Source organism: Cervus canadensis, chromosome 5 (assembly GCF_019320065.1).
Source record: "Cervus canadensis isolate Bull #8, Minnesota chromosome 5, ASM1932006v1, whole genome shotgun sequence".
Taxonomy (NCBI): Eukaryota; Metazoa; Chordata; class Mammalia; order Artiodactyla; family Cervidae; genus Cervus; species Cervus canadensis.
The window spans coordinates 2,190,486-2,260,225 of NC_057390.1; the positions used below are offsets into that span (position 1 = coordinate 2,190,486).

The following is a 69,740-nucleotide window of genomic DNA, read 5'->3' on the forward strand; positions in this document are numbered from 1 at the left end:
GGCTGAGGAAGAGCACAGAGAAGAGTGCGGATCGGCCAAAGAGAGGCCCTGGGCTGTCTCAGCATAGGATCTCTTCTCACTCCAGCCACGCAGGCTGATGAGGTCACACCTTCAAGCCCGTGCCCACATGAACATGACCGATGTCCTAATCCCTTCACAAACAGCTTCTGCAGGTGCCCGAAGTGTGACTTCACCACCTCCCCCATACGTGAGCCTCGGGAGCCTCGTCCTACCTCGTCTCTGCCTTCAGCGGCTGCATCTGCGGGACAGAGGTCCAGGGCAGTTCCCGGGCAGAAGGGACTCCGGCGGCACTAGTTCTCCAGAATAGGCAGCATTTGCAGTCCAAAACCTAGGTGTACCTTCCGTCTTTCCAATTTGGGAGCTGTGTGCCCCCGGGCAGGTTGCTTCACCTCTCTGAGCTTCCTCATGTGTATCTAACGTAGTCTAATTTACGGGGTTTTGAGTATCCCGTATTCACCTCACAGGCCACACGTAGGCTCGTAGTCCTTAGAAACTGGCTCTGCCACCTCCTAATCTGATTGCCCAGGATCCTGACTGCCTCTGAGCACTTCTGTCCATCCACTTGGCCTCTAAGTCAGCTAGTGGAAGACTGAACTCATTGTTGAGCTCCACACCAGGTCCCCTGAAAATAATGGTCATACCAGATGCTGAGGCTAAGCACTGGGAAATCATCTTTGACTTTGTCTCTCAGCTTAAATGTTACCCATTGGTAAGTCCCTCACCCAAATCTGCCTTCACCCCAGCCCCCCGTACTCAGAGCAGGGTCAGGACCAGAGCCTGTCGGTGGCAAGGGCTCACTCTGTCCCAGCTATGGGGTGCAAATAGGGGATGTAGAGGCAGGCCCGGCCCCAGTGGGCTTTCAGTCAGATACAGGCAGCCCACCTATGCAACTTTCCCCCACAACACAGAGAGACTGGGAAGGCTCCAGGGAGGAGATGGCTTTGGGATGGGAACTTAAAAGACAGGGAGCATTTGAATCAGTGCTGGAAGGGCGTTCCAGGCCAGGGAACAGTGACTTGCCCATTTAGTGATATTTTAAGGGCCTGTTAAGTGCAGGCACCTTCTGCCCAATAACTAGGACAGAGGACTCTGCTCTTATGGAGTTTACAGATTCAAGCATGATAAGTTCTATGAAGAAAATAAAACAGAATGTGGTGGAGAGTGACAAGCAGAGGCTTATATAATAAGACATTTGCAGAAGGTCTTAATGATAAAAAGGAGTCATGTGAAACTGAAAGGAGGGGCTTCCCTGGTGGTCCAATGGTTAGGAATCCGCCTGCCAATGCAGGGGACACAGGTTTGATCCCTGGTCGGGGAACTAAGATCCCACATGCCTCAGGGTGACTAAACCTGCACACAGCAACTACTGAAGCCTGGGCACCCTAGAGCCCATGCTCTGCAATAAGAGAAGCCACAGCAGTGAGAAGCCTGCACACAGCAACTAGAGAACAGCCCCCACTCTCCAAAACTAGAGAAAGCCCAAGGAGCAGTGAAGACCCAGCACAGCCAAAAAGAAATGCGAAAGATAAATAAATAAATGTTTTTTTAAAAACTGAACAGAAGTGTATTCCAGGCAAAGGGAACAGCAAGTGTGAAGAGACAAGCCTGACTTCTTCAGGGAACAAAATACATTTATAATCCAGATAGGCTAGACATACAGACTGATAGGATAGAACCAGGAGTCCATCAATAAACCCATGTATCTACATCCTTTCAACAAGGATGCCAAGAGCATTCAATGAGGAAAGAATAGTTTTTGATGTTGTTGTTTTTGTTTTTTTTGGCCACCCCATGCAGCTTGCAGGCTCCTAGTACCCTGATCAGAGATTGAACCTAGGCCACAGCAGTGAAAGCCCAGAATCTGACCACGAGGCCACCAGGGAGCTCCCCAAGAATAATGTTTTTGATAAATGGTGTTGGGACAACTGGATATCCTCATGCCAGAGAATGAAGGTGGTCCCTTACCTCACAGCATATGCAAAGATTAACCCCTAATGGATCAAATATCCAAACATAAGCACTAAAACCCTTGGAACAAAACATAGGAGTAAATCCTCATGACCTTGGATTTGGCAATGGATTCTAAGATATGACATCAAAAGCGCAAACGAAAAGAGAAAAAAGTAGGCGCTTCCCTGGTGGCTCAGTGGTAAAGAATTCATCTGCCAATGCAGGGGACACGGGTTTGACCCCTGATCCGGGAAGATCCCACATACCACGGCGCAATCAAGCCTGTGTGCCTCAACTACTGAGTCTGTGCTCTAGAGCCCAGGAGCCAGAAGCTGCAAGAGAAGCCACACAGCGCGAACCACGCAGCAACGAGAAGCCTGCACACCACATCTGGAGAGCAGCCCCTACTCTCCACAGCTAGAGGGAAGCCCGCGTAGGAAGGAAGACCCAGCATAGCCAAAAACAAAGAAATAATTAAATTTTTTAAAAAGACATACATTTTTTTAATGTCTAAAAAAAAGAAGGAAATAGATAAATTGGGCTTCATCAGAATTTTTAAAGTTTTTAACATCAAAGGACACAATCAAGAAAGTGAAAATAACAAAGCCTACAGATTGGGGAAAAGTATTTGCAAATCAGATACTTATAGATCTGAAAAGATCTCGTTTGTAGAATATATAAAGTACTTTTACCATTCAATAATAAAAAGATAAATAATCCCACTTAAAAATAGGCAAAGGACTTGAATAGCTGTTTCTTCAAAGGAGACACATAAATGGGCAGAAAGCACATTAAAAGGTGCTCAGTGTCACTAGTCATTAGAGAGACGAAAAACAAAGCCACCGTGAGATACCACTTCATATCCACTGAAGAGGCCAGTGAACAGACTGGGTTTTTTGGCTGTGCTCCATGTCATGTGGGATCTTAGCTCCCCAACCAAGGATTGAACCCATGTCCCCTGAAGTGGAAACACAGAATCCAACCACTGGACTGCCAGGGAAGTCATCAGAATTTTTTTTTTAATTTTTTAATTAAACAATAAAATGTGTTGTTCAGGCTGCAGAGAAATTGGAACACTTACCCATTGCTGGCAAGACTGCTTTAGAAAACAGTTTGGCTTAAAAAACAGCTGCTTTAGAAAACAGTTTGGCAGCTTCTCAAAAATCTATACATAGGACTTCCCCGGTGGTCCAGTGCCTAAGACTCCCAGCTCCCAGAGCCGTAGGCCTGGGTTCGATCCTGGCCAGGGAACTAGATCCCACATGCCACAAATAAGACCCAGCCTAGCCTAATTAATTAATTAATTAAAACAAACTTTTAAAAAACAGAAGGAGTGCTTGGATGATGAGCCCCAGGCCCAGAGAGGGGGAGGGGTGCGTCCCACTCACTTGGCAGGAGAGCAGGACAGAAGTGAGGTCCTGGTCTCCCAGCCCCAGGCTCACACCCAGCTGTAGACTGCTCCCACAAGGTATCTGTGTCCTTTGAAAGTCACACGGGAAGGTGGGGGAGGGCCAAGACCTGAAGGATCTGGCATCCACATGGGGGTTGGCAAAGCCTCTCCATCCTCCTCAAGAGGCAGGAAGGCAGGCCAGGTGCTCAGCATGGACCTGGCTCCTTGTGGGACCTATAAACCGCGTTAGGGTCGCTGGGAGTGAGCCCTGGGGCGCCTAAGAAAATTGGGGACAGGGCCTGCGCTTCATCACGCTGTGTATTCTAGCTGGAGCTGAGAAGAGCCTTTGGATTCTGAAGAATGAGCATCTTTCCTCAGAGGCACAGAAAAGGCTGGCAGGAAGGCTTCCTCAGTGGTCCAGTGGTTGAGAATCCCCCTCAACTCACCTGCCAATGCAGGGGACGTGAGCTCCATCCCTGGTCCAGGAAGATCCCACATGCTGAGGAGCAACTGAGCCCGTGAGCCACAGCTCCTGAGCCCACACTCTAGAGCCCGTGCTCCGCAACAAGAGAAATTATCGCAATGAGAAGCCTGTTCAGCCCAAAAAGAGTAGGCCCACTTGCCACAACTAGAGAAAGCCTGCTCGCAGCAACCAAAATGCAGCACAGCCAAAGAATCAATCGATCAATCAGTCTTTGGCGGGGGTGGGGGGTGTGGCAGGAAAGACAAGCAGGGCCAGAGGCAGGGGAGGGGCGCTGAGGAGGGAAAGGCCCTTCTGGGGCTCCCACCCCGCCAGGCCCCCCTTGGGGGTGACAGCCAGGTGGCAGCCACTCTACCCAACGATCCCACCAAGCCCCGGGCCTGCTGAAAACTCTCGGGCTCTCAGGCCTAGGAGCCAGGAGGACGGAGCAGGAGGGTGGGGACGGGAAGGGGGGACCTGGAGTTCTGGCCCCCGCCCTCCCTCGAAGCCTCTTCCCCTGGCCTGGAAGAGGCCCTGTCCGCCCATGAGTCTCCGCTGTTAAAAATAACCCGCCTCTCCATCATCCCGACAGCCACACTGCTCGGGGACAGCGTGTTCCAAGCCCAGCTTGCTCTCTAGGGACCAGAGCAGCAGGGCAAGAAGGGCGTGGATGTTCCTGGCCGGCCTGGGCCAGGAGAGCGTGTTCTGAGGCTGGGGCCCCACAGGCTCTGACAGCTCAGTCTCCTCAGTCGTGTCGGCCCTCCTGCCCCGGAAGACCCTACGAGTTGGGGCCCCAGGAGGCTCGGGGAGCTCATGTGGGCTCTTGGAGGCCCACAAGGAGCTACGGGATCAGGGGCCTCTCCTGGTGACCTGGAACTTTCTCCCCACTTGCATGGAGCTCCACAAAGAAGAAGACACTGTGGTCACCTGTCACCATACGGCTTCCTTTCTGATTCCCAAAAAACACCCCTGGGTGGGCCTGGGGCCAGGGAGGAGACCGAGGGAGCTGGTGCATGGGCAGCTGTGTCCTTGCCCCTCAGATGCTGTCCTCTCTCTGCTGTGGCCCCCTCCCCACAGGAGAGGAAGAGGGCAACAAGCGCTCTCAGAGTTAAGAGCCCAGGGTCTGGAGGCGGAAAGGCCCGTGTTCAAATCCTGCTCCCCAACCCTGACAACTGTGACCTTAAGAAAGATGCTTGCCCTCTCTGTGTCCCAACTTTCTCATTGGTAAAATAGATGCTCGTTTTCCCAACTTGTAGGGTTGCTGCAAGAGCTAAAGGAGTTCCAAATGTTGCTCAAGGCATAGTGCCCAACACTTAGTGAGCGCCTAGTGACAAGGACCACTCTCAGAGCACCGTGGTTAAGAGCATCAGCTCTGGAATGGAACGTCAACTCCTGTCTCCTCTACTGACCAGCTGTGTGGCTTCCAGCAAGTTGCTTAACCTCTCTGACCTTTCATTTCCTGGCCTGTAAAAGGGAAGAAAACCACTTACCTCCTGGAACTCTTGCAAGGCTTCCTGGATGGATGCCCTAAGGATGGTGCTGAGCGTGTAGTGAACATTCAGTAAGTGTGCGAGGCCCCTGGGAGAGAAGACAGGGAGGGACAGCCTGAAGCCCCAGAGAGGGACAGGCCGAAGGCAGGGGGTGGGGGTGAAGGACGAAAGACAGCCCCTTGGGCCCACGCTTCTGCAGGAGCAGTTGGAGGCCTTCCTGACCACACACCAAACGGATTGGAGGCTCTGGGGGTCTGCATACCCTGGGCTCACCTCACTGCAGACCAGGGAGCCCCCACAGGCTTCCTGAAGCCCCTGCACAGACCCATTCTAGCCACCTTCATGCTATCCTGCTGCACCCAAGGGTGGGAGAGAAGGAGGGAGACAGAGACAGAAGGGAATTAAGAGACTCGGGATCCAGGGAAAAGCAAAGAGAAGGGGAGAAAGGAGGAGAGATGAGGAATGAGACCCAATAGGAGAAAGATAAGATGGAAGGCACAGAGGAATTCTGCAAATGTAGAAACCAGGAGTGGCCTCTTCACAAGGCCCAAATAGAAGGAGGGAGCAGAGAGGGAGGGAGCCAGCGGGGGGACCCTGAGGTGGGGCTGGAGACAACCTGACTCCCCTGCAAACAGGGCTTTTACCTAAAGATGGATATGTTGTCATGACAACAGATGTAGCATTTAAGGCAATTAGTGGTGAATAACAGACAGAAGAGGGAACAGCCTGGGCTGGTGCTGCAGCCCAGGGAAGAGGGGTCTTGGAGGCAGCCCCAGGACCCCATCAGCCCCTATCCCATGCCAGACCCTCATCCCAGCCTCAGCTGAGCCAGGATCTTTAAAGTCTAAGAGTCTTCCCAGGGCAAAATTCTGAACCACACCCCCATCCCCAGACCCTGCCTCCTCTCCATCCCACCTAGCCTGACAGCAAACTCAGGCACAGTTTTTGTGACAGCATCAACACAACTTAACTCTACACGACCCTCTGAGCAAGGCACCGCACAGCTTCATTTTAGAGACGGCAGTACAAGAGTCAGAGAAGTTGAGTAACTTTTCTGGGGTCACACAGCAAATAAGCTGGTATCTGAAGGCCGCCCTGGGATGATTCCCAGGACCTGGGCAGGCCTAGAGATGGACCATCCCTGAACATGTCACCCTCCAGCACCTGCTGGAAAAGGCCCGAGACAGCATTTGTGGGTGAGAAGAAAACGAGGGACAAGATATTGAATGCACTGGTTCTCTACAGACACCATCCCGTTTCGTCTAAAAATAATTCTATTTTAGAGAAAACAGGCTGAGAGAAGTGACTCCCCCAAGGAAATCAGGAGCAGATGCCAGCCCCAGCACCTGATAATGCCGCACTCCAGGGCTGCTCCAGGCCTGGTTGAGCCGGAAAGTGAAAGCCGCTCAGCCGTGTCCAACTCTTTGCGACCCCATGGACTATACAGTCCACTGGACTCTCCAGGCAAGAATACTGGAGTGGGTAACCATACCTCCAGGAATCTTCCCAACCCAGGGATCAAACCCAGGTCTCCCACACTGCAGGCAGATTCTTCACCTTCTGAGCCACAAGGGAAGCCCTAGTTGCATAGCCTTGTCAATATACTAAAAGTCACTGAACTGCACATGTTAATGGGGTTAATTTTGTGATATGGAAAGTGAAAGTGAAACTTGTTCAGTTGTGTCTGACTCTTTGCAACCCCATGGACTATTCAGTCCATGGAATTCTCCAGGCCAGAATACTGGAGTGGGTAGCCTTTCCCTTCTCCAGGGGATCTTCCCAACCCAGGGATCGAACCCAGGTCTCCTGCACTGCAGGCGGATTCTTTACCTACTGAGCTATCAGGGAGCAGGTGGCAAAGCAGCTCTTTGGACTCCGTAGGATTCCAGGAATTTAGCGGGCTTCTGCAGGGTGATGGCAGGACCTGGGCTCTGTTTTCTGGGGGTCCCGAGTCTAGGGGTTTGGGGAATTCAGAGGACAAGGCTCCCATCCGGTTCCCCGCCGTTGCGGGCAGCCCTCATTACGAGGCCTGAGTGTCTGCAGCTACTCTCTGCTTCCATCCGCGGGGCTGTTGGCCTCACACCCACAGAGCCTGCAGACTGACCTCCTCTTCAAGGTCACCAGGCCAAGGGGTGCTGGGCCATGCGGCGTGCCTGAGCGAGCGGGCAGCCAGGAAGTGCATGCTTGGCCTCTGCGGGAGGGCACGTTTGTTAGTAATCCCTGTCTCTGGGAGGATGAGGTTCTGGCCTTTCACAGGCCTTCAGAGCTCGGCCTGCCTGGCGTCAGGGTGAGAGCAGGGTCCTCTTAACACTGTCCTGGCCCACTCTGAGGGCTGTTCCAGGACTCCAGCGTCTCCCTGAAACTGCCCCAGAACCTGGAAAGGCTCGCCAGGGCCGAGGCCTGATCCAGCTGGGAGCGGAGAAAGCTAAAGGGCTGGGGGCTCCCAAAGCACTTACCACTGGGGTGTGGAGCTAGCGGAGGGGTGGGAGGATCATGTGTGCGTGTGTGTGTGTGTGCATGTGTGGGTGTGCGTGCAAGTGTGCATGTGTGGGTGTGCATGCATGTGAGTGTGTGTGTGCATGTGTGTGCATGTATTTGCATGTGTGTGTGTGTGTGTGTGTAAGAGATCACTAATGGAATGGACTACAGTTGGTGGGACGGGGCTGAATTTTAAGACTTTCTGGAGAATTAAAAAAAAAAAAAAAGACTTTCTGGAGAATTTATCAACAGACTTGACAAAACAAAGGGAAAGAAGAGGAACAGGAGATGAAATCAAGGGGCGGATGTCCCTGCGCGGGATCCCTCCCGGAAGCTGCCTGTCAGCCCAGGCCTCCCCTCAGTGCCTCCTGTCCATCCAGGCGGCACGGGGCCTGAACCAGCCCTCCCGAGGGGCTCACGGCTCCCTCACACAGTGACGAGGTGGGGTGGGGGGATAGGTGAACAGCCAAAGGCCCCCAGAAGAGCAAGAGTGGCCCAGCGTGGAGCTGCCAGGGCACGTGACCTCTGCATCGTCAGGTTTCACCCCAGTGTAGGCGCTTCTGAGTGGGGATGAGAGAGAAGGGTGGGAGGCGGTGCATTGGTCACAGGGAAGACTAGGGGGGCGGGGGCGCTGAGGGAGAGGTCAGGAGCTCTGGGAAGAGCCGGAGGTGGGGGTTGTGTCTTCTGAGCCCCCTGCCCCAGGCCAGAGGTCAAGACATGAGGGGCTGCATCCATGTGACCCAGATGAGCTCTGCATCCAAGGTGAACGGTGGGCTCCACACTGGCATCACCCCTGAGCCGAGGGGCGGAAGGTGCCGGGCTCACCAGGTAACCACTCGGCATCTGAAAAGCTGCCCCCAACCTCTGGAGTCCCTGACAAGCCAAGTCCTTGAGGTTATGGAAGCCTGACAGGTGGGCAGAGTGGGTGCCACGTGAACCCTGACGATGTGTGGCGTGGCTGGCACCAGCCTCCTCTCATGAGTCCACGCACACCCGCTGGTCCTTCCCCACTGCCTGCCCTTCCTCAAAGGGCATCTGGGTCATGGCTGGGCCAGATCTGAGCTGAAGCCCCCTCAGCCCCGCAGAGAACCGTGACCTGAGTTTGGGAGACCTGGGCTCTGATCGCAGATCCAGGCATCACCAGCTATGTGGCAAGTCCTTAAACCGCAGGGCCCAGTTTCTGCACCTGGGATGGAGAGTAGAGAGGAGACTGATGCTCCCGGGATCATTCTCTTCCTCCAAACAGGGGCCTGGTAATCTGGTCCCCTTCTCCTTCAGCATGGTTCCCACCTCCTGTTCTCCACTGCGTGCTTGCACGCTAAGTCACTTCAGTCATGTCTGACTCTTTGCGACCTCATGGACTATGGCCCAGCAGGCTCCTCTGTCCATGGGATTCTGCAGGCAAGAATACTGGAGTGTGTTGCCATGTCCTCCTCCAGGGGCTCTTTCCAGCTCAGGGATCGAACTCCCAGTCTCATAGTTCTCCTGCATTGGCAGGTGGAGTCTTTACCACTAGAGTCTCCACTGACAGGGTCTCAAAGGAATGCATGGGAAATGAGGTGCTGGGCGGATAGCCAGGGGCCTGAGGACACCCACAGGTCCGCAGAGACCAGAGCCCCTCACCCAGACCCTGAGAGACTTCTGGACCAGAGAAGAAAATAAACAAACCAGTTCACGGGAGGCCTCCAGCTGCGGCTGTGTCTCTGTCCCTTTTCTCCTCCCTCCCCCTCCTCCTCCTGACACTCCTCACTCTTCCCCACTTCCTGGAGCCAGGAGACCCTGACATCCCGATTTATTTTTAGCCTGCTGCCTCTGGAGCAGGGCTGCTGGCCCCAGACCTCACCCTGCCCTGCCCCCTGCCCCTTGGGAGAGGCAGCCTGGGGCCAGAAGGCATCTCAGAACGTGGGGGACAGCACACCCGAGCCACAGCCCGGACAGTAAGGCCCACTGTCCCCCCCCAACCCTCTCCCGCCTGAGACGCCAGCCACCAGTCCTCTGCTGAGTGTGACCTCCAGCAGGCCTGCTCCAGCTTCCTGCCCCCACCCGGACCCAGCCCTGCTGCACTCCAACCCTCAGCGCTCTGTGACTTTGTGCTGGAAGCCCCTCCTCCACCGCGGCACAGCTCGGCACCAGGGTTCAGGCTGGTGCTTGTGGAGTCCTAGCCCAAGGCCACAGGGGCAAGGCCTTGCACCAAGGCCACAGACGGGAGCTCAGAGTCAAGGTCATCTCTGAAATTGTCTGAGCCCCTTTGTGACCATTGCTAAAAGCCACCCTGATTATCACTAAAAGCTAGCTTCCTCACCCCCAATTAGGCAAAAATGCCCACCCCGGTACATCCTATAGTGTCCCAACCAATCGCTTAATACTACCATTCCATAGGAATTTTCTTTCCCTTGAGGCTATAGAAATTGGCTACTAGCCCACGAAAAACATCTGCTCTCCCTTCAGTCAGCCCGCTGCTCTAACAGTGTCTCATCTGCTCTCCCTGGTCTGTCAGGAGGTCGGCACGCTGAGCTCACAGCACTCACGTTATCTCTGCTCTTTGTTTTTAATAAACTCACTCCCTTCTGAAATGCTTTGGGTCTGGAAATTCTTTTCCAACCTGCGCTCGGACTACCTTGTCAGTGTTGGCTCTGTCTGTAGCCCTTTGAATGGGTCACAGAGCTTGGCACGCTGAAAGGGCGGGGCAGGAGGGGACCCAGGTGTCCAGGGAAGTTCAGCACAGGGGCCTCCAAACTGCTTATCCTGGACCAGCCATCCATCCCAAGACGGTAGCCAAGATGGGCGTGGGGGCAGCAGGCATCACTGGGGACCACCACTGCCCATCTCCATCGTCCCAGCAATTCCCTTCCACCCCAAACTTGCACGCTCCACTCTGCCAAGCTAAAGCTGTGCTGTGGGGGGAGGGAGGGACTCACTCTGGGCTCCGCAAAGATGTTTCGGCCAACAGCCCACATCTGCCTACTATTCCTCCCTCCCTGGGAGGAGTTCAAATAACTGTGACTTTTTCCACCTCACCACACCCCCAGGGACACATTAGTGCCCTGGGGACTGGCGTCAGGGCAGCTGACTGCAATCCCTTATGTTTTCACTCTTTGCCAGGCACAGTCAGTCCTGGGACACACAGTGAACAAGGCAGATGAATATCCCAGCCCTCTCGGAGCTTACAGTCCAGGAGGGGACAATGGTAAGGAGCAGATAGGTAGGTGGAATAGATAGTGTGATAGCTGGAGACAAGTGGTGAGAAAAAAGCTTACAGCAGGGAAGGGAGGTGAGTGCTTGGTTGGGGAAGAGACGGGGTAGGTGCAATGAGTGATAATGCTCACGGATGGATGGGGACTGTGGACTGGCCCCGTTGCTGTGGAGCACTGTACAAGTGAAGGGAAACGAAACTCACGTTCCTCTCCTGAAGCACAGGGAGCAACAAGTCTGCTCAAACCGGGTGATCAAACTCACAAGCAGCATAACAGACCATTCAGCTGTGGGGACTGGGTGGCTCTTGAACCGGATGGTTGCCTCGCTTTGCACCCTCCTGAGAGAATAAGACCTCCAAGGGGCCCCAGCATCCCTTTCCCACTCTTACTGCTCTGCTCCAGCCCAGGTCAAAGTGTGAAGCCCAGAGAATTCCCTGGAAGCCCAGTGCTTAGGACTCCGAGCTTTCATTGCTGAGGGCCCCGGTTCAATCCCTGGTCAGGGAACTACAATCCCACAAGCCACAAGGTACAGCAAAAAAGGAAGGTGTGAAAGCCCAGGAAAACCCCCGTTCTCACCCAATTCCCGCCAGGATGTGTGGCCTCAATCCTGGAAATCTGCTCCCGGACCTCCCCTCTGCTGGAAACTGTGTTTCCATATGCAGTTTTCTCAGGATCTCTGGGGTCCTCCTGGGATCTGACATCTGATCTCTGGGTGCCCCGATTGCAGCAGCAGTGCCAGGATCCTAGACGTCTCCAAAGATGGCTCCCTTTCTCATTCCAGAGGCTCCCCTCACATCAGCCCTTTCCCCGTGCCTACAGAGGACAAGGCCAGGACTCCCCTTAAACCTGAGATGCAAATGGGTTTCCTCTTGCACATTAGCTGCAATCGTTTGATTATGCCTTCCTGGCACCCCTGTAGCCTCAGCTCATAGAGTGCTGGCCTCTGTTACTAATGTCTGTCACGGGCATTAGTAAGGCTGCGGGCACAGGTGTGGTGTGGTGTGTTTGATATTTGCCTGAGAACATTTCCCTCTCAGCTACACACTACAGAAAGCCTGGCAGAAGCTCACGGAAGCATGGGGTGAGGGAAGGCGGGTAGAGGAGACTCCATGAGCAGGATAAGGCCATCTTCCAGGGCAGAGTCCACCCTCTTCTGTCCGGCCACTGAACAGTGGTCAGGGCACACTTGGGGTCAGCGGCTTCAGCCAGCTCACCTTGGAGAAGACCTGGGCTTCCAGAGGGGTCTTCATAATGACTCTGCCCTTCTCATGCCCACTCTGCACTCCTGCTGTCTACTAGGACATTTCATGTATCCTCTCTTCCTCTCAACACACCTTCCCAGTCTTAAGGAAGTTAACCTTATCCCATTTTTAAACATGAGGCAATTGACGCTCAGAGATTTTGCACTTTGTCTGAGGCCACATAGCCAGTAGACGATGGAGCCAGGTTTATCTGCAAATCCAAGTGCTGCTTTCATGCTGCCCTGGGGTCACCCGGGAGGCCCCGTCCCTTACTGCACCCCCTCTGCCCTGCTCCGTCTGCTTGTCCCCACTCTGGGACAGGGCCCTGCCACCACCTCCCAGGATGCCCCCGTGCTTCCCCAGCTCCACAGGACGGTTCTCTGCCTATAACTCAGCCAAGCCCAGGATGGAATCTTCCAAGAGAATTTCTCTAGGAAACTATGGGAAAAACATAACAAATCAAAGCAGAAAAATTAAACATCCAATCAGAGATGCATTCCCGGGGCGCAGGGTTCCCAGCCTTAGGTGACCAAGGCCAAGGCTGTCCCAAATTACTGGGAAAACAAATGTTTCTGTGCACCGCCTCCGTGCCGCACTGTGCTGTTAGGCGAGGAATGGGCATCAAGGAAGATGAGTCCCTGCCCTCACCCGGGAGGCCTGTAGGCACCTGTGCCCACCGCAGGGGTTCCCTAAGAACCACATCTTGTCCTTGCATCATTTGAGGCTATGACCCCATGGGAGCCTGTTTTCCCCGGGAGACCCCTCCCTGGCCTACCCCTCCTGGAGGACCTGGGCTCACTTCCTCCTCCGTGACCCCCAACCCCCAACTCAAGTCCGTCCCCTTCCAGCCTTACTTCAGACACGATGTCAAGCGCAGGCTTGCTGCCGCCACCCCCAGGCACATGCCTACCCCCTCCCTCGTCCCACCAGCCCCCAGCCTTCCTTGGGGGAGCGTCTTTCAAGATGGCCCTTCTGAGGTTCATGCCACCTAGATTTCCCTGGGACACAGGTGTCACAAGCAGGCCAAGGAAGTGACTGAGGGTCATTACTTGAGCCTCAGCCAGGGAGGAGATGGTGGCCCTAAATTCCAGCAGAGGAGGAAGCCTGGTGGGCAGGGAGGGGAGCTGCTTCCTGAACAATAGACAGGGGTGAGGTGGGGGCAGGAGACCACTGACTCAGTTCCCTCTGCTCTCCATGCCCTGTGCCCCAGGACATCATCTGAATCATGCTCTAGTCTGACTCCACCAGACAATGAGGCATCTGAAGCCCAGAGAGGTGAAGGGATTTGCCCAACGTCACACAGCAATTTGGCAGCCTGGCTGGGGCCGTGACCCAAGCCTCTGGACCCTGGCCAGTGTCTCCGAACCAGCCGAGGAAGTCCTTCCGAGGGCTGCCAGCCCTGTGCCCACCTTAACTCCAGCAAGGGGTGGAGAGGCCACAGCTGGGATTTGCGGCTCGGACAGTTGTGTCCCAGGACACCTGACGACCAGGGAGCCTGCTGTCTGTGACCACCCGGCCCACCCTCCTATGCCCTGGGACAGGGAGAGCCGGGTTTAACCCTCCCAGTGGTAGGCTCAGCCAGCCTCCCACGCTCCCTCCCTCCCAGCTGCAGCTGGGCTGGGGTAGGAACAGGGACGACTCGGGGACAGCCGGGCTCCCCACTGCCTGTGTGGCCCAGCCCTTTTCCCTCTTGAAGCAGCCCAGGTCCCCTGCCGTTTGGAGGTGCTGGCATTCCATCCGAGCCCTGGCTGCACTAAGATCGGAGAGCTCCCCACCCCCCACTCCCCCACCCCGCCTGACTCCAAAAGGGGCATGCCCCCTCCCCAGGGAACTCGAGAGGTCAGGACCTTTGCACACTTGGTTGGGGCCCAGCACCTCCCCTGCCTGCGGGGGAGCCCAGGGGCCCCAGAGGGCTGCAGAAATAGCCAGAAATAACTCCGACTCGCCAGGGAGGGAGACTCTGTTTTTGGTCCCCAGTGCATTCTGGCCCCCTTGCCATCACGATGGTCCACGGAGCCTGCCAGCCCCAGGAAGAGCCAGGCCCATCCGCAAAGGGAAGGCAGGAGTCAGAGGGCCGGCAGCAGACAGAGGGGAGGCTGAGAGAAGGTGGAGAAAACCCCTGAGCACCCAGAAGTGGGGAGAGCCAGAGAAGGGAAAAGAGGGGAGAGAGAGGAAGGAGCAGGGTGGATCCCCAGGGGTAGAGGGTGGGTATCACCAGGGGGGTGCCTCTCCCTTTGAGATCACTGTTATCAATAGATGGTCACAAGGTCAAGCCAAGAGCAAGAGCCTTTGGCCAAAGGCCAGGCAAGAGTGTGAGAAGATCAGAGGCAGTGAGCCCCGGGGAGGGTGCAAGCTGACAACCAAGACTCCTCAAGCCCTGGCTTTCTGACAACCACCATCCCCACACGCCACTGCCGGACGGAAGAAGGAGAGGATGCGGATGCAGGAGCACGAAGAATCTAATTTTAGCCGAGTGCTCCCTGCGCCCTGCCAACAGCCAGCAGAGCCTGGAAGGGTGGGGACCTCCCACTCCCTGCCCAGTGCCAGCAGCAGGAAGGCTCCCCCCAAAGCCATGGGGGTCTCTGCAGGTGAGACCCCCCAACTTACACAAGGCAGGGGCTTTGCTGGGCTGGGGGCCCCAGGGTCTGCTCCCCGGTCTTGAGGAGGTGGGCACTGAGGCCAGTGAGTGCCACAGTTGAGATGAGATTCAGTGGATTTGTGTCCGCTTCCCTGGTGGCTCAGAGGTTAAAACATCTGCCTGAAATGCAGGAGACCTGGGTTCGATCCCTGGGTCGGGAAGATCCCCTGCAGAAGGAAATGGCAACCCACTCCAGTATTCTTGCCTGGAGAATCCCATGGACGGAGGAGTCTGGTGGGCTACAGTCCACGGGGTCGCAAAGAGTCGGACAGAACTGAGCGACTTAACTCTCTGGGTGATCTCAAAGAAGGTCTTCAACCTCCCTTGGCCTCAGTTTCCTTGGCTGTAAAAGGGGTACATCAATCTCTCCAATCTCAGATGACGTGTGTCAGGCACTGGCCCTAATGACTCACAGCAGTCACTACTCCTCTCATCACTGTCCAACTCAGAGGGCCCTAAACTGATCCCAGACCCGGTCTGCATCTGCACTGAGGTACAAAGATGAGGAAAACAGTCCTAATCTGCCCATGATGTCGACTCTAAGAGCAACTGATTAACTCCAGGAATCTCTATGTCTGGACTTTCCTGGGAGCTGGGGTGGGAGTGGGGCAGAGGTGAATCCTCAAGCTGGGGGTGATCCCTCATGGGCAAACAGGTTCATCAAGGCCCCGAGAGGGACCCAGCCCCGCCCAGAAACAGATGGAGAGATGACCCCAGAAGCAGGGTGTGACCCTGGCCTCTGTCCCACCTCTCCCTGTGATTTTCGCTGGCATGGAAATCCCACGCCAGTCCTGCCACCCACAGCAACCAGGCCCTCTGTGCAGAACTCCCAGCCTGTGCAGGGGCCATGAAAGGGCCTGGTGTCGACCCCAGCTGGGCAGATGCCTCCTCCCGAGGCAGCAGGAACCTCATTAGCAGGTCGCATGTCCCCTTCCCGGAAGACCCGCCCCCTCCACCAAAACACACAAGATGGAGATCAGACGGAGGATGGGGAGGCACAAGGGCCTGATGGGCCCATGAGCCTCCCTCCACCTACACTCTTGCTGGCAAGGCCATGCTCTCCTGCCATGAGTACCTTCTAAGCTGGTGGATTGTGCCTCCTGCAACAATGCTCCAGCGAGGAATTCCCAGCACCCTGGATTTCTCAGCAGCTGGCCTGAGGCAGGGGCTGTGTCTAAACTCTGTTTCAAGGTTATTCCTTGTGACCTAAGGACTCAGATTCCCACAGAGTGGATACAGATGAGGGGAGAGGTCTTCCTAAGCCCTCCCCTCGCTGTGTCTTCTCTGTCTTCTCTATTGGTGCCTTCCTTTGGTCAGAGAAATTTTTTTTGAATTTATTTATTTGGCTGCACTAAGTCATAGTTGCAGTGGGATCTTTGATCTTTGTCGAAGCATGCAGGGTCTCTGGTTGCAGCATGCAAACTCTGAGTTGCAGCATGTGGGTCCCTATCCAGGGCTGGAATCTGGAGCCCTGCATTGGGAGTGCGGAGTCTTAGCCACTGCACCACCAAGGGAGGAGTCCCAGGGCATCTTAAGGAAAGGGGCTTCCAGAAGGTGGAAGAAAGTGCCTTTCCTTAAGGAAAGTGCCTTCCAGAAAGTGCCTGGCCAAGATGGCTCACCCGCTTGCCTCCTGTCCCCTCCCTCACCTCCAGGGCGTTCACCAAGAGTACTCCTGGGAGGAGAAGGGCTGCGCCCCACCCCCATATCTCTGCTGGTCTGAGCTCAGCTCATTGAGCCACTCACCCTCAGATGAAATATGAGGGCTTGAAGGAGGAAACAGACAGAGATGGACCCCGTCTTCGCCCAGGCTACGAACATTAGGCTACACGCATGGTCACCCTCCCAATGGACTCTGAACTCTGTGCCCGGTGTCTATGGAAGTGGCATACCAATGGGAAACCAGACCCCCCGGATGAAAGAGCCTCAGGGCTTGGTCTTGGACTCTCCATTGCCTAAAAGAACATGTTAATTATCTCTATAACAGAACAAACTGGTAAATTTCATTATGTTTATCGGGATATGGCCACAGGCCTATTGCTAAATATCCACTGTTTATCTAGTCTTGTGACACATGAATCATGGGTTAACTTTGATTGTATCTCTCTTTTACCTTGTCCAGACTAGTTTCTAGAAATTTGGGGAGGTGGGTTTGAGCAAGTACACTTAGGGTATATAAGGTTTTCACAAAAACTGGCTGGGGTCCTTGGCTAAGAGGAGACTCTGCCTTGGGCCCGCCGGTGTAATAAACTGCACTCCACTATCTGCATTGTCCTTCTGAGTGAGTTTGTTTCCTGGAACACGTGGCTACAACATTTGGTGCATGGGCTGGGAACCTCCTCACTTTGAGGAGACAAGTCCCATTTGGGACTACTCCAGGGCCTTGTGACTTGAATCTTCTAGAGGGGGGAAGGCGCCTCACCCTTCTGGAAGGATTCTGCTTCTCAACACCCGGACCTTTCACGTTAGCAGGTAGTGGACGGCAGCAGGGGAACTGAGCGCTCAGGTGAGGAGGAGCCCACCCGGCAGGGTGGAAGAGGGGGCCTGATCACCCCCCTGGGAGGGACAAGAAGGAGCGGGGACCCACAGGAGCCTGGAATAGGCAGGCGGCGATTGCTTGGTACACAGGTCGACGAGCGCACTAGGGCTTAGGAAGGGAATTTGTGAAGGTCATTTAGGAGGTGTGTCCACGCCGTCTTGGGGAAAGTTATTACCAGCGATCGCCAGGGGATTTTTAGGATAGGAAACTGGTCCTTGTATGCTCATATTCTGACCTCCCCCAGGAGGTGTCCCATCTGCTGTGAAATTCTTGACCCCCTGGGAGTTGTTAGGCTAGAAGGAGGGGGAAACAGAAGTGAGTATGAATTGGCTTTTCCGGAGATGGCCTGAGACATGGGATATTAACCCATCTGTGTTTTCATCCGCACCTGATCAAGCCCACCAAGGAAGAATGGACTTTAAGGGAGAAACAGTCTTGGACCACGTGGTGTTCTGCTTTGGCTATGCTGACCGGCAGGTGAAGACACGCCGATCCCCCTTCTCCCTCTGGGATCTGGGAGGATTTGGACGGGGATGACCTGTCCCTCCCCCATACTGGATGATGACGCGCCCGCCGCCCAGTGCTCCACCAGGACCGGAGGCCGCCTTAATGCCCGATCCAGGGCCAGGTGAAGTTCCTGCAGCAGCCGCTGCTCCTCCACCAGCTTTCCCGGAGGTCGTAGAGCCGCCACCTCGGCGGGCTCCAATCCCGGTGGCAGAAGCCTCTGGCCAACACTTCCAGGATCCAGCTCCAGCCGAACTGCCCAAGCTATACCCGCCTCTCCCTGTGAGTGCTGACAGGAAGAGCAGGGAGACGTTGGAATTAAGCAGACTGCGCTCTGCCAGAGAGCCGGAGGGAACGAAAGAGAACAGACAAGAGATTTGCAATGCTAGCTGCTGCTCTGGGAAAGTCTATCTCAGGCCCTCTGGAAAACCTCATCTGCCCCAGGGACAGGACAGTCCTTCAACCAGTCCCAAAGGGTCCCCGTTACAGCCAAACCAGTGTGCCCGGTGCAAGCTTTTGGCCACTGGAAGAATGAATGCCCTAAGGCAAGGAAGGAAGAGGAAGCTCCCGCAGTTGTGGGGCTTGCTGACTTGGAAATTAACTAGGGCTGCTGGGGCTCAGAGATATCAGGTCCCCGAGAGCCCATGGTAACCGTAAAAGTGGGGGACCAAAACATTGACTTCATGGTGGATACAGGAGCAGAACTGTCGGTAGTAACAAAACCTGTGGCACCACTGTCCAAAAAGACTACCAATGTAACTGGGGTGTCGGGAGAAGAGATGATTAAACCTTTTTGCCAGCCCAGAAAATGTCAGATGGGGGGAGCACCAAGTGATTCATGAATTCCTCTACATTCCTGAGTGCCCACTGCCCCTGTTGGGAAGAGACTTGCTCTCCAAACTAGGAGCACAAGTGACTTTCTCCCCTGAGGAGAGGCCCACCTTCCGGATGGACTCTATGACTTATTTGCCCTCTCTCTCAATACCACCCCAAGATGAGTGGAAGTTGCATGAGCCTCCGAAGGAAGAACCGGTGGGCCGGAAGAGCATGAGAGAGCTAACTCAATTATTCCCTGAGGCCTGGGCAGAAGACAACACCCCTCCACCCAGGCCGGCTAAACATCAAGCCCCAGTGATAATAGAACTCAAACCAGGCACCATCCTGGTTAGAAAGTGCCAGTACCCACTACCAATAGAGGCCTGGGCCAGCATACTGCCCCACATCAATAGATTGAAACAAGTGGGCATTCTGGTAGAGTGCCAGTCGGCTTGGAATGCGCCAATCCTGCCAGTCAAAAGGGAAGGAGGACAGGACTATAGGCCTGTACAAGATCTCAGGCTAGTCAACCAGGCTACTGTGACTTTACACCCCACTGTTGCAAACCCCTACATCTTACTTAGCCTCCTCCCGCTGAGGACTAAAGTTTACACTTGCCTAGATCTCAAGGATGCCTTCTGCATACGCCTTGCCCCAGGGTCACAGCCCATCTTTGCCTTTGAATGGGAAGATCCAGTCGGGAGCACCAAACAACAGCTCATCTGGACCCCCCCACAAGGGTTTAAGAACTCCCCAGCCATCTTTGGGGAAGCCTTGGCTTCTGACCTGGACTCATTCCATCCAGAAGAGTATGGATGTTGGCTCCTACAATACGGGGAAGACCTGCTGCTGGCTGCCAAGACCAAGGAAAAATGTTGGGAAGGGACAAAAGCGCTGCTCCAACTGCTGATGGAAGCAGGTTACTGGGTGTCGAAGAAGGCACAGATCTGCAAAGAGGAGGTAAGGTATCTGGGGTTTGTTTTAAAGAAGGGCTCAAGGTTCCAGACCCTAATTGGGTCCTATATACTGATGGCACTCGCCTGATAAAACAAGGACAATGGCTGTCAGATTAGCCAGAGCGGAAGGGGCCATCAAGACTGAAAAGAGATGGTGGGAATCGCCAAGTGGTAAATTATTGGTACCGGAGGAGCTGGCACACACTCTGGTAAGCCAAACACACCAAGCGACCCACCTAGGCCATGCTGCCTGCTCACAGGTTAATGTTGCCTCTCGGGTATTCAGACAAAATCCTCCGGGTATTCACCTGAAAGGCACACTGCCCCTTGAACACCTGGGAGTGGACTTCACTGAAATGAAACCTCACCGACACTACCATTACCTGCTGGTCATGGTATGTACGTTCTCAGGATGGGTAGAAGCTTTTCCTACCTGGACTGAAAGAGCATCAGAAGTAGCCCGGTGCCTGCTTAGGGAAATAGTTCCCAGATTTGGATTTCCTACCAGCATTGGATCAAACAATGGCCTGACTTTTGTAGCTGATTTAGTACAACAAGTAAGCAAAACTTTAAACATCAAATGGAAACTGCACACTGCATATAGTCCCAGAGTTCTGAGATGGTGGAATGAACCAACCGGACACTTAAAGAGACTCTCCAAGTGGATCGTAGAGACTGACTGCTCCTGAGTGGACTTGCTTCTGACAGCTCTGCTCAGACTCAGGATGACCCCACAGTCCCAAGGCTATTCTCCATACGAAACTGTGTATGGGAGGCCCCCTCCCATAATAAAACAGGTGTCAACAAATTTGCCTCAGGTAAGGGGGGATAGGATTTCACAGCAGATGGAACTGGGTAAGGTAAATCAGGTAACTAAGTTTGTACAAGAAAGGGTGCCATTCCCCCTTGGGGAACAGATTCATGAGTTTACGCTTGGTGACCAAGTATGGGTCAAAGATTGGAAACTTGATTTACTAGCCCTTGGTGGAAGGGCCCTTTTGTTATTCTAACTACCCCTACTGCAGTTAAAGTTGCAGGTATTGCCCCTTGGATCCATCATACAAGGGAGAAGAGAGCATACCATGCAGACCAAGAAAACACTGAGTGGACTGCACAGAGGGACCCCATTGACCCTCAAGAGACTAAGACCATCCTTAAGAAGAAGGAAAAGAAGATCCCGGACGAGCCCCTTAAGGATGAAGCCGCATAATCAACTCCTGCTGCTTGGTCTCATCAACGTGCACATTCCTACTCCAACTTCCACAATACCTCCAACTGTTGAGTATGTGGGGCTATGCCTTTGTTTGTGATGGATGGACTTCCTTGGTGGCTGTCACCGCTCGGCCAAGGAGATGTTAAACCACTCTGCTCTTTCCTGGGACACTATCATAATCCCTCCCTGCTCTCTGGGTGTAAGCCAGACCTACAGTCAACAGACTCGGGTCACAGGGTTACATTTGATATAAATGCCAGTGTAACAAGAGCCTAACCTACAACAAGCCCCAGTAAATCTACCTTATTTACATGCTAGGTGGACAAGATCTGTATTTCAATAGTATGAGTATATTGCTGCCTTATTCGTACCCTCTATGGGGACAACAGATATTATGATTAAAGTAGAGGCCTTGACTAATTTCACAAAACAGGCCCTTCTAGTTAGAACAAAAGCCATCCAAGCCTTAAATGAAGAACAAATCCAAATGAGAAAAGTGGTAATTCAAACTAGAATGGCTTTGGACATACAGCTGCTCAAGGAGGGACCTGTGCTGTAATTAAGGTTGGACGTTGTGTATGCATTCCTGACTTATCTGGCAGTGTATCAAATGCTTTAGATGACTTGAAAAACCAGGTAAAAGCAATGCCAAATGAAAACATTCCTTTCTGGACTTCAGTCCTATCTTGGGTGAAGGGTGACTGGTGGAAAACTATATTTGCTGTTGTTATAGTCACCTTGATAGTTCTGCTTTGTGAACCCTGAATTTTACAATGTATTATGAACTTTGCAACCCAAAGGTTGATGTCATTCTCCCAAATTGGTGGTCGAAGAGCCAGGGTGCAATATATCCCTATGAATGATGCTCATAATATGAGTTAAGAGCATCAAGAGGGGGCAATGAAGAAGGAAACAGACAGAGCTGGGCTCCGTCTTAGGCCAGGCTGCAGACGTTAGCCTACACGCATGGTCACCCTCCCAATGGACTCTGAACTCTGTGCCCGGTGTCTATAGAAGTGGCATACCAATGGGAAACCAGACCCCCCGGATGAAAGAGCCTCAGGGCTTGGTCTTGGACTCTCCACTGCCTAAAATAGCATGCTAATTATCTCTGTAACAGAACAAACTGGTAAATTCCATTATGTTTATCGGGATATGGCCACAGGCCTATTGCTAAATATCCACTGTTTATCTAGTCTTGTGACACATGAATCATGGGTTAACTTTGATCGTATCTCTCTTTTACCCTGTCCAGACTAGTTTCAGGGAATCTGGGGAGGTGGGTTTGAGCAAGTACACTTAGGGTATATAAGGTTTTCACAAAAACTGGCTGGGGTCCTTGGCTAAGAGGAGACTCTGCCTTGGGCCCGCCGGTGTAATAAGCTGCACTCCACTATCTGCATTGTCCTTCTGAGTGAGTTTGTTTCCCGGGATGCGTGGCTACAACAGGCTCAGGGTGAAATCAAAAGCAGGTGCTGCTCACACGGAACAGAAGGGACGGTGTGAGAGGAGGAGAGGGCCAGGGTGGGAGCTGGGGGTCCTGGGATCCAGCTCCAGCTGCACCCCCTATTCCCCTGGGCAGGTCCCCAGGCCGATACCTCAGTTTCTTCATCTGAGAACTGAACATGGTAGCAAAATGGGGACAATTCTAGCACAGGGCCTGTCGCACAGAGGACAGTCAGCAGATATGTCTGAATATGGGCCTTTTTTCCCTTATGTCTGGACGCAATCCCTTCAGTATGGAGCTGTGGTGTGGTGGGCACAGAGCCGGACAGCCTGGGTTCAAAAGCTGGCTCTCCACGGTGCGACTGCCGTGCTGGGGGATGAGGGTGAAGGGCCCAACCCCGCATCTCTCTCTCTGGGCGTCCATCTCTTCTTTAACAAAATCTAGGGATTGGACTGAGCTGTTAGGAATGGAAAACCTGTGACACACACACTGTCATTCATTCCCTGGCCGCGACAGACATGAGCAGCCGATCACAGCACCACCACTAACTGAATTGAGCCAGAAGCAGCTTCAGCATCCCCTGACACCCAGCAGCGGCTGGGTGACCTTGAGTCCCAGTTTCCTCTTCTGTAAAATGGCCACACCCAGCTACATTATGAGGATTAAACAAGATAATATATTCATATTGGACTGCCAACAGTCGGGCTCTAGCAGGGGTCTTTTTCTGCCATCATCTCCAGAGACTAGGCTGGGAGATCATCTTCCAGAACAGCAAGGAACAGTGTGGTCCAGTAGAAAGAGCTTGGGCCTGGATGACCTCAGGCAAGCCATCTTACCTTTCTAAGACTCAGTTTCCCCGGAATAAAATGGGCTGATACTTACCTTATAGGATGAGCATAAGGATGAAATGAGTTAATCAGACAAAGACACCAGAAAAGCCATGAGCTCAGTAAATGGGAAGAGGTGAGCTACTTGTGGCACTAGGGGTAAAGAACCCGCCTTCCAATCCAGGAGACGAAAGAGACGCAGGTTTGATCCCTGGGTTGGGCAGATCCCCTGGAGGAGGGCCTGGCAACCCACTTCAGTATTCTTGCCTGGAGAACTCCATGGACAGAGGAGCCTGGTGGGCTACAGTCCATAGGGTCACAGAGTCAGACACAATTAAAGCAACTTAGCATGCACACAAACATGAGCTATCTTGATCTGCCCTCATCCGGCTGAGGTTTTTAGGGGTGGATATACAGGCTGGTGTGAGGTGATGAAAGCTCCTCAAGGCAGGGTGTGGCTTCCTTGTAAATTCTCCCTTGAAGCCCTCTATTTCCAAGTCCACCAATGATGATGAATGTATTAGTCTTGGGTTGTTGCCCCTCCTCCACTGGAAGAAGCCAAGGTCCCACTAAAGCTTGGTTGCGGTGGGCGTGGCCTCCCCCCACCAGATCTGCGCCCTCCCCTCCCAGGCCTCATCCTTCCCTGGGGTCTGCCTTTGGTATCAGTCCTACCCCTGCCCTCTGCCAACTGCTACTATTAATACAACCAGCCTGCTTCCTGGCCTGCCCTGCCAACAGAACCTGGCCAACCTAGTTCGGGCCCCAGAGACTGCCTTCTCTGAGGTGATAGGAAGCCTGCTGAGCTCAACTCCTGACCCAACTCATGGAGTAACTTGGGGCCTCAGATGCTTCACCTAGAAAGTGGGGAGACTGACAGGAACCATCTGCAGGCCTTCCAGCTCTGAATCTTCATGCCGGAGAGCCTGACGTAAAGCAGATCCATCCCAATCTCCTGCCCCTCACTGAAGTCGTTGTTATTGTTCAGTGTCTATGTCCAACTCTCTGTGACCCCATGGACTGCAGCAGGCCAGGCTTCCCTGTCTTTCACTGTCTCCCTGAGTTTGCTCAAATTCATGTCCACTGAGTCGGTGATGCCATCCAACCATCTCATCCTCTGCCACCCTCTTCTCCTTTTGCCTTCAGTCTTTCCTTAGGCATCAGGGTGAAGGCAGCAGCTTAAAACATTCCTCTGAGTGACCCGCTTTCCCTCCCTCCCTCCCCGTGTTCCTCCCATTCTGTGTGGGTGATGTCTAACCACCTCTGTCGGCCCCCATGTGCTGGTCCCCTGCCCAAAACACCTTCCTGTCTTCCCTCTTGGTGCTCTTTACCCAAGGCCCTGCCCAAAGGTCACCTCCTCTGGGAAGCCTTCCCTCCCTTCCTTCCCAGGCAGCCAGTCTCAAACTCCCCTGGCGACTCTCACCCCCACTGACTTGTACTGATGGATAAGGGAAGCTGAGTGGACAAACTCAGGCGGGCGGGTGGGGACTAGCCAACCACACCCAGAGGACGAAAAGGCAACTGGCCCTGGGAGGGCGCCTGTGCCAGAATCTGCTACACAGGTAGCTGAGAAATAACTACTACCGGTTGTCTTTGGGCAATGAGGACACAGCTTGCTTATTACAAAATATCCTTTATTGATAAAATAGCTCGGACTTTAAAAAAAATAAAAACCTGCATATCACAAGAGGACACCGGCAACAACAGTAGGGGTCCCGTGGGGGCACACGTGAGACTAGTCAGCAGATGACACAAGTCAGCCCCTCCCCGGGCCCAGTCTCACACTGAGACCAGGGAATGAGCTGGATGGCCTCCTGCCCCAGGAGCGACGCTGGTCCCCTCCATTCTCTCCAGCCCAGAAAACTCCCCCGGCATCCCTCCAGATCCAGCCAGGCCCATCGGCATGCCACCAGTGCCTGTGCTGCTCAGCCCAGCCCCCAAGATAAGGTGCTCACTGGCCTAATGGTGAAGCCAGGCATACCCGTGGGGAAGGCTGCGAAACATCCTCCCAGAGCTGCCAGTTGTTCCGGGAGGGAAGTGAGAGGGGACCAAGAGGAAGAGGCCCCTGGAGCCCCCTCAGGGGGTCTGAGACGGGCAGACGGCGCCCACCAGGGGCAGCATCAGCTATGTATCACAGGGGTCCACGTGGGGCTTGAGTCCAGCCTGGGGACTCCAGTGGGAGGCCCCCCAGGAGTCCACGGGGCCCCTACCCACCTGCTCCAGCCCTAGCACTCCACCACACACTCTCGTCTCACACCATTCCCTCGCAGTGGGTATCTTTAGCGATCTTGGGGAAACAGTCACCAGCTTGATGACAAAAGATTTCTCCCCCACTGTGGGGGAGGGGGGCCCAAGCCAATGAAAACCCTCTTGGTGTTGCAGGTGAAATGTTGAGACGTTATCATGCAGCATAATAACTCAAATCTTTGCAGGCTTAAGAACACATTCTCAAAGAAATCTTTGAACTGAAACTGTGGTTCTGTCTGCCACTCCCCACTTCCAGTTTAGGGTAGGAATTCACACCCCAGGCATAGAACAAAAGTCTACAGGAAGACAGGCGGTGGTAAACACAGAAAAGGGGATTTTTTACATTACTGAATAATAACATTTTCTGGTTCTCTAGTGTGTTACCCCATGGAGCACAACACTTTCAGCCATGCCTTTCATCTCCCGGAGGCAAGTAGGCAGCAAGCTATTGTCACCCCAGTTTTTGCAGGGGGTGAACGCTAGTGATCAGGGCTCTCCCGTCGAGGAGGAGGCCAGGCCTCCAGACCACCCCACTGAGGCATCCACACACCCACCTGCCTTCCAGAGGGGCGCCGAGTGAGGGAAACGATACAAGATTCTGGTCTTTAAAGGAGTTACAAACCCAAAAGCAGGACGAAGGCGAAGAAGGGCCCAAAGACAGTTCCGGCCCATAAACCCCACCCAGTGCCTCATCAGGACCTGGGCACCCAACACAGACGCCTGCTGTCATTTCTGCCTCTTCCTCAGCAGCAGGCCCTCCTGGAAAAAGTGGAAGGCTGGCTTCCTGCTGTTTTCCAGGGGAAGAAGAGAAAGGAATAAAACACCGAGAGCAACTAGTCAACCAGAAGACGCGGGGTTCTCAGGGAAGGGAAGCCCACCACTGGTTGGCAGGGGTCTGCGGTTCTGGGAGGGGAGCCCAGAACATTCAGCTACATTCAGGATGGGCCAAGCCTCGTCCATCTGCCCTTGCACAGGCAGTGGGTGGAGAGATGGCTCCCCACAGCCAAGCCAGCAAGTGTGTGTGTGTGTGTATGGGTTAGTCGCTCAGTATGTCCAACTCTTCGCAACCCCATGGACTGTAGCCCGCAAGGGGAGCCTTCAAATAGATCGCCTGAACCTCCCAGGGGGTCCCCAGGATGAGGCTTCAGGACCGGGAAGGGACCAGAAAGCCCCAGGGAGGTGGCCACCTAAAACAGGGTGAAGCAGGGCGACCCTGGCACCCTGGCACCACCCCACATGGGCGGCAGGCTGGCGGGCTCACCAGGCCGTCTGGGTCCACTGGCGGCACAGGATCCTCCGGAAGGCACGGCGAAAGTCCTGGTTGAAGATGGTGTAGATGACGGGGTTCAGCGAGCTATTGCAGTAGCCGATCCAGAAGAAGAACTGGAAGAGGCCGTGGGGCACCTTGCAGTGCTGCGGGCAGATGGCACCCAGGCTGTAGCTGAAGAAGAAAGGGAACCAGCAGAGCACGAAGACGCCAATGACCACAGCCAGCACAAAGGTGAACCTCTTCTCCCGGCTCAGCTGCGTCCGCCGCCGCCACCACTGCGCCCCCGCAGGGCCTGTGCCCCTGCCCAGGAGCACCTGGCCACGCAGGGTTGCCAACACCCGGGGACCCTGTGGCTGCTGCAGCGGCGGGCTGCAAGCTGAGGCGGGAGACGCCGGCAAGGCCTGGGGCTCACAACCTTCCTCTTCCTCCTCCTCTGCCTCCTCCTCCGGAGATGAACCACAAACCCCTTCCTTCTGACCCTGGCCTGAGTTGGGGATGACAGGCCAGCTGGGTGGCAAGGCAGGAGTGCCAGGGTCTTCAGGGGTCTCCCCCTCACCCTTCTCCCCTGGGCGAGGTTGGGAGCATCCGTTGGCCTCTCCAGGAGTGGCCAGTTGAGAGGCCAAGGTTGGCAATCTGGCTGAGTCTGAAACTTCCCCAGGGACAGGGTGTGGCTGCTTAGACGCCCTCTCCCCAGGCCCCCCTTTGGCCCTGGGGCTTCTGCAATGACTGCGCTTGGCGATCAGGTAGATGCGCAGGTAGACCAGAATCATGATAAGGCAGGGTGCAAAGAAGGACCCAACGCTGGAGGCCAGAATGTACCAGGCCTCTTGGTTGAGCTTGCACTGAGGGCGGGCTAGGGGCTGGGGGCCCTGGTCGCCCTTGTAGATGAGGGGCGGCAGCGAGATGGCAGCTGCGATGAGCCACACGATGAGGATGATGAACTTGATGCGGCGCGGGGTGCGCTTGGAGTTGTACTCCAGGGCCCGGCTCACGGCCCAGTAGCGGTCGAGGCTGATGGCACACAGGTGCACGATGGAGGAAGTGCAGAAGAGCACGTCGAGCGCCAGGTACACCTCGCACCAGGTGCGCCAGAAGTACCAGTAGCCCAGCAGCTCGTTGGCCAGCGAGAAAGGGATGATGAGGGTGGCTACCAGGATGTCGGCGGCGGCCAGCGACACTAGGAACAGGTTCTGCGGGGCGCGCAGCGAGCGGCTGGTCAGCACAGCCAAGATGACCAGCGCGTTGCCGAAGATGGTGAAGAGGATGAGGAAGGTGATGACCGCCGCGATGGCCGCAGTGGCCTGCACCGAGTAGGGTTCCTGGTGGTCCATGGCGGGGCCGGACGCCTCCAGGGCGGGCGCTGCTCGCCCCAGCGCGCGCACAGCCGGCGACGGCGCTGTCCCACCCAGGTCGGCTAGACGAGGGGGTCACCCCCCTGGTGGTGCTAAAGGCGCTGAAGCCCCATGGCCAGGCCGAAAGGGGTCGGGGGACGCCCCGGGGCCGGTCACAGCCCTCCTACATCCTGGCGTGCCGGCGCCCGGCGCCCCTGCCGTCCGCCCCAGAGAAGTTTACCAAGTTGTCCCTCTGAGGTCTCCGCCCCGCCGGGAATCAGGGGAAAGTTGCGCCCTGACGCGGGGAGGCTGCTGGACTCACGCTGGGGCGCGGGGCCCGGCCGGCCGGGCAGGGGGTGCGCAGCCGGTTCTCGGAGGAGGCGCGGAGGCCGACCCGCTCCCGGAGCTCCTGTATCCCGGAACCGCGCCTGCAGGCAGCACGCCGCGGCCGGGGAGTGGGGAGGAGAGCAAGCGCGGCTGGAGGAGGGAGGAGACTGGAGGCGGGGGCGGGAGGAGGAAGGGAGGAGGAAGGGAGGCGGGGCGGGCGGGGGGGTACCACCCAGGTTGGGTGGAAGGTGCGCCTCGCTGCGGGGCGCGCGGGCAGCAGCCTCCCCGCGCCCCCGGTCTCCGCTCTGGCGCCCCTACCCTTTTCCTCCCGGCCTCCACCCTGCGGCAGGTCTGAGAGGCCCGGCGTCTGGGGTCTTCGGGACCGAGGGAAGGATGCTGGCCGAAGTGGAAGGGTCGGTGCACGAAAGGAGCCGGGACGCGGCGCTGGCAGGTCCGCGGGCACAGAGGCGGGACGTCTCTCCTGCGGATTGCACGGCTAGGGCCGAGCCGTCGGGTCTAGGGGGGTGGGGGCAAGCAGATCTTCCCTCCCCGCCGCCCAAGAGCACCAAGGAGAGGGTGGGTGGGTGTGTCGGGGCTCTGGCGCATCATAAACCACACGCGCTCCCCGGAGCCCGAGAGGCCAGAAGCCGAACGGAGGGCGTGAGGCGAGCGGGGAGACCCTTCCCCAAATGCTTTTCCGCCCCGACTGGACTCCGTCGGGCCTGCGTAGCAAGGTACCGAGCGCCCCCTGCCGCCGCCCGCCTGCGAGCTCGTTCTCGGCCACCGGGGACCCGCATCCGCACCGCGTCCTGGGGTCGCTGAGAAGGCTCCCAAGCCCAGAGGGTCAAGCAAGTGGTCAGAGCCTGGGATTGCCGACTTCAGCTTTCCTGTTTCTCCTGCAGATGCCTCAGTTTCCCTTATTAAGGGCAAAGAGGTAAGAAAAAATTGGCTTGGACTCAAGTCTCAGCAACACCTGAGACTCAGGCGGGGGAAGGGGGTTGGGGGCGGGGGCGATGTCGGGCAGGTGCAAACTCCGACCTCGTGACCAATAGGAAGAGGATGTCCTCTGGTGCAGAGCCAGGAGATCTAGTCAAAGGCGGGGTCTTTTGACACAGTTTCTCAGACAGTAGAGAATCTGCCTGCAATGCAGGAGACCCAGCGTTCCATCTCTGGGTCAGGAAGATCCCCTGGAGGAGGGCATGGCAACCCACTCCGGTGTTCTTGCCTGGAGAATTCCATGGACGGAGGAACTGGTGGGCTACAGTCCATGAGGTTGCAGAGAGTCAGACATAACTGAGCAAGTAACTTTCATTTCAGAGAAAATGTAGGTTTCGGGGGCAGCTTGCAAGAGGAGAGCTGTGCAGTGACCCCCTCCCTGCTCCAATCTTGCTGACTCCTTGCCCCATGCATGCTGCACACCCCTCTTGAAGTGGCCCTGGAAAGTACAGCTGGGGTAAGAAGAAACTTCTGATTAAGCACATATTCAGTCCTGTCTGACTCTGCGACCCCATGGGCTGTAGCCTGCCAGGCGCCTCTGTCCATGGGATTTCCCAGGCAAGACTGGAGTGGATTGCCATTCCCTTCTCCAGATGATCTTCCCGACCCAGGGACTGAACACAGGTCTCCTCAATTGCAGGCAGATTCTTTACCATCTGAGCCACCAGGGAAGCTCGATTAAGCACATACCCCACCCTGACTGCCTTCTGGCCTCAAAGTGCTTCAGAGGACAAGGGCTCCCCACGCACCCTCCTCCTACCCACGCTCCCTGTGGCCACTGCCAGCAGTACCAGCCTGGAGAGCTTCAAGGTCATTTTTTCACTGTTTCCAGAGCCTTTAATGCTATAACCCCAGCCTAGACCCAGCCCTCATATTTCTAGCCCACAGCTGTACATGGCATCCTCCCTATAAATAAGCCTCAATCCACTTCTGAAAGTAGGGCTCCTCCGACGGACATGGCCTTGATCCAGCATGCCTGCTCCATCTTCACGGGAGCAGAGAGTGTGGCCTCACGGTGCCCACAGTGTCTCATCCCAGCCAGGCTCAGGAAAGGTGGTATCCACCCCCACCCCCAACATGGGGCAGGACTGAGGGGGATCTCCCTTGATCCTGGGCTCTCCCTGCCTCCTGCCAGCCCCTCTGTTAGACGCGAGTGCCCACAGGCTGGTGGGGAAGGTGCTGCCTAGGCTCGGTTGGAGAGGCAGCCAGCCTCCCTGGTCCCCTCCAAAGACAGGTGTCGTGAACGCATCCTTCCACTTGCTGGGCTTCCACCCCAGGGTCACCAGGGATGGGGAGGAGTCATCAGACCCTTTGCTGAGGAAGGACAGATGGATGGCCATTAGCGCCTGGGAATCAGCCACTTGAGCAAATTCCTGCCTATCCCCGTGGTTCCCTGCCCCATGTTCTCTGTCCCACAGCAGGGAATCTGAGCACTCTGGTGGCCCAAATAGGCTTTGAGAAGGACTACTTCTCATCCTTTTCAACCACTGTCAGGCTGGGGGGCCAGTGGGTATATCCCCAGACACTGCAACTCACAGCAGCTTTTTGTCTGCTGGCCTGTTTTCTTTGAAAGGCCAGGCCTCCAGGGCTCTGCAGAACTGAGGCCAGGGCTCCTCAATCCCACCCCACCTCACCCTCCCCATGCTGATTCTCACCTGGGCCTTCCGAGTAGGGGTAGCTCCACATCCACCCACTCCGGGCCCTGCTGGGTACCACCCTTGGTTGAGGACAGCCAGAAAGAACCCACAGGAACCCACGAGGCTCAACCAACAACCAGGCTCTGTGTCACCCGCTGCCGTCCCCCAGCCCCACCCAGCCCCAAGACCAGCGGCTGGCTCTCGGGGCAGTGGGGGCTGTTACATGACTCAACTCCCCGCTGCTCTCTGCCATCGCCTTCTCCCACACACACACCCCTTCCCCAGCTGCCTGCTCCCCCCAGCCCTTTGTGAGTCAGAGCCTCAGGCTGCAGCAGGGCTTCCTCCAGCCCTTCCCAAATGAGCTCTGACCCACCAGTATCACCCTGCTCCACCAGGGCTGGCAGAGCTCAGTCCCAGTCCTGCAACCAGCCAGCAGCAGCTGCTGCTGTTACTGCCAGCCGCGTGTGAGGGGGAGGGGGAGGCAGTGACAGGCTCTGGTCCACCTCCCGTCCCACACCAGGCTACATGCTGGTCCCTGGATGTGCCCTGAGCGCCCACATCTCCAGTCCTTTCCAGGGACTGTTTGCTCTGCCAGAAACACCCTCCTCACCCTTCTTTCTGTGCTTGGCGGAGCCCTATTCTCTTTTCAAGGACCGTTCACCCATCACCGCCTCTCAAGCAGAGGGAGGTACCCTGTCCTCCCTTGCCACTCTCACGCCCAGACCACTATACCACAATGGGGTCTGATGGCCTGTTGTACCACCTCTTTCATCAGAGCAGACATCCCTTCTCGGTCCGCAGTACCTGGCCAAGATTGTTGAAAAGTGAAGAGTGATGGCAATAGACATCAGCAGATGAAATACACTCAAGCTTTTTTCAGACAGGTGGTGCCCAAATGAAGGAACCCCCAGGGATGTCCTTGAAAAGAGGGGCCATGGTGGAAAGGTGACCTAGTAGCATCTTTTCCTAAGAAAGGGGAGACAGTTGTCCCACCCTGGCCATGAGAGCACAGCAGGAGATGCACCATGGTAGCTGGAAGCCCAGGAGCTTCTTCAGGTCCAAGAGGCAAGACTGGCCCCACTGACTCCTGGGCCAGGACACCAGCAGCTCAAGCTGCTGCACTTCCTGCCCCGAGAGCCCATGGGGACGATCCCCAACCAGGCTGCACCCACCCCAGCTTTGCCCAGAAGCCCCAGCCTTTCAAATCCCCAGGGACCTCACCCCCAGACCACCCTGTACCACCCAGCCTCCCCACCTCCCCAGACCCCTGAGCCGTGCCCTCGGTGATGTCAGTCGGTCATCCTCTCTCCCCGCATCATACCTCGCCCGACAAAACCCCAACCCTGCTCAAACCTAAAATCATCCATCCTGCCTTTGACCAAGCGGCTGCTTTTTCCAGAGCAAAACGCTCACTTCATCGACTGGCTTGACTTTAAATTCGTGACCACAGATCTCCAGACATTCCTAGTGTGGTCACTTCCCCACGCCTCAGAATCGGCATCCGTCTCCTGCTCCTCTTCCTGCCTGCGCCCTCCTCGCAAGCTGTGGCTTTGCCTTCTATTTAAGAGAAAAGGGAAGCCAACCCACAGGCACACATTCCCTACACACCTCCCTCCGAGCCGCGTCTCGTCTCTTGAGGCAGGTCCTCTGCATACACCCTGGACCTCAAGTCCTCTCGTGTCCCCCAGGAGTCTGCTCTGTTGATTATCCCTTCACCAGCTGTCACTCCCTCCAGTCTACGGGCCAGCCCCCTTTTTAGGAAGCCCTCCACACCCTCTGCGTACGTGCGTGTGTGCTAAGTCACTTTGGTTGTGTGCGACTCTTTTGCGACCCTATGGACTGTAGCCCACCAGGCCCCTTTGTCCATGGGATGGATTCTCCAGGCAAGAATACTGGAATGGGTTGCCACGCCCTCCTCCAGGGGATCTTCCTGACCCAGGAATCGAACCCACATCTCTTACATCTCCTGCATTGGCACTGGGTCACCTGGGAAGCCCCTGCAGCCTCCAGCGTCTTGTCTGCCTGGTCACGGCCTCTAGCCCCTCACATTCTCCCCTTGACCCTGTGCTGAGTCTGCTCCTGGGCGTCGCTCATGGCCCCACATCACCAAGTGCCAGGCTCGCTTCTGCGTCCTGCTCCTGCTCAGTTTCTCAGCTGCATTTTTCCGATGGCCCCTTCCCTGGGGGACACTCCACAGGCCCTGCTCCCTCCTAACAGGCCACTCCTCCTCAGCTACCTTTTCCTCTCCCAAGCCCCGAATCAGAGAGGCTCACTAAGACTGGTTCCCTTCCCAAGGACGCTAGGCGATGTCTGGAGACATTTTTGATTCTCACCACAGGAGGCAGGAGGTTGGTACTGGCATCTAGTGGGGAGAGGCCAAAGATGCTATCAGAGCACCCTACAAGGTCCAGCACAGCCCCTCTCCCCAGCGAAGACTCATCAGTCAGAAAATGCTGCTAGGGCCAAGACTGAGAAACTGCACCAGTTCCGTCCTGGGATCCTTTCCTTGTGCACCTGAACTCTTCTTGGGGAAGCTCATCCAGCCCCTGGTACCCACCTGGATGCTAATCACTCTCCAAAGCACATCCCCTGCCCTAAACTGCAGGCTCACTCAGCCCACACACTTCCTGACCCACCCATTTGACATCCAGTAGCCCCCGACTTACCTGGTGGCTCAGCTGGTAAAGAATCCATCTGCGATGCAGGAGACCCAGGTTCGATTCCTGGGTTGGGAGGATCCCCAGGAGGAGGGCATGGCAACCCACTCCAGTATTCTTGCCTGAAGAATTTCATGGACACAGGGGCCTGGCCGGCTACAGTCCACAGGGTTGCAAAGACACGACTGAATGACTAAGCACAGCGCAGCCCCCGACTTAAAACACCTATTTCCCCTGAACTCTCTCCCTTCAGTTCTTAAGGCTGAGATGCCTTCATCCCCTGCTCATCCAAAACACACTCCCAAAGCACCCACTTTTGCCCTTTCCCCATCATCCCGTCACGCTCACTCGCATAAGTGCAGGGGCTACCAGCTGTTCTTCCCGATTCCAACTCGCTTTTCAAGGCGCATCTGGAATAACTTTTTTTAATATGATTTCACTTTTGGCTGCTGAGTCTTTGCTGTGCTCGGGCTTCTCACTGCAGTGGCTTCTCTTTTGCAGAGCACGGACTCAATTCTTGTGGTGCACACTCTTAGTTGCTCCGTAGCTTGTGGGATCTTCCCAGACCAGGGATCGAACCTGTCTCTCCTGTGTTGGCAGGTGGATTCTTTATCACTGAGACACCAGAGAAGCCCCTGAATGACTTTAAAATTTTAGATTGGGTCTTGTCACATCTCTCTTTAGAAACTTCCAGCAGGTGCCCCCTGTTGCTCTTGGAACAAACCATCCCTCCACAGCTGACCAGGCCCTTGCCTGCCCCCTCCTTACTGCCCCCACACACCCCACACACATACACCTCTCTCCACACACGCTGGCCTGACACACCTTGCTCTTTCCTGCCTCAAGGCCTTTGTACTGGCTGTTCTTTCCCCAGATGGCCCCAGGATAGCAGCCTCCTGCCATTCAGGTGAAATGCTATCAACAAACGCTCCCCTCTTCCATCACTTATCAGCCCCAAATGCTTCATTTGCCTGTTTGCATTCCTCTCCCCATCCCTGAATAAACTCCATGAGCATAGAAAACCTGCCATGTTCCCTATGTTATTCCCAGTGCCTATAACGGAGCCTGCCCAGCCCCCAAATATAGCTGATGAATAAGCCCACAGAGCTGTGTGGTGGGGGACTAGCAAACAAGTTGCAGGCCGTGAGAGGAGGTGGCTAGGCCCCCGGGGCTCTGGTTGATGCCCCAGGGTCCCACACATATCACACCCTCCATGCTGGGGCTCCGGGGACCAGACCATGACTGGATCATCAGGACAGTGTGGGGCTCAGGGGATAGGCCTGGGCCCAGAGCTGGCCTGGGGCCTGGACTCTAGTGACAGGCATCTTCTTGGGGGGGACAGGACAAGGACAGCCTTGTCCCTGATCACTGCCAAAAGAGAGTAAGCAGTCTCCCCATGTGGCATCAGGATCAACCAGCCCCTCCGCCCTGTGCAGAGAACCCAGCATCCAAGATCAAAGGCCACATGTTAACGGAGGCTCATGACAGCAGCCTCTGCGAGCTGGGCGGGCCTCACATCACCTCCTCTGACCCAGAGTGGCCATCACCCCGGCCTGGTGTCAGCGGCCTGGCTCGGCACTCAGAGACCCACAGGTCATGAGGCAACCATGCTGATGAACAGGCACACATACCGTCTCTAGCAGAGGGTTGGCCCAAAGTCTTTCCTTGGGAATGTTCCAGGGGAACTGTCACCCTGCTAGGAGCAGGGTCAGAGCCTACTTCTCTACTGTAAACTGTGGCACCCCACCTCCTAGGTCTGGGAGCAAGTCAAAGGACAGCATCCCCACACCACAGTCCTTCCCTGACATGCACACCTGAGCTCAGGCCCTTGCACAGACTCAGAAAATCCTTGACTCAAGACTGAAACCCCAGATAGACTGAGGGCAGAGGCCCCAGGCCCCCTGACACAGTGAGGAGGATGGCAAAGGGCGCATCTCCGTCCTGCTGCACAGCCTTGTTCCCTTGAGCACACCAGTTTGCTTCCCCGAGTCTGTTCCTGCCTCTAAGTGTGGGTCTCAGTGCCTAGAGGGCCCCTCCCAGGGCAGTCAGGAGAGGTCAGGGCACCTGGGTATGAGGTAGTCAGCACAGCCCAGCACCAGACTCCTGGAGCAAGTTCCCAACTTTATTTCTACTTTTCCCGAGGCATCAGGGGGACCTGGCCCCACTGGGACGGGCAGGGGCTCCTGCTGCCCTCCCACCCAAAGCAGGCCCCAGACCTGCACGGGGTGGGGGTGCGGGGATCCGGCTCACTCACTGCCGTCGCTAGAGACTTTCTTGACTCTGAACAGCCCTCACCAGGGAGGCCAGGAGCTGAAGGAGAGGAGTGGGGATTAGCTGAAGGAAGACAATCAGGGCGACCCCACCGCCCCTTCCCACCTTCCAGGGCCTCCTCTGGCCAAGTCTGGGGAGGGGCGGGGTCTTGGTAGAGGCAAAGTTCCTGGGAAGAGCTATGCGGGTGACAGCAGCTTTGAGTCCTGACTTCAGGGTCCTCCTGTTCTTGCTGAGTTTCCCGAAGCAAATTTCCCCGCACCTAGGGCCCCCACCTCTTCATCTCCCCGGGAGGCAAGGGAGGAAGTGGGGCTCTGGAAGCCTCCTGGAGCACAGGGCTACATTCCCAGGTTCCCAGCACTCAGACAACCAGGAGAGGGGCTGCTCCCAGGGTCCTGAGCACAGGGCAGCCTGAGGGAGCAGTGAAGGTACTGTTAGTCCCTGCGGGGGGCTGCGCCTCAACCCCGGGGGCTCCCGGGGCCCTCAGGGAGGCCCATCCCTCCAGTCCCTGTCCTTGGAGCCGCTGAGAAGTCACCTCCCATCCCAGACTCCCCGGGGCTGAGGCAGGAGACGAGAGCCGGCAGAGTCAGGCACCTGCCCCACAGGCCTGCCTCCCCCTGACTGACCTAGAGGGTCTGTCTGTCCTAGGAGCCCCTGGGGAAACGACTGGGAAGGAAGGAGCAGAGAGAGGGGCCCAAGCCTCAGACAGGGGAGCCAGAGAAGCTGGAAGGCAGAGGTGCAGTGCAGAGGGGCCAAGGGGACCGAAGCCACAGGCTTGACCTCTGGGTGTCCTCGTAAAGTGATTTCTGGGTGCACGGGCCCCTGGCAGAGCAGGATTCCCCAGAAGAGCCTAGATGGACGCGGATCGGTCTTCTAGAGAAGGGGCACTCGGTGCTGCCAGCATGGTGCCAGGGAAATGTCAGGAAAGACTGCCCCAGGCTTTGGCTGACGGGGTGGGGTCGGCAGAGGCCTTCACATCAGAATTCCTCAGGGCGGGGGGCTTCTGTGCACGAAGGCTCTCTTCAGACCCGGCAGCGGCAGCGCCAGGCTGGTCTTCCGCCCCGAAGCCTCTGGGGTCAGATCTCCTGGATTCCTCCAACAATGCCTGCAGAAGCTGCTGCAGCTGTGACCTAGAGCCAGGAGAGGGGCTCCTACCACTCCCAGGGGTCTGGAGCCCTAGAGCAGGAAAGACAGGTTATGTCGGAGAGTCACAGAGGGCAGTGTGAGAGACAGAGCGCCCTCAGCCTTGTTCAGAGACCTCGAACCCACCATGTTCCTGCCATGCCACTGCCCAACACCTTTGAAACCCCGATTCCCAACTCCCCAGAGACAAGAAGCCCAGAGCCATGCCGCTCCCTCCGCACTTGGCCCCAGGGGTCACCGTCAGAAGCCCAGGCCACTGGGACCGTGAGTGACCTCCCACCATTCCCTGGCTTCGCTGACGGCCAACCCCCTGCCCGAGCACTGCAGCCCTCAGCACAAAGCCCCTGGCGCCTACACAGCAACACCTCATCTCTCACCTGTATCCGCAGCCTTTTCCAGAACTTCTCTTACACCTGCAGCTACGCCCACACCCGGGGAGTCAGCAGGACACATGTGACCGTCAGGCCCACGAGCTCAGCGGGGTGGGTCCCGTTGGCCCTTCACCGCCACTCCCAGACCATAGCTGGCAGCCACCGGCTACTTCGTAAGACTCTTCATTTTGGGCCCAAGTTATCTGGCTGGCCAGCCACACCGGCTAAGCACTGCCTGCATCCTTGCCCGCCCTCCAGCTGCTTCCTAATGAGGCCGTATCTTCCATCTGTGAACACCGGCCCATGTGAGCTGACACACTTCAACCAGTGACTTCGCAGGCCGTTCCTGCCCGGACCTGCGGGAAGCACGCCCCCTGCAGTCCGGGCCCGGCAGCGCACCCTCTGACCTCTGCCTCCTCTGCTTACAGCCCACGTGCCCCAGTACCATGACCCTCCAGCCCCGCTGAGCCCCCAGACCCCACCTTCTTGCTCCATCGCCTCCTCACTTCCCAAACACCCTCCACATCTGGCATGGGCCCCATAAACCTTGCTGCAGTCACCCCCTGAGACACCCTCAGGCCCCCCACTCTGGCAGAACTGCCCACGGCACCCCAGTTCTAGAGGACGAGGCCACCTCCGTCAGCTGCCCAGCAGCCCAGCACACCGCGACCCTACCGAGCGTCTCTCAGAGGTTTCCTCTCCTGCGCCCCAGTCAGCCACTCCACACCTTTCCCTCCCCACACATCCTCCTCTCCCCAGCCTCTCACCTCACTCTTTTGCCATCAAAGCCTGGGACAGAAGCCCCTCATAGCACATCAAGACCACACACCAGCTGGAATCTGCTCCCATCTTCTTCCTTGCCACTAGGTCCAAGAAAGTGCCTCAGCTCCCAAGGAGAACAACTCCTTCTCGAATATTCTAGATATTCTTCTGCCCCATGAATCTACTCCCCCTTCTCCACGGGGTCATTATTTCCATACCCAAACTTGCTTGTATATCCACTATCTTGATGCACTTTCCATTGACCCATGACCACTTCTAGCCACCTCTCAATTCTGTTCTTAAAGCGAGTCAAACCTCTCAAATAGTTACCCACAACACTCTTGCCATTGTCTCTTATTGTTTAATTTTTTAAAATCTTTCTAATATTTGATATCATAGGAAATAAGTCTGCAAAATGGTACTGGAGCTGCATAATCACATGCAAAATGACTGAACTATTAAGCACAGCACGTGTCCAACTCTTTGAGACCCCATGGACTGTAGCCCACCAGGCTCATCTGTTCATGGAATTTTCCAGCAAGAGTACTGGAGTGGGTTGCCGTGCCCTTCTCCAGGAGATCTTTCCAAACCAGGGGTTGAACCCAGGTCTCCCACATCACAGGCAGATTTTACCATCTGAGTCACCAGGGAAGCCCTGGTGTACATGCAAAATACATTGGATTAAATCCACATGACCTTGAGTTAGGCAAATCCTTCTTAGCTATGATACCAAAAGCACAGTGATAAAAGAAAATATAAGTTGGACTTTGCATCAAAATTTTAAAAGTTTATAATCAAAGAACACCATCTGGAAAGTTAAACAACCCATAAAATGTGAGAAAATATTTCCAAATGATATATCCTATAAGGGACACGTATTCAGAATATATAAAGAACCCCCACAATTTACCAGTAAAAGACAACCCAACCAAAAAACAGGCAAAAGATTTGAACATTTTTCCAAACATATACAAAACACCTATAAGCACATAAAGAAGTGTTCACAGCCATTCAGGAAATGCAAATCAAAGCTACAACAAAATACCACTTCACACCCACTTGGGCATGGTTATAACAAGAAGTGGTAAGAAGGGCTTCCACCAGCATGCTGGTAGAAATGAAAAATAGTGCAGCCAATTTGGAAAACAATTTAGCAGTGAAGTATGGAGTTACCAAAGGATCCAGAAATTTCACTCCTAAGTATATATCCAAAAGAAAAGAAAATATATGTCCACATAAAATCTTGTACACGAATGTTTATTGTTCCACTAGAACTAGAAATGGCCCAAAAATCCTTTCATAAATGGATAAACAAAATGTGGCATATCACTCAACAATAAAAATGAAGTATAGTTGACCCTTGAACCACACAGGTTTGAACTGCATGAGTGCACTTATACGTGATTTTTCTCAGCAAACGTTCTAGAGCACCACACAGTCAGTTGAATCCTTGGATGTGGAGGACTGACTGTGAAGCTGTAGGCAGTCAGAGGGTCTGTTGCACCGGGGGTCAGCGCCACTAACCCTCAGACTGTTCAAGGATCAACTGTACTGATATGCTATACCATGGATGAACCTTGAAAACATAATGCTATGTGGAAGAAGCCAATCACAAAAGATTATCTGGTATGATTCTGTTTATATGACATGCCCGGAGTAGGCAAACCTATAGAGACAGAATGTAGAGTAGAGACTGCCTACAACTGGAGTTGGGAGTACACATGTGCAAAAATACTAAGGAGTAGATTCTGAGTCATGGGGTATACACACTTCAACTTTACAAGCTATCAAATTGTTTTCCAAAATGGTGCAGCAGTTTATACTCCTATCAGCAGAGTATGAATGTCATCATTGCTTCATCATCTTATTTGTATTTGGCAGTATCTGACTTCTAAATTTCTGCCAATTTAAGGGATAAAAAAGGGTACTGTGGTCTTTATTTGCATTTCCCCAATTACTAATGAGGTAATGGTGATGAGGAAAGGTCACCAGGGCAACCAACTTCAGAAAACTGTTTCCTCACAAGACGAAATAACGGTTGCCCCAGCTGATGGCTATCTCAGAAGCTAGGGGGCAGTCACCTGGTCATGCCCAAATGAAAGGGAAACTGACAAATGTAGGCTTTATCCCAGCCAGCCGTGTGCTCAGCTAAAAGTCAGAGGGCCTGGTCTATAGCAGAGGGAACCATAGTCAACTTGTTACAATAACCTGTAAAGGAAAAGAATACTCGAAGCCATCTCGGTTTTCTTTCCTGTCGATCCTCTTCACGCCTCCTGCTTCTCCCTTCCACAGACACTGCCTGATTCTGCACTCTCATCCCTGCCTGGACCAGCTGCATCTTTTTAAAGGCTTAAAATGTATCTTAATAAACTGATGCTGCATTACAATACAACTGACTTTTGTATATCGATTATATTCACCTTTAAAAATTATTAGTTCTAGTAACTTTTTTGTAGATTCCTTTCAATGCAGATTGTCGTCTATGAATAGTGACATTTTTTCTTCCTTCCCAAACCTCAAGACTTCATTTTTTGTTGTACCACAAGGGCTAAGACTTACTACATTGTTGAATAGATGAGAGAAGAGTGGAAAAACGTGTCTTAATGTTTTGACATTTAAAATGATTTTTGGTTTGGTTTTTTGTAGGTATGTTAAGGTTAGGAAAGTGACCTCTATTCCTATTTAGTAAGTTTTTAATCATAGCTGAGTGTTAATTTTTTTCAAGTGCTTTTTCTGCATCTGAATGGTGAGCCCCTGGTCTGCTCCTGCTCACCTCTACAGACTCACCTCCTAGCACTTGACCCTCACTAATGCCACCTCAACATATGAGCCTTCTTCCAGCTCCTCAGATCCCTCTGCTCCCTGTCACTCACCTTTCCCACTGGGCTCGTGGCCACTTGGGCTGCAGTCATAAAACCTGAGGACCCGTGCGATGTCCGAGCTGCTGAGGTTCCAGCGCTGGCCAATGTGGACACTAGGGGCCCAGAGTGGGGTGATGGTGGGCAGCCCGCGCCGGCTGAAGGCAAGCCTGAAACCGGAGGCAGGGCCTGAGTCCAGACAGCTGGGCTGGCAGGACTGCGCGGAGGGGAGGAAGCCAGAAGGGGTCCTCACCTCCCGTAGTGCATCACTGAAGAGTAGTCGTAGGGCACCAGCATGTTGCTGCTCCGAGATTTGATGAAGTTCATTTCAAAACCTGAAAACATACTTGGCGATGGGGAAGAGGGCCGGGGGAGGAAGCGAAGGTGGTAGGGGGTTCCTGGAAGTGTCTAGCCTACCTGTGGGGGTCCAAAACGACACCCAGAGTGCGTCTCCTCACCCCACCCCCATTCTGATCCCGTCTCCTTGGCGCCCTGGGAGGGTTCCAGACCTGTGCCAGCCGATGGATTAGTACAAGCACAGGGACTTGGTGGCTGGCCCGCCGTCACCTCCCAAGACTTCTCTCCCCCGTCTTTCCTGCTCTGAGGTTCGCCCTGTGTGAAACTATCTGTATATTAATATAGTCTACAGCTTTCAAGAAGTCCCACGCTGCTCAGAGCCTGGATGCCCACTACCGGCGAGATCAAGCACCTACTCCTCACCCCGCTCCTCCCCGCCGTCCCAGGCTTGGAGGCCTGTGAGCCCCCCATCTCCCATGGGCATACCCCCCCAGGAGCAAAGCCTCCTGCCCTCCCTGCCTCCCGCCAACAGCACCTGCCCCACCCCCAACCCCAGGTATGGGTTCAGCCTTTTCCCGTTGGCCAGAGCACTTGCTTCTTCCTGTCCCTTGGCCCCTCCAGGCCTGGGAGCAACAAGCTTCCCTCCCTCAGCTCCTCTCCTGCCCTTCAGTGAGCCTCTGAAAGAACGGCTGTACCCCCCCCCCCTCATCTTTGCTGCCCCAAAGACCCCAGGCCCAGCCAGCTGCCTTCACATTCACCCATGGTCACCAGCAGCCTCCCTACCACTAAAATGGTAATCTAACACCCTTATATCCCATCCCTGCCTGGAAATATCTACCCAGTAGAGTGCTTACTTTTTCCTTTGAAAAGCCTTTAAGTTATTAAACATAATTTTGAGTAGGCAATATATTCATCTGACTCAAAAATCAGAAAATATGAAGATACATAATGCTTCCCACTCCATCCCCCTCTGAGTTCCCATCTCCACAGTTAATTGATGTTACTAGTTTGTATATTTTAGCAGTTTGTTCTGTACATATTAACTAAGTACAAACATTTTCATTTTTCTTCATTCTTAAGCAATTTTTTCCATTAGGGTAGCTGATGTTTAATTTTATTGTTAAAAGAAAAAAACAGCTTTTTCATTTATTGGTGCTGTTTTGTTTTCTAACTCATTAATTTCTGCTTTTCCCTTCACTAATTCCCTCTTGCTTTCATTTTTTTTTTTCTTAACTTGAATTGAAATGCGGAATTTGTCCTCTGTTTTTCTTGATCTAAGTATTTCAGTCTACATATTTTCCCTGTGCGTTGCTTTAGCTATGAACCCTTGGTTCTAATTTTCATGCTCTAAGAATTCCCACAATTTCTTTAACTCCATAGCTTAAAAAAAGGTTTGTTGTTGTCTAAATTTTAATTTTCAACTGGATAACATTTTTCACTTTGATTTGTTACTAGCTTCTACTTTTTACATCATGATCAAAATGTTTGTATTAACTCTACTTTTTCAAATTTGAAGGTTTTGTGGCTCTCATAAGCCTTTACAAGGATTCCATGGGCACTTGAGCTTTTTTTTTGTTTTCACTGTGCAACGACATGCTCCCTAGAATGGAAGCATGAAATCCTAACCACTGGACCTCCTGGGAAGCCCCTCTATAAGCACTGAAAGGATTGTAGTCTATTTTTATAGCATGATGTCACTATGGCCTCCCCATTTCTAGACTAATCTCTGATCTCAATCTCTATCCCCTATCCCACTAAGAGGCGCTGCCCATTTTCCCATCCCACTCTTGGCATGGGGGGCATCCATGTATGATGGCTGCTGTCTTGGGCCTCCTCCCCTAACTATAAAACCTCACAGCAGCAGCAAAGGCACTCATACCAGAAGCCCTCCTGTTACAGGAAGCCTTTCAAGCTTTCATTTGCTTCCATACCCCCAAACCCAAATCACTCACCTCCTCTGCTCTCCTCCCTCATGAATCAATTGTCATGACTCCTCTCACCTCCTATATCAGGCTATCCCCCTCTGCCAAAGGACAGGGCCTCACCATGGCTGGAGTCAGATCCTTGGCACCACACCCAGCACACAGCTACAGCTCCCTGGCATCCAGTGCAGTGACCCTCTCCCCAGACCAGCCTCAGCTTTCCCACTGCCACTTTTCAGGACCTGGGCTCCCTGTACTTTATCCCAGAGGCCCGTCAGCATCCATCTCACAGCCTATACAGGGCTGCCCTCTACCTCCTGCATCGGGCACTTGGCACACGCACATAGCCCACTACCTCTAAGATATCTGTCTTGGCTCAGCTCCTCAACTGGAGCACAGCCCCTGCCCTGAGCCTCAAGAGCAGTGTCTAAGGCACGCAGGGCTGCTGGTTGAGTGTAAGTGAGCAAGAGTCATAAGACCATCAACTCCATCCTCAGGTAACTGCCAGTGTCAGTGAAGAGAGACGAGAGAGGGGAAATTGATGCCCTAGTTCCGGGTAACTGTGGGTGGCACTGAGGCCTCGGGGCCCAGAGCAGCAGCATCTGGGTTATTCTCCGTGTCTTGGAGGAAAGCAGGAATCCCACCTTCCCCATGGGAGACAGGCAGGTAGTGGGGAAGATGGACAGTCTTTCCCAAGTGGCCAGGCAAATTCCTTGGGCGCAGGCCATGCCTGCCGCCTTCCCCTGGCGGGACCGCCTCTCCTCCACCTCCCCCACCATGCATGACCTGGCTTACCTGGGAGGATCTCGTTCCAGTTCACACGGATGTAGCGGTCCCGGTCGGCCCGCGAGTGCTCATGCCAGAAGCCCAGCACGTGCATGAGCTCATGCAGGACGATGCCCGGGCCCCTCTGGAGACAGCTGGGTCCTAGAGACACCACCTGCATCCCTCCACTGCGGCCAATGCTCGAGAAGCACCTGCAGGGCCACGAAAGTGCTGGGTGGGCACCGGCCAGGAGAATCAGCAAACCCAGGCCCCTCGCCCCTCCTCCCAAGACCTGGAATAAGGGAGCGTCCAGAACGAGTCCCGGTCCTGGGCTGTAGTCCCGAGCTTGCTGTTCCCAAGGCCCCCCACTGCCTGGCCCTCTGTGAACGGGGTGTGCTGGAACCCTGTTTCCAGACTGCACTGTAAGGAGTTGGTGAGGACTGATGTTAAGGTGGATGATGGAAGCAGCTGATTACGTGACTGTCTCCACACGGGGAGCCCCGAGTCAAAGCTCTCATGCACGTTCTCTTAGGGCCCTAGCAAGCTAGGAAAGCAGTATTACCATCACCCGCATTTCAGAGAGAAGACAGAAGGGGCTCAGAAGTTGAGGGACTTGCCAGCGTCACCTGGCTCCTGCACCATGGAACCTGGACCCAAGGCCAGGTCTGCCCCATGACCCCTGCACTCACTCCCCAGGTCACATAGTCTCCCGGGAGATGGAGTGGAAGGCTCTTTAAAGGAGGACTGAACACCTCCTTGCCCACCTCTCCTGAGTATTTGCTCTGAGTATTTGTAGGTCTAGCTCATGCTGAGCAGACCACTGAGATGGGCAGTGGGACTCTAGACCCGGGAGGACAGGCCCAGACACAGGTTTCAGACAACAGTTTTGTTCATTTCAGGCTGAACTCAAGACAGCTGAGGCTCTCACCTTGCGCACACACACCGAGAAGCACTTACCCAGACATGGGAATGATGGAAATGAAGTCCCTCTGGCCACTGTAGGCAACAAACCTGATGCATGTGGAGCGTTCAAACTCAGCGAATGCCTCCAGGATGACTTGGCGGCTAGGCTTATCTGGGGAGGAGACATGCCGGCTAAGGCCCCAGCCAGGCTCCCCCCACTTCTCTCCCCAGACGTCTGCACTTGGGGAAGGGACTGAGCTTTAGATCATTCTCCAATGTGGAATGTCAAGAAATGTCAGCGTGGGCTTCCCTGGTGGCCCAGTGGTAAAGAATCCGCCTGCTAATGCAGGAGACATGGTTCGATCCCTGTTATGGAAAGATCCCATATGCCACAGAGCAACAAAGCCCATGAGCCACAGCTACTGAGCCTGGGGTCTAGAGCCCACAAGTTGCAGTTGCTGGAGCCGGCCCGCCCTAGAGCCCATGCTCTGCAACAGGAGAAGCCCCCGCAATGAGAAGCCTGTGCATCCAGCTAAAGAGGAGCCCCTGCTCACTGCAGTCAGAGAAAAGCCCGTGCAGCAGTGAAGACCCAGCATAGCCAATACAAGTAAATAAAAATGAAAAATAAAGTCCGCTGTGTGTCATTAAAAAAAAACAGAACAAAGAGGAGCTGGGCTGCATAGGGAGGAGGGCCCGCGGCTGGGCCTGGGCCGACTCACCGTACTTGCCGGAGAGCAGGAAGGGGACCTCCACGACTCCGCCGTTCCTGGGCCACTTGCTGCTGGCCGCCGAAAACAGCCGGAAGGGACTCTGAGGAGAGAGGGCGGCTCAGGAGCACCGGCCAAGCCTCCCGCCCCGAGGCTGCCACCGCTCAGACCCCAGGAGCCCTCAAGACGTGCGCAGTGAGGGTGGCTGCTCATCAGAGACGGGACAGAAACGGGGGGGCCAGTGGCCAGCTGCGTGATGCACAGCACAACCCTCTGTTCTAGAGAAAGAAGTTGCCACTTACGCTATCAGGGGGAGAGACCCATGAGATTCAGTCACGTTTATCTTTTTGCCAGCTTTTCCAGATGTCCTGTGGACATCTAACAACAACATATGAGATACTACATTTTAAATAACTTGTGTAGGATATGATTCATAAAATTGAATATAAATGTACTGTATTTAAATTATTAATGATATCATTCAAGATCCTAATTTTTTCTACACTTGATAAAATATTCTCAGAAATGTTAATATGTCTCACTATGATCATAGATTTTTCCTTTTCCCTCACATTTCTTCTGATTTTTGCTTTATGTATCTTTGTTTCTTTGTTTGTTAAGGTATCCAATGGTTTATGATGTCTATCTTTTTTGTGAATTGTACCTTTTATCATTAAAAATATTCATCTTTGTTTCATTTAAAAATAAATTAATTAAAAAAAAGAGAGAGAGAAACTCAGACAAAATATTTCCTGCAGAGGCTACCAAAGGTTTTACTGGATCCTGCTTTCACCCTGCGCATTCACTAGGTAACTGGGAACAGGGGTCCTGCCCCGGCCTGGGCTCCTCCGCCCAGCTCAAGCTGAGTCATCAGTGGACAGCCTTGGACCAGCACCATGGTCTTGCTCTCGCCAGGTCACTGTCCTTTTCAAGAGGCTTCTGCCGTCCCCAGCCTCCTAGAAGAAGGCCCTGATTCCCATCCAGCCTTCCCCCTTTCTGACCCCGCCCCTCATCCCTAGGCAGGACGGGGTGTGTTATTCCTCATTCTGTCTTCCTCAGACCATCACTGCCGCCCCCGATGTTCACCAGACACCTCCCCACATCCCCACCAGCCACTCTGCCAACCTGTGCTCATCTCTTCCTTCGTCCCAGTGCTCCCTGAGGACCTCCCCGGGGCAGGGTAGCAAACTGGGGCTTGACGTTCCAAAACCCCTCCTGCAGGAAGCCCTCCATTCCAGATGTCACACCCTCTGCCAGGCTGGCTTATTCCTAACAACATTCGCGCTGACTTTGGCAAGAAGAGCTATGAGTAGCAAAGACAGATGGCTCACAAGTCACACCCCCATGATGCCAAGGATGGGCTCACAGGTCTCTGACACCGCCCGTGAGGTTATTTTACACCTGTGTGTGTGTGTGTGTGTGTGTGTGTGTGTGTATGCACGCTCACACTCACCGGCCGGAGGATGTCCCCCTCCAGGAGGAAGCTGCTCTCTGGGGACTCCTCTGGAATCAGTCCTGAGAAGGAAGGGACACGTGTGTGTGGGTCCATGCCCCCACCCCCACAACAGACTCTAGGACATGCCCAGCAGAGACCTCCAGCCAAGCAACTCCAGGGTCCACACTCCCCTGGGCACTGAGGCTGTGTGACCTCAGGCAAGTTACACAGCCCCTCTGAGTCCCCATCTACAAGCACGTGCACCACTTCTCAGCCTGATCACACCCTTCCCTGCTCAGACAGTACGTTCCTCCTGGGACCCACACACGCACAGTATCCAGTCCCAGGGAATTCTCTGGTGGTTTAGTGGTTGGACTCCACACCTCCACATCAGGGGACACAGGTTCAATCCCTGGTTAGGGAACTAAGACTCTGAATGCCATGCAGCACAGCCAAGAGAAGAAAAAAAAACAAAACCCTGTCCCAGCTCCTGCCTCCTGCATCTGACACCCTTTGCTCCCAGGAAGTTGCCGTTTCTTCCAGCTATCTCCACCCTCCGCTCCAACCCAAGCCACGCTTCCAGCACACGCCCTGGCCCTCCTGCTCCACTCAGCCCCAACCCATCCGTGTGGCACTCCAGACCCTCACGGTGGCAAGTCACAGAAACTCCAGCCCCTTGCCATCAGGGGAGGGGGGCTACGGCTGCACCCTCCCGTCCCACCACCCCCTCCCCACACAGTGGGCAGCCCCTCTCCTGCACAGCCTCCCTTCTAGGACACCAGCCCCAACAGGAGTCTTAGAAGAGTGCCTGGCATCCTAAAGGTTAGGTTGTTTTGGTCACTCAGTCATGTCTGACTGTGCAACCCCACGGACTGCAGCATGCCAGGTTTCCTTGTCCTTCACTGTCTCCCTGGGTTTGCTCACACTCCTGTGCACCCCAGAAGCTGGGCTCCCTAGAAGCAGAGGCTGAGCCAGGGAGCCATCTGCAGGTGACTGATAGCTGGAGCACCCCGGGGAAGGACTGAGTTCAGCAGGAAGGCAGACCCAGGCTGACCTCACAAGAGATTCCGACCCTAAGACTTATCCCGCCTTGAGGCTGGGGGCCAGACACAGGCCCGTGGGAGGGCCGCCCCAGGCAAAGGAGGAAGCACTTTCCCCGCCATCCCTGTACGAGGGCAGCAGCAGCATCCCCAGCAGCTGGGGAGGGGGTGTGCCTCCCGGCAAAGGGCCTCCCGACTGTCACGCGGAGTCGTCGGGCCACCAGCAGCGTGTCCTCCACAGCCGCTGAGAAACAGCGCCAGCGCAGCCTCAGGCTGATCTGGAGTTGGCCAGCTCCAGTTAGTGACCCAAAGGCGGTGAGCCACCCCGCTCCAGCTTCTCACAGAGCAGGAGGCGGGCGAGCCACATCCAGCAGGCTCACATCTCCCAGGACAATTCTCCCGCCGGCCCCCTCCTGCCATGCTCTGAAATCCCCGTCTTTATTTCTGTGGGCTTTGCCTGGGTTTTCTGTGTTCTCATTCTTCAGCTGAAATCCCCAGGCAGGGAGGTCTGAGACTCACCCTTCCTGAGACCTACGGCATCTCACACCTGCAGGTCACCCCACACCAGGTGGAAGGCATGTTTCCTAACAGCTGCGAGTAATTCCACTCACACCAGACTTGGCCTGATAAAAGTCAAGTGTGTGTGTAGTCAATTGCTCAGTCGCACCTGACTCTGCGACTCCGTGGACTGTAGCCTGCTAGGCTCTTCTGTATTCAGGCAAGAATACTGGAGTGGGTTGCCCTTCTCCAGGGGATCTTCCTGACCCAGGGATCGAACCAGGGTCTCCTGCATTGCAGGCGGATTCTTTACCATCTGAGCCACCAAGGAAGGGGCTTGTCATATTTTAAAACCTCTACTTTTCCCCCTTCTCATAAAAGTAACACCCCAGTAGAGAGGACACAGAAAAATAGACTTAAGAAGTTACCCATGAACTACTGCTCACCACGACCCACTTAGCAAGCTGGCACATCTCCTTGCAGCTTTTTCTGCTCGTCTGAGTGTTCAGCGTGGTTTTCATAGGCTACATGGACAACTTCATACTCCTCACCCCACGAGAAGACACAGTGTCCTCACCTTGGTTTATTGCAGGGATGTCCTTGTCCCAGGATGTCTGGGTCTCCTCAGGGGTGAGGTCTTCTGAGAATCTGGTCCCACAGGCTCCAGCGCAGTGAGAGGCTGAGGGTGCTCCTAGGATGAAGCCTGGCCCAGACACAGGTACATATGCACAATGGTTACACAGGATAACAGGACATGGGGTGAGGGGAGCGAGGTGTCAGACCTCAGGACCCAGGCCCTTCATAAAGGCAGGCCTCCAGGAGGAGTCCTGGGAGCCCACCTGGCCCTGAGGCCTGGACAACCTTGCGGAAGGAGCTTCCTTAGGGGAACAAGTGTTAGATGCTCAGGCGTGTCCGACTCTTTGTGACCTCATGGACTGTATGTAGCCCGCCAGGCCCCTCTGTCCATGGGATTCTCCAGGCAAGAATACTAGAGTGGGTTGCCATTCCCTTCTCCAAAGGATCTTCCTGGCCCAGGGATCAAACCTGGGTCTCCCACATTGTGGGCAGATTCTTTACTGCCTGAGCCACTAGAGAAGCCCAGACAGTAAAGAATCGGCCTGCAATGGGGGAGACTGGAGCTCCATCCCTGGGCCAGGATGATCCCCTGGAGGAGAAAATGGCAACCCAATAGGATGACCAAGACCGGGCTTCAAAAAGCAGTCCTGGGCTCCCAGTGTCTGGGCAAGTATGGGCAGGGAAGGGAGGGAACAGGAGGGATCTGGGGGAGACCTCAGGCTTCAATACTGAGGACACATGGTGTGTTAGCTTCAGACCCTGCCCCCGGCCCCCTCTTCAGCCCAGGCCTCTGGAAATGGGCTGGGCAAGCCTGGCACGGAGGGCAGAGCATGAATGCCTGGAGGTGTCACTCCTGCTGTCTCCTGCCACGTGGCCCTCTGCCCCCCAGCATCCTCGGGAGGCCCCCCTGGGTTCCCTGGGAGCTGGCTTCTAGGAGCATCCCTGGAAGCCCATTCTCTGAGTCATGCTGGTCAACTTACATCCCTGCAAGCTGCAGCTACGCACTCTGGCCACACAGGCTCCACAGGCTGGAGCCAAAGTGAACGGGGTAGGAGAGTGAGGCAACCCACTTACCAGGCAGACAGACCAGAATCAGGACCCATGGCCGGAGACCTTCCATACTCATGCTGCCTGCAGTGGGCCCCCGTGGCCCCTCAGCTAGCAAGGGCACCAGTGCCTGGGAGATGAAGCAGCCTAATCGCAGACTTAGGACCACCGCCTTCCTTAAATAGCATCTTCGCCAGCCCCCACCTGCAGGCCCTCCCCAGCCAGTTCCACCTGGAGGCCCGCCCAACAGCTCCCAGCTGCGGCCCTGTCCTATCCTACTTGGACTCCCCCTCCCAGGCCAGGCCTGAGCCTTCTGGACCCTGGCCTGGCCACATGGGCTAGCAGGGGTCCCCAGCCTCTGGGCTCTGATGCCTGATGATCTGAGGAGGAGCTGATGGGGTAATAATAGAAATAAAGTGCACAAGAAATATAACGTGCTTGAATCATCCCGAAACTGCTCCCCCACCCCCATCCACGGGAAAGTTGTCTCCCACGAAACGGGTCTCTGATGCCAGAAAGGTTGGGGATCACTGGAAGAAGCCGCGCACAGGCACCCTGCAGGTGTCCCACTGGGGGTGTACCTCCTCTCAGGTTCCCTCCCACCACCAGGGGGCAGAGAAGCATTGCAGAAAGGTGAGAGGCAGCCTGCACAGGGTGGAGCTTCTCCCTCCAATCTCGGGAGACCCCTTTCCTGCCCCTGCCCTGTGCTCAGACGTGGGGAGCACTACCTGAGATCCTGAGGCACCCCCAGTCTGACTGTGGAAGGAGGGAAAATAACAACCTTTTTATAAGTTTTTATGGTATACGGGCTTCTCTGGTAGCTCAGACTGTAAAGAATCCGCCTGCCAATTCAAGAGACCCAGGTTTGATCCCTGAGTTGGGAAGATCCCCTGCAGAAGGAAACAGCAACCCTCTCCAGTATTCTCACCTGGGAAATCCCATAGATGTGAAGAATAGTAAACAATCACAAAAGCAGGGAGAAATGAAACTCATAAACTGAACACTGGGGTCAACAGCACCCCAGAGGAGCCTAATTTGTGGAAAAGTGGAACTTCTGGAAAGCTAGGCCCTTGCAAGGATGCTGCCTCTGTCACCCTCACAATAGCCTTGCAAAATCAACATTTACCCCCATTTCAGGGGTTCAAGAACTAAAGCCCCTTCCCCATATTCCCCTCCTCCATACCCCTCCTGGCCTCTCAGAAGGCCCATCCTCAGAGCTTGCTCACCAAGGGACAACCTGGATTTAAATCCTGGAGGTGAAGGGTTTGGGGACATCCCCCCCACCAATGCCCAGTAAACAAAACTGACAGAGCCAAGGTGGCTCGGCATCCTGCCCTGCCTGGAATCCAGCGCTTCTCAAAAGGTGGGAGTCAGAACTACGGGCAGAGGGGCTTCTGTGGCAGTCCAGTGGTTAAAGACTTCATCTTCCAATGCAGAGGTTATGGGTTCAAGCCCTAGTCAAGGAACTACGATCTCACATGCCTCCTGTCCAAAGAAATAAAACAAAAAACAGAAGCAGTAGTGTAACAAATGCAGTAAAGGCTTTAAAAATGGTCCACACCAAAAAGCTCTTTAACAAGCGATCATGGGGAGAACATGATGAAGACAGGCGCCCCAACTGCCCAGGCAGGGTGTTCACATTGTGCGTCCATGGTACGTCGCTTCAGTCATGTCTGACTCCATGGGACCCTATGGACTGCAGCCCACCAGGCTCCTCTGTCCCTGGTTAACAGTGTAGGGATGGAGCTGACCGCTTCGGATGCGTGCTCAGTATAATAACCATAACCATAAGAGAAACAGATTTCGTAGTTTAAGAAAATGCAGCTTGCCTTGAGGGCATTGTGCTAAGTGAAATAAGCCAATCTCAACAGCACAAACGTGTATGGTCCCACGTACAGGGTGTTTCTGGAGGAGTCAGACTCAGAGGCAGATGGTAGGACGGTGGTCGCCAGGAGCTGAAGGAGCAGGGAATGGGGAATCCTTTAATGGGTACAGCGTTTCAGTTTTGCAAGATGAAAAAGTTCTGGAGATCTGTTTCATAATAATGTGAATGAACACTCTTAACACAATTAAAGTGCACACTTAAAAATAGTAAAGATGGTACATTTTGTTGCATATTTTTACCACAATTGAAATTTTTTCACAAATTAAAGGAAGGAAGGGAGGGAGAAAAGAAGGGAAAGGAAAGAAGGGAGAGGCTTCTCCAATGGCCCAGTGGTACAGAATCCGCCTGCCAATGCAGGAGACATGGGTTCGATCCCTGGTCCGGGAAGATCCCACTTGCTGCTGAGCAACTAAACCTGTGCTCGAGAGCCGGGAGCCCGACTACTGAGCCCGCGTGCCGCAGCTCCTGAAGCCCGCTCACCCTGGAGCCTGTGCCCCTCAGCAAGAGAAGCCACCGCTCTGAGAAGCATGCACACCGCCACTGGGGAGTAGCCCCCGCTGGCTGCAGCTGAAGAAAAGCCTCACAGCGACGAAAACTCTGCACAGCCAAGAACAATAAATATTTCTTAAAAGACCCTTATCTGCAAAGTCCCTTCAAAAAAAAGAAAAGAAGGGAAAGAAATGCAGTTTGCTTGAAAGGCAGACTTAGGAACAGGGAGGGGAGGGTGGAGGGGGGTGGGGGGTGAGGTGGAGAGAGGGTGGGATGGAGCTGGGTGACGGCAGGGTGAGCAGGGGCCTCAGCCCCCTGTCCTGCTGCGTGTGGGAAGGCCCAGATGACTCAGGGCCCCAGATGCCACCCCTTCCACCCTGAGCTGGGTATGCGGGTTGTGTAGACAGACCCAAACGACCCACTTGGGGCCTGCAAAATCCCTGAGAACAACCCCTAGCTCTGCTGAGTCCTCACTGGGGAGCACCTCCCCCACCCCTAGAGCAGAGGGCACAGTGCCCAGGGACGGGGTTGCGGGGGGCACGCGGGTGGGGGGGTCCGGGGGCGGGGGGCAGTGTTCATTTGGTCTGAGCACAGGGCTGAGCAGACCACAGGCCCTGCCCTCAGCCAGGCTGAACACCTTCCCTTCTCGGGTCTTCAGAAGCTAACATTTCCTGGGCACCTACTGTGTGCGGGTGCTGAGCTAAGCCTTTACTTGAATTGACTCACTAATTCTCAGCGCCACACTACTCGGTGGGGGCCGATGACAAAACCCCATTTTACAGACCAGGAAACTAAACTACAGAGAGGTAAGCCCAATCAGGCCCCTAACTGTCAGTCTACACTGCCCTCCTCAGGTGTATCCTGCCGGACAGTCAGGACACCGGAGGAAGACCCAGCGTGCTGCAGAGGTGACCCTGTGCTGAGTTGGAAGGACAAAATAGAGCTAGCCAGATGACACTCAGGCCCAGAAGGATCGGCGTGGAGGCTGACGCAGGACTGCTGCTCACTGCGCTGTCCCCAGGGCCCCAGTACCCCTGCTCTCTGGAAAACCACAGCACCCCCTTTCCAGCACCCGCTGCTGCTGGCTGGGCCCAGGTCTCACGTCTCCCCAGATACGCCGTCCACTCTGGGCACATAACTCATGCTCAGTGAAGACAGGCTAGTTGGCCGGTGTGAAGAGCAGCGAAGCCCACCCCGGGCCACCTGCCCTCTCCCCCAGACAGCAGGCCACGTGCTTTCTGGGGACAGGAACGAGCCCTGGTCGCTACAGGCATTCTGAGGCCGGGGGACCCAGCCCAGGGATGCAGAACAAGAGCTGAGGGACTTCCCTGGTGGCCCAGAGGCTAAGACTCCGCGATCCCAGTGCAGGGGGCCCGGGTTCCATCATGCCACAACTGTGAGTTCACACGCTACAACTAAAGATCTCACATGTCACAACCGGGGCTCCCCAGGTGGCACTAGCAGTAAAAGGGGCCACCTCCCAGTGCAAGAGAGGCAAGAGACCTGGGTTCCATCCCCGGGTCAGGAAGATCCCCTGGAAGAGGAAACGGCAACCCACGCCAGTATTCTTGCCTGAAGAATCCCATGAACAGAGGAGCCTGGTGGGCTACGGTCCACGGGGTCAGACACAACTGAAGTGACTTACCACGCACGCACACACGCATGCCACAGCTGGGGATCCCACATACTGCAGTGAGGCTCCATGGTCCCGAGTGCCACAGCTGGGACCCAGCATAAATAAATTTATAATTTTTGGAAGTATGCAATTTGATGAACTAAAAAAAAGAAAGAGGTGAGGGCAGCATTGCCCCAGTACGGGCACATGATATACATAGCCCAGGGGAACCCCACGACCGGCACACACAGACACACGCCGGGAGGTGTACAGGTCACCAACAGACAGCCATGCCCATAGGAAGACACACACATACACACACACACACACTTCACAAAGGAAGTGGGGTCTGACTAGGGCAGAGCTGGGTCCAGCTCTCATAGTACACAGTCTTCTCCCAAGATCAATGCTGACAACCGGAATAAGGCTGGAGCCAGCCTCCCAGAAATCCCCGCTTTTGGCTCTGCCTGGAAAAGAGCACCAACACGGGGAGGACCAGGCTGGGAGGTGAGGTCACCCCTGCACCTCCCTCCTTTCATTTCCCAGACTCAGCCACACAACGGAAGGTGAGGTCTGACTAATAAACAGCTTTGAGCACTTCCCCAGGCGTTGACCTGAGACCAGACGCTTAAGTTGTTTCTTAAACAAAACAATATTTTATTGACACATCCTCAATGTTCCGTATAAATATAAAGTGCTAAGTTTCCAAACCCCCCACCCTCCCCGCTGCCCACAGGGCTGGGAGGAAGTGGAGGAGGGAGTGTTAAATGTCAGTTGAACACAAATAACTTTCCAGCGCCAACACAGGCGTGAAACGCTCCTGCGCACACACGCAAGCAAGAAGTTCAGACCCAGCATCGGCGTCACTTCCCGGAGCCCCGGCACAGGGTTCAGGCTCCAGGCCCTGGCGTGGACCACCCCCTAGAAAGGGGCCCTGGTTGTCACAGCTTGTACCTTAAAGCCCTCAGGCTGCCAAGAGCTCCAACGGGGTGGTGGGACCAGTGGGAGTCGAGGGTGTAGAGTCCAGTTAGTTTCTGCCAGAGGGCAGGGGAGGAGGGAAGCAGGCACGCCCTCCAACCTCCTTCCGGGATGAGGATGAGGGCTGGCCCTCAACCCCCAGCAGAAGAGCACCAGGTGAGAAAGTCCAGCAGCCCCGCGTTTCCAGTGCCCCCCTCGGAGGCTTCTCAAGCCCCAAAGGGGCCACTGTCCCTGAGGTGGGAGGGGCCGTGGGGACCTGGGGCCCCCGCTGTCCCCAGGAATCAGAGCTTTGTGAGCCCCCACCCTGGTGGGGTCAGCACGGTGGGGCCCAGCCTCAGTGACAGAGCACCTGAGTCTCAAACTGCAGCAGCTGCCCCATGAAACTGAAGTTGGGGGATATGACTCCCCGGCGTTGCTTCACGAAGTCAAAGGCCTCATCCAGCCGCACGCGGCGACTCTGTATCAGGTACGCCAGGCAGATGGTGGCAGAGCGCGAGATGCCCGCCTGGCAGTGCACCAGCACGCGGCCCCCACTGTTCTTCACTGAGTCTGCAAGGGCAATGGGGAGGGGGGAAGCGAGGTCAGACGGGAAGGTGGGCAGAGACGAGACAGGCGCCCCGCCTCCTCCCCCGGAATCCCGACAGACCCCACCCTGTGGCCCACCCCTTACCAATGAAGCCAATGGCCTCTGGGAACCAGGCGCTGATCTCCACCATCTGATTGTCCTCCACAGGGATGCTCTTGTAGCGCAGAAGGCCCTCAAAGTGGTTGGGGCAGCTGGCCGAGACGTTGAGCACGGCGGTGATGCCGCAAGCCCGCAGCCCCTGCAGGTCTGACGAGTGGCTGCAGCTGCCCAGGTAGAGGTAGGGCAAGATCTCCACGGGGCCTCCCTGGACAGGAAAGAGGGACGGTGGTGAGGTCTCCGCCCTGGCCCACGGGGCTTCAAGCCTTCCAGGGGGACAGAGGCAGGGCCGACTGGCCCGGGCCTGAGGAGCTCTTAACTAGGAGTCGCTGGTCAGGGATCAGACTCGGAACACGGGGGAGGACACACGGAGATACACGCCCACAGATACACTCTTTCCCCCCAAACCCCCCTAACTACGCTGCTCACAGGACAAACACAGGCTCACAGTGGCGCACACCAGCAACCCCCGCCCAGGCACACCAAAGGTCAGCACAACTGGAGAGCCGAGACACACACTCATCCCACAGGGCTGCGGACGCGGGCGTCTGCGGCCAAAGACACACACACATACACACACACACACACCCCACGGGGCTGTGGATGTGGGCATCTGAGGCCAAAGATACACGTACACACCCCACGGGGCTGCAGACGTGGGCATCTGCGGCCAAAGACACACAAACACACACACACACACCCCACGGGGCTGCGGACGTGGGCGTCTGCGGCCAAAGACACACACACACACACACACACAAACACACATACACAGAACCCCACGGGGCTGCGGACACGGGCGTCTGAGGCCAAAGATATACACACACATACATACGCACACACACACACCCCCTACGGGGCTGTGGACATGGGCGTCTGCGGCCAAAGACACACACACACACACACACACACGGGGCTGTGGACGTGGGCATCTGCGGCCAAAGACACACACATACACACACACACACACACACACCCCCCATGGGGCTGCAGACATGGGCATCTGCCGCCAAAGACACAGGGATACATACACACACACACACACATACACATACACACACACACACACACACCCTACGGGGCTGTGGACGTGGACATCTGCGGCCAAAGACACACACACACAGGTGACTGTGGTCATGGGCACACTCCTGCGCCCACAATTGGCAGGCGGGACACTGACAAGGAGCCCTTAACTCACCTGGTCATAAGAGGGAGCCCTGGAGTCGGAGCGGTTGTTGTCGTTGTTGTCAGGCGTCATCGCGGGGACTGGGGACTCAGAGCACAGATCGGGGCAGCAGGCTTGAAAGCGATCGAAGCCTCCTGCAGAAAGGACCAAGACACGGTTAGCCGGGAAGGCCCGCCTGGGGTCGGACACCGGACGTCCGCGGGCAGGGGACGCGAGCTGGGGACGCAGGCCGGCCGGCCGGCGCTCACCTGGCAGGAAGCACACGGCGGCGGGTCCCGCGCGGGTCTCGTGCAGGAGCGCGGCGAGCAGTGCGTGGGCCGGGCCGTCGGGCGGGAGGTCGGCCACCGAGGCGCTGCCCTCGTCCAGCACCACGGCCCGCGCCAGCTCCCCGCGGGCCAGGCGCGCCCGCAGCGCGCGGTCAGGCAGCAGGCAGGCGAGGGCGGCGGCGGGCGGGCCCCGCGCGCGGCGGCGCAGCAGCGCGTTCCAGGGGACAGGGCGCGCGGCGCGCACGTGGCGGCGGCAGAAGGCCAGGAAGGGGCGGCAGTCGAGCACCAGCGTGCGCTCAGCCTCCCGAGGCTCCCGCAGTAGCGCGCCCAGCGCCGCGCAGTCCAGCTCTCGCGCCGCCTCCAGCCCCATGTTGGCCCCTGGAAGCCTCCTTCCCCCTCTTCCCGCTCCTCTTCCTCTCCTTCCCCTCTCCCTGCGCGCTCCCCAGGCTCTCGCGGCGGCCGCACTGCCCCAGTCGTCTGTTCCTGATACCCTCTCCAGCGCCCGGGTTTAAGTAGCCTTGGGCCGGCCTCCCGGGTCGCCAAACAAGGGCAAAGCAGGAAGGCGCCGGTGCCGCCCCCGCGGTCTCACGCGGTGCGCAGGCGGGGCGGGCCCGGGACTGGGGCTGGCTCGGGGGAGGGATGCGCTGGTAGAGGAAGCCGGGGACGGCTCTGCAGGGAAGGTGTTTGCCCAAATATCCCCCTCCCACCTTGCCGCCCCAGGGCTTTTTCTGAGCGCTCCCACCCTGGACCTCACTCAGGGCCTTGATGCCCCTTATTAGGCTTCCTCTCCCATTTCCCTGTTCCCTTTCCTTCCCAGAGTCTCCCCTCTCCTAGGAATCTGTTACTACAAAAATTGACTTCTGTGATGGCTCAGCGGGTACAGAAGCCAGGTGCAATGCAGGAGACACAAGAGACACAGGTTCAGTACCTGGGTCGGGAAGATCCCCTGGAGAAGGAAATGACAACCCACTCTAGTATTCTTGCCTGGAAAACGGGTATGGACAGAGGAGCTGGCTACAATCCATGGGATCATCAACAGTCAGACATTGCTGAGCCATTAAGCACGCTGTTACCGAGGATGATGTCCACATTGGTGGTTGGGGACCCATGCTTTGTTGTACCTTTTCTCTTCTTCATAGAGACCCTGGGCAGGAGGAGCTTTATACCCCCACCCCCACACCACCCGTTTCATGGCTGAGACCAGCACTGCTGCTGCTCAGAGGCCAAGCGCGGCCGGAAGATGGTCCCCTGAGCCCAAGAACCAGAGCACTGGCCTGAGGAGGACCCCTGGGCTGTGGCATGGGGCGGGCAGGGGACCTGTGATGACCTTCCCGTTATTAGTGGAGTGAGGCTTTCTCCCATGGAACTCAGGGAAACCCCAGGGCCCAGGGTGAAGCACTTCCCCAAGTCGCAGGCGGGCCCTGAAGGGGAACTCAGCTGACGCGGCTGGGCTGTCCCTGGGCCTTGTGGGAATTTCAGGAGCCTCTCCAAGGGGAAGAGGGAGAAGAGCTACCTGAATCTGCCTCCCCCACCCCATTGCTCCCCCTCAAAGCCCTCCAGAGGCGGGCAGCAGAGTCCCCTGGGCAGCAGGGCCCCTGCACTGGACTTGAGCAGGGCCAGGAGCAGGAAGACTGGGGAGCCCTTAGTCCACATCCTGCCCACCCCCACCTCATCTGCCAGCCCTCGGGCGGATGTGGTGAGCCCCAGGTGTGCGTGGGGGTCTGGGCCCCTGGACTAGGGCCAGCAGTGTTGGCAGCTGAACTCCGCAGAAGCAGAGATATCCAAGTGTGTGGGGACAGTGCTCTGGAGTGGGAGCTGCCCCCACCCCCACCCCAGCTGCATGGGATTTCAGAACCCACTCACCAGGCTCCCACTCAGGGCCTGTGTCACCACTCTATGCCCTTTGTAGGAGCCTTCCAGTCCTGCTGGAGACCCCTAGGTCTAAACTGTCTCGAAGGACTACCGCCAGGCCCCGTTGTGGCCCCCCAAGCCCTCCACTTGGCTGGTTAACTCTGAACTCTTCCCAGTGATGTGTTGATGTGTCTGTGCGTTCATCACATCTGTTCTGCGATGCTGGAGACAGAACTGGTAGCTTGTGTGCTGCGAGGCAGGGGGATGCAGGGGAGAGGAGCCTCAAGGACTCCAAAGATTCCTGGGGCAGGTCACCTTCTCAGGCCTCAGTGTTCCCACCTGTAAGACGGGAGCTTATAATAGACCAACTGCTCACCCACACTGGTCCGAAGGCTCCGAGGCTGTGCCACTGCCCGGACACCCTCAGTGCTCCGTCCCTCCCTCCCAGGCCAGTCCGGAGGCTGAGGCGGCAAAACCCACAACAGAGCCAAGGAGTCTGGGCCACAGATCCCAGCGGCTGATATGGGCGCTTATCCTTGGCATCAGCCTGGTGAATGACTTAATGGCTGACTCCGGGGGCAAATTACAGAGCACATAGGATAGTCAGGTCCCATCTTGCTGACCCGTGGGCTGGCGTCACCTGCTCTGCTGGGAGCCACAGACTTCCAGCTCCAGGGGAAGAAGCAGACAGGACTGGCCAGCTGGGGTTCTGGCTCAGAAGTGAAATTCAGCCCAGCCACATAGGGGCTCCGGGACTCCTGTGCTGGGCTGAGCATCCTCCCCTCCTGGGGTGAAGGGCATGAGCCATGCAGGGAGGCCCCACGTGGGCTCGGGAGTGGGAGCCTGTTGGTGACGTTTTGCGGGGCCCTGCCCAGCCCTCTGGTCAGAACCAGTGACTTCTGCCTGAGGTGACTACATGCATGTCCCCCCCTTCCATGCCTCTGTCTTTGGGACTGTCCCCTTTTCAGCTCTGGAACACAGATTCAAGTAGGCCTGACTTAGCCATGAAGGAAGGGCTCGCCTTGGCCCCTTTATTCTATTCCCAAACTAGGGAAACCCCCACCCCCATAGCGGGTGACAGCCCGAGCTCAGGGTGAGCAGAGATTGGGAAGAGGATGGAGCCCACGTCCCACCCCCACTTCTGCTCTGACTAAAGATCCCCCCACCCTGGGTGAGTCATGGCCCCGGGATGGCTCTCCCCCATCTGCCACCCCCTCAAGGACCACTGTGCCTGGCAGAGAGGAGGCAGGGCTCTGGACGCGTGGGTGGAGGACAGTGTGAAGGGGGGTCTCAGTCACACTGGCCCCCCGAAGACTACAGGTCCTGGAGGGAAGGCCCCGGCCCTCTCCACTAGGTGGTAAGGGGACAGCAGGAGCCAGGATGGGGGGTACGGTGGGTGCCATACTCAGAGGTTTTGGGGGGTTTTGTTTTCCTGGCCTGGCTGTTACAGAGCAGACACTATCAAGGAGGTTTGGGACTCAGCTTTTCTTTGATTAAAATCCCCAACTGGAACAAGTGATGGTCCTGTGTCATTCTTGTTTGTAACCATCTGTTTTGCCGGCTCTTTATGTGTCACTAGCCTCCTGCCTTTGGGGTTCCCGTCTTCCCCTGCCCAGGCCAGCACATCGACCTAGCTAGCTCCCGCCGCCCCCACCCCTCCTATGCAGAGAGGTTTCCCTTCCACGGGCGCACGAAGCCCTGCGATTGCATCGTGTTGTTGCGTCTCGTGGTGGTGTTGTTTTCCTTCTCCTTCCAAACCCACACCCCCAGTAGATGCCCCTGGGAGAGAGGAAGAAATGAATGGTGTGACTGCAGCCCTTAGGCCAGGGCAGGTATGAAGGTGAGAGTGACAAGTGACAGCCACCCCCAGCACACCAGAGCGAGCCTGTGAGTCACAGTGACGTCAGGCTTCCGGGGACAGGCCCCTACCTGAGCGGCGTGGGGGCCGCCCCCACAGGCTCCTGCCAGGCGAAGACAGGGGCTCCACGCTCTGCAAAGATGGCCCTGCCTAGCGCAGTGGGGAGGGCAGGGAGGGACCAGTGAGGAAAAGGTCCCCGTGGGCAGCCAGCCCTCAGCAAGGCAGGCTCAGAAGTGGCCCGCAGGTGGCGGAGGGGGCTGGCGTCTGTCCCCACGCCTGTGTCCTGTCACTGGACACTATGGAGGCATCAAGAAGAAAGTCTCCTAGAGAACAGGCTTGTGGTTGCCAAGGGGGAGGGGAAAGGAGGAAGGATGGATTGGGAGTTTGGGGTTAGCAGATGCAAACTGGTATATATAGGATAGATAAACCACAAGGTCCTATGTACAGCAGAGTCAGTCAGTTCAGTCGCTCAGTTGTGTCCGACTGTTTGCGACCCCATGGACTGCAGCACGCCAGGCCTCCCTGTCCATCACCAACTCCTGGAGCTTGCTCAAACTCATGTCCATCAAGTTGGTGATGCCATCCAACCATCTCATCCTCTGTCGTCCCTTCTCCTCCCGCCTTCGATCTTTCCCAGCATCAGGGTCTTTTCCAATGGGTCAGTTTTTCACATCAGGTGGCCAAAGTATTGGAGTTTCAGCTTCAGCATCAGTCCTTCCGATGAATATTCAGGACTGATTTCCTTTAGGATGGACTGGTTGGATCTCCTTGCAGCCCAGGAACTCTCGAGTCTTCTCCAGCACCACAGTTTGAAAGCATTAACTGTACAGCACAAGGAACTATATGTAATATATATATTATATAATATATATATTTATATTATATATGTCATATATATGTAATAACTATATGTAATATATAACTATATGTAATGGAGGGACTTCCCTGCTGGTCCAGTGGATAAGATGCTGCACTCCCAGTGCAGGGGACCCATGTTCAATCCCTGGTCAGGGAACTAGGTCCCACACGCCTCCCAAAGAGCCTGCATGCAGAAACTAAGACCGGTGCTAAGTGCTAAGTCTATTCAGTCGTGTCCGACTCTTTGCGACCCCAAGGACTGTAGTCCACCAGGCTCCTCTGTCCATGGGATTCTCCAGGCAAGAGTACTGGAGTGGGTTGCCATTTTCTATTCCCGGGGATCTTCCCGACCCAGGGATTAAACCCGAGTCTCCTGCATTAGCAAGTGGATTCTTTACCACTGAGTCACCTGGGAAGCCACTATACTTCAATAAAATAAAATTTTTTAGAAAAGAAGAAAGTTGCCATTTGGGGCTGGTGTGACTTTCATGCCTCTCAAAAATTTGCTTTTCCTCATTTTAACAAAGCCTCCGGACCTTCTCTAAGCATCCACATCCAGGTCACGCATTCTTTTCCATATTTATTCATTTACCAGTTCCTCACACAGAAAATATATGTTGTGTACCTGTTATGTGTCAGGTACTGTTTTGGGTGCTGGGGATATAGCAATAAATCACAAACCACTGCCCTCGGGGAGCTGACCTCATTGTCTGAATAACATTAATTTTTGTGACTACATTGTATTCAGGGTTATACACGATGAATAATGATGATAGAGTAATGATATGGTTTCCTTTAAAAATAAATTTTAGGTTTGTAAAAACTGAGTTGAATGGTACAGATGGTACCCATGCGTGCTAGGTTGCTTCAGTTGTGCCCAACTCATTTTTGACCCCATGAACTGTAGCCCGCCAGGCTCCTCTGTCCATAGAATTCTCAAGGCAAGAATACTAGAGTGGGTTGCCATGCCCTTCTCCCGGATCGTCCTGATCCAGGGATCAAAACTGCATCTCTTATGTCTCCCGCATTGGCAGGCAGCTTCTTTACCACTAGCACCACCTGGGAAGCACACAGGTGGTACCCAAGGATGTTAGAAAGTGTGATGCAGGGAAGAGATGCCAGAGTCTTTGCCAAGGAAAGCATCTGTGTGGTCACTTCCAGCTCAGGCATGGTGCATTTCCGTGAGAGCTGCTTCTCCCCGCTGCCAGGGTCTCCCACCCAGAGAGGAGCCTGAGGCACGAAGGGAAGAGGTGGCCACGGCCCTAAAGAAGAGAATCTGGAAAAGCCAAAACCATTGCCCAGATCAGAGCTGGCCCCGCCGCTTGGGGTCCCTTCTTGCTCCTTGGGCATGTTCATCAAGGGGACCTGGGTTTAGCTGCACCCCGGAATGTGCCTGGGCTTGGAGTCAGAGGAGACCCTCCTCCCCTGTCTCTTCCCCTGGCACTCACCCACTCCCAACACACCCTTGGCCCCCAGCCCATAGCCCCCAGTGATTAAATGGGTCCTGTTCCCAACTATCGGCCAGAGATGCCCTTGGCTTGGGCCCAGGTCGCCAAGGAGGGGAAGGGAGGTTGCTAAGGAAGAGCTCTGTCACTAGTAGTAACTCTCGGGCAAGTGGTGAGGAATTCTCAGAAACGTGACCACACTGCGGTCACAGGGTCTGTGACAAGAGAACTCCGGGGCTCCCCCGAAGCCAGGGGTGGATGCGGGCTGAGGGGTGGCAAAGGATCCAGAGACTACTCCTTTCTCCTTTCCCCCGACACCTCGAGCACTGTCGAACACCAGGCCGGACCTCTCCCTTGAAGACCAGCAGTACCAGGAACGGGAGCCCGGGGCCTCTGATGCCACCCGCCTTGGCTCAAGCACAGCTGGGCTGCTTGCTTGCCGCGTGGCCTCGGGCAAGCAACTTAACCTCTCTGTGCACACTGGGAACAGTAGTGACGCCCGGCACCCTGCTAGGCGTCTGCCAGGCATTACTGCATCGGTGCTTCAAGCTTGTGCATCTCTGGTGACGCAGATGGAAACGAATCTGCCTGCCATGAGGGAGACCCAGGTTCGATCCGTGGCTCGGGAAGATCCCCTGGAGAAGGAAATGGTAATCCACTCCGGTCTTCTTGCCTGGAGAATTCCATGGACAGAGCGGCCTGGTGGGCTACAGTCCACGGGGTCTCAAAGAGTCAGACACGACTGAGCCACTAACCCTTCCACTCTTCAAGCTTAGGGCTTGGGTGCAGCATCATTTCCCTCGCTTTGCAGACAGGAAAACTGAGGCCTAAAGGGGTTATGTGGCTTGAACCTTGGCCACACAAACTGTCAACAGGAGCACTGGGATAGGAACCTGGGCTTCAGCCACTAGACTGCGCTGCCTCCAGGCTCTGTTGTCTGCCCCCTGCTTCCGATCTGCCTGTGTCTGCCTCCACCCTCACAGCAGGGCACACCTCCTGCCCTTCTCATCTCCCTGTATCATGACAACCACACAGCTAACTCTCATCAGCGCTTGCCCTGTGCCTGGCCTTATGCTAAGACCTTGACGAGTTATTGCATTTAAACTGCAAATACCCCAAGGGATGGGAATGACTGATACCCCCAAAACAAATGGGGACACCAAGGCAGGCAGAGGCTAACTGACTGACCCAGACTGTCACAGTCTGTAGATGGCGGCGCCAGGGTCTGAACTCGCAGTTATGTGTCCCTCCTTCCTCTGGGTTCCATGTCCTCCCCAACCTGCCCAGACTCTTCCCATCCACCTCCCACCCTCACCCAAAGTCCTCCTATCTCTGTGCCCTCTGGCGAGACCTGGCTATTTTTAGGACCATGGGTGCTGTCTCCTCAGCTCAGCTCCTTGGGGACGCATGATGCACAGGCCGGGGAAGCACGGGGCACAGCTCATGCTGGGAGCCCCATGATGCATCTCCATAGATGCGGTGACTTGTCCCTGTGACCCCCCGTCAGCCCTCAAACAGGAAGCTGACTGCAGAGGAAGGTGAAAGCCCTCATCATTGGACAAAGGTCAGCGTCAGCATGGAGCCCTGATGCAACCCTCACCCGCCCCCTTGCCCTGCTCCAGGGCAGAGGAGACGACCTGAGGTCCTCAGAGCAGAGGATGGGTCTAGATGTAAACATGCCAGGGTGGGGGTGGGGGCCCCCTGTAACCTGTGAGGGGAGCTAGATGTCCTGGGTTCAAGGGCAAGCCTGTCCTGTGAGAAGGAAGCGGGGTTGAGAGAGGACTGCCTTGGGAGCTGGGGACTCGCGGATGCATCCTGGTATACAGGATGGATAAACAGCACGGTCCTGGTGTATAGCGCAGGGGCTAGATTCAACATCCGAGACAAACCATACTGGGAAGGAATATAAACAACAATGTACATACGTATGTATGACTGAGTCACTTTGCAGCATAGCAGCCATTAAAACGACATTCTACTTCCGCGATTTCCCTGGGGGGCCAGTGGCTAAGACTCCACACTTCCACTGTAGGGGCATGGGTTCGATCCCTGGTTGGGGAACTAAGATTCCACATACCAAAAAACACAGCCAAAAAAAAAAAAATCTACTAAACTTCAATAAAAAATAAATAAATAAAACATTCTTCACTTAGAAAAAAATAAGTGAGCTCTGCCCTGGGAGAGCCTGGGCTCACCACAGGCCCCACAGCTTCCCTCAGGTGCTAGCATCCAAACACTCACTGGGGAGCGAGAGGCAGGCTGTGTTCTGGATGCTGGGGCCAGACCACAAACAGGACAGGTAAGTCTCCTGCCCTCATAGGGCTGAACTTCCAGCGGGGAAACAAAACCCGGATGAGTAAATTTTACAATGAGATAACAGGGATGGGGATGGGGACGAGAAATACAGGTGAGGGAGATGAAGAGGCACAGATTTTCAGTTGCAAAATAAATGAGTCATGGGGTGAAATGCGCAGTGTGGGGAACATGATCAATATTTATGTAATATCTTTGTCGGGTGATATAGTGTAACCAGACTTTCTGCAGTGATCATTTTGAAACGCCTAGAAATACGGAAGCACTATGTTGTGTAACAGGAACCAACACGGTGTTGTAGGTCAATTATATTTCCAAAACAAACACATAAACAAACTCACAGAAAACAGCAGATTTGGGGTTAACCAAAAGTGGGGAGTTGGAGGGGGATTGAATGAAGGCAGTCAAAAAGTATAAACTTCCTGGGACTTCCCTGGTGGTCCAGTGGTTAAAACTCTGTGCTTCCACTGCAGGGGGCATGGTTCCATTCCTGGTAGGGAACTGAGATCCCACATGCTGTGTGACTTTAAAAAAAAGGTTTTTTTTTAAGTACAAACTTGCAGTTATAAGACAGATAAATAAGTACTAAGGTTATAAGGTCCAGCGTGATAAATATAATTAACACTGCTGCATGTTATATATGAAAAGTTGTTAAGAGAGTAAATCCCAAGTTCCTATCACAAAGAAAAAATTTTTTTCTATTTCTTTAATTTGGTATCTATATGAGATGATGGATGGCCCCTGAATTTGTTGTGATCATCATTTCATGAAGAACCTAAGTTAAATCATGATGCTGTATATGGTAAATGGATACAGTGCTGCATGTCATTGTAAAACTGGAAGAAAAAAAATGAGATGATGTCATACAAGGGTAGGCGCTATGGATGACACCCCAGAGGGGAAAGAGATAGAGCTGGGGCAGGCCTCTGGGAAGAGTGGCCTTGCAGCTGTAACTTCAGGGATGAGAAGGGGCTGGCCAGGGCAGGGGTCAAGGAAGATCAGTCCAGGTCAGCGAACGGGAGTAGGGAGAGAGGGAAGGGACAGGGCCCTAGGGTGGAACAAGCTAGCAGCCTCCAGAGTTGCTGTTGTTTTCGATGTTCAGCATTATGACTTAACGTATATCATGAAATGATGACCACAATAAGGTTGGTACTATCCATCATCTCATACTAACATAAAGTTAAAGAAAAAGAAAAAAGTGGCGGGTCTTCCTTAGTGGGGGAGAATCTGCCTACAATGAGGGAGACCTGAGTTTAATCTCTGGGAAGATTCCCTGGAGAAGGAAATGGCAACCCACTCTAGTGTTCTTGCCTGGGAAATCCCATGGACAGAGGAGCCTGGCGGGCTACAGTCCATGGGGTTGCAAAGAGTTGGACATGCTGAGTGACCAACACTTTCATACTTTCCCTGGTGGTGGGCAGAAGGCAGGAAAGACAGAGTCCGGCAGCCCTTTGGGTCTCAGCTGTGTGGGTCTGATTCGATTAAAAGGACAGTTAGAATTCTTGGAGGGTCTTGATTAAGGGGACTAACCCATCTGATCGGCACCAGAACAAAGCGCCTCCAGCTGTGGGTGGAGAATGGCTTGTAGCTACAGGGAGGTCAGGGGACGGGGATTGGACCCTGGACCCAGGGTGGCAGGGAAAGTGGAGGCGGGATGCAGGGTCAGGTGTGGGGAGAGTGGACAGGAACTGTGCACCCAGCAGAGGAGGAGGCTTCTCGGGTTCAGGCTGAGCAGGAGGTGACGGCTGACTAAGAGAATGAGGAGGAGGCCAAAGCTTTCTGTCCCGTCTTCCTGGTCCCACCCTGCCTGGACACCTGCTCCTCAGATGGGACTCAGGAGCCAGCGAGGGAGGCCGGCTGCTGTGTGCATGCCCCCTGTCCCCGCCCACCCCAGGACTCGGAGTGACAACTGGAAGAGGGACATTCTGAGAGCTAGAGACAGGAGCGAAGCTGCCCGCAGCACCCCAGCCGGACAGGAGCTGGGGCCAGGGAGTAGCCTAGGGTGGAGGCTGGGGTCGGAGCAGCACAAATGGCTGGAGATGGAGGCCAGAGAGAAGGACTGGGATGGGATAGGGAGATTTAAGGTCCGTGATCAGATTATGCTGCCCTTGAAGATGACAGCTCGTGAAAAAGCTGAAGCCATTCAGACTCAGAGAGTTGCCCTGGACATCCACAGGTGCACACCCATGCACAGAGACACACACTCACACCCTGTCCTCACACACATGGTGTCACACACCATCACACATGTTCAAAGCCAAGCCCCTGCCCATCACCATGGACACTTACACATGCCCTGGGGATGTGGCCTCCCCAGCCCCAGGACAGCCCCCAGAAAACCCTCCATGAGCCACCCCATTCCAGTGGCCCCTGGGGCCAGTCCACAGACCTGCAGCCCTGCCCTGGCTCCAGGGCCCCCTGCACTGTCTCACCTGACTGCACCCCCAGCCTCACCTCTGCACAACCAGCACCACACTCTGTATAACACGGAATGCTGTCCAGTCTGGACACAAGTCCTCAGGGTCAGTTCTCACTGGGGCAGCTCAGATCTGACAGTCCTCTCCCGGAACTGCCACCCCACCCTGTCTGCGCTGCCACAGAAAAATGTTGGCTGTCCAACTGGTGAGGTGTTGGAGAGGAGCCATTCCTCAGGGTGTGACCTCTGCCCTCTGGGGCCACACATACACACACACACACACGCACCACATACATACATACACACATGCCACACATACACGCACACACGTACACGTCACATGTACACGCACACATGCCACACACGTGTCCCATACATGCATGCACACATGCCACACATGCATGCACATGTGCCACATGCATACACATGTCACACATACATGCACACGTGCCACACACACACACACGAGGTGCAAGGTGGCCCCCATCATCAGTGCTGCTCTTTAGAGGAAGGTCACCTTGAGGTTTGGAGAAGGAAATGGTAACCCACTCCAGTGTTCTTGCCTGGAGAATCCCAGGGATGGGGGAGCCTGGTGGGCTGCCGTCTAAGGGGTCGCACAGGGTCGGACACGACTGAAGCGACTTAGCAGCAGCAGCAGCACCTTGAGGTTGGGCCTCCCAGGTGGCTCAGTGGTGAAGAACCCACCTGCCAATGCAGGAGACACAGGCTGGAGCCCTGGGTTAGGAAGATCCCCAGGAATAGGAAATGGCAACCCATTCTTACCTGAAAAATTCCGTGGACAGAGGAGCCTGGCAGGCTACAATCCACGGGGTGGCCAAGAGTCAGACATGACCGAGCAACTGAGTACGCACGCACACGCTGAGGTTAAACAAGAGGGCCCAACACGATGATTTTGCAAATATGGAGGTAAGGGCCCTCCTGCCTGTCAGGCACTGCGCGAGGTGCCCCCGGGACGCTTCGCTGGGAGCTGGGCTCTGCCGTCATTCCTACCAACCAATCCCTTGGAGCCCACCCACTGCCCCAAGTTAGGAACCCCTACTCCAGGGTGAGGGCGGCTGGGCCAGAACTGTCCCAAGGGCCAGGCCACATCCTCACCAGGCCCTTCTCGAGCATCCCAACCAGGAAAGGTTCTCCCTGCTGCCCCTGCTCCTTTCTGGATTGTAGCTGTTGCCAGCCTGACTCACACAGCCAGGCCAGGGTGAGGAGTGTTGGCCTCAGTTTCCCCAGGGACAGGGGCAGGCCTCCAGTTTTGTTGTTGTTCAGTCACTCAGCCGTGTCCGACTCTTTATGAACCCATGGACTGCAGCATGTCAGGCTTCTCTGTCCTTCACTATCTCCCGGAGTTTGTTCAAACTCATGTCCATTCAATCAGTGATGCCGGTTTAGTCTGAGACAGGAAAGGCCCCTGGAGGCTGGGCCAGGTGGCGGCAGCAGCGACCGTGGCCCAGTCTCCCCGAGCAGACAAGGGCCAGGCACACGCAGGGCTGGCTGGCTGAAGCTACAAGATCCCCAGCAGTGGGGAAGGCAGGCAGGAGGCCAGGACAAGGCCACGGGCCCCAGGGTGCAGCTCCAAAGACAACAGTCATTAGGCCAGGATCCCAGGGAGCTGGAGCTTCATCACGGCTGGTCTGGTTGCTGAGGGCAAGGGAGGGGGCCCTGGGG

The 69,740-nt window shown here is 55.3% G+C and overlaps 3 protein-coding genes across 3 annotated transcripts; all 3 read right to left on the reverse strand.

Annotated features, from left to right (window-relative positions):
* Positions 1-24,775: 24,775 nt before the first annotated feature.
* Positions 24,776-28,490, reverse strand: ADRA2B (adrenoceptor alpha 2B). Its single transcript, XM_043467786.1, has one exon. The coding sequence runs from the start codon at positions 28,004-28,006 to the stop codon at positions 26,663-26,665; it is 1,344 nt and encodes a 447-aa protein (XP_043323721.1). The 5' UTR covers positions 28,007-28,490; the 3' UTR covers positions 24,776-26,662.
* Positions 28,491-35,732: 7,242 nt separating this feature from the next.
* On the reverse strand, positions 35,733-50,288 carry ASTL (astacin like metalloendopeptidase). Its single transcript, XM_043467787.1, has 9 exons — positions 50,243-50,288; positions 49,170-49,295; positions 47,073-47,134; positions 45,632-45,722; positions 44,967-45,084; positions 44,040-44,221; positions 41,279-41,360; positions 41,041-41,195; positions 35,733-37,067 (listed from the first exon to the last, which is right to left on the reverse strand). The coding sequence occupies exons 1-9, from the start codon at positions 50,286-50,288 to the stop codon at positions 36,811-36,813; spliced, it is 1,119 nt and encodes a 372-aa protein (XP_043323722.1). The 3' UTR covers positions 35,733-36,810.
* A 4,549-nt stretch (positions 50,289-54,837) lies between these two features.
* DUSP2 (dual specificity phosphatase 2) lies at positions 54,838-57,798 on the reverse strand. The gene is made up of 4 exons (XM_043467788.1): positions 57,299-57,798; positions 57,063-57,184; positions 55,853-56,072; positions 54,838-55,731 (listed from the first exon to the last, which is right to left on the reverse strand). The coding sequence occupies exons 1-4, from the start codon at positions 57,684-57,686 to the stop codon at positions 55,517-55,519; spliced, it is 945 nt and encodes a 314-aa protein (XP_043323723.1). The 5' UTR covers positions 57,687-57,798; the 3' UTR covers positions 54,838-55,516.
* Between the last annotated feature and the right edge of the window lie 11,942 nt (positions 57,799-69,740).

What these genes read in the sequence shown, in the direction of transcription:
- DUSP2 (XM_043467788.1), bottom strand. Translation starts at nt 57,686, where the DNA reads ATGGGGCTGGAGGCGGCGCGAGAGCTGGACTGCGCGGCGCTGGGCGCG. An exon ending in CGCCGTGTGCTTCCTGCCAG is followed by an intron (nt 57,185 to 57,298) that starts GTGAGCGCCGGC and finishes TCCTTTCTGCAG; the next exon opens with GAGGCTTCGATCGCTTTCAA. An exon ending in GGGCTCCCTCTTATGACCAG is followed by an intron (nt 56,073 to 57,062) that starts GTGAGTTAAGGG and finishes TTTCCTGTCCAG; the next exon opens with GGAGGCCCCGTGGAGATCTT.
- ADRA2B (XM_043467786.1), bottom strand. Translation starts at nt 28,006, where the DNA reads ATGGACCACCAGGAACCCTACTCGGTGCAGGCCACTGCGGCCATCGCG.
- ASTL (XM_043467787.1), bottom strand. Translation starts at nt 50,288, where the DNA reads ATGGAAGGTCTCCGGCCATGGGTCCTGATTCTGGTCTGTCTGCCTG. An exon ending in GATTCTGGTCTGTCTGCCTG is followed by an intron (nt 49,296 to 50,242) that starts GTAAGTGGGTTG and finishes TGTCTGGGCCAG; the next exon opens with GCTTCATCCTAGGAGCACCC. An exon ending in AGGGGGACATCCTCCGGCCG is followed by an intron (nt 45,723 to 47,072) that starts GTGAGTGTGAGC and finishes CTCTCTCCTCAG; the next exon opens with AGTCCCTTCCGGCTGTTTTC.